The 52,950-nt window shown below is 41.0% G+C and overlaps 1 protein-coding gene across 3 annotated transcripts; it reads right to left on the reverse strand.

The window, feature by feature from the left end:
* Window positions 1–2,480: 2,480 nt before the first annotated feature.
* On the reverse strand, window positions 2,481–45,242 carry SLC35A3 (solute carrier family 35 member A3). Of its 3 annotated transcripts, none has more exons than XM_063135807.1 (8): window positions 45,193–45,242; window positions 24,303–24,507; window positions 16,378–16,532; window positions 16,165–16,287; window positions 13,578–13,749; window positions 10,512–10,630; window positions 7,878–8,011; window positions 2,481–4,228 (listed from the first exon to the last, which is right to left on the reverse strand). In XM_063135807.1, exons 2-8 carry the CDS (start codon window positions 24,487–24,489, stop codon window positions 4,138–4,140), a joined length of 981 nt encoding a protein of 326 aa, XP_062991877.1. In that variant the 5' UTR covers window positions 24,490–24,507; window positions 45,193–45,242; the 3' UTR covers window positions 2,481–4,137. The 3 variants fall into 3 exon arrangements, with proteins under 3 accessions (XP_062991877.1, XP_062991872.1, XP_062991887.1); XM_063135802.1 differs by lacking the exon at window positions 45,193–45,242 and adding an exon at window positions 38,827–39,200; XM_063135817.1 differs by lacking the exon at window positions 45,193–45,242 and adding an exon at window positions 28,298–28,401.
* Between the last annotated feature and the right edge of the window lie 7,708 nt (window positions 45,243–52,950).

A 52,950-nucleotide genomic window follows, 5' to 3' on the forward strand; every position in this document is an offset into this window, starting at 1 on the left:
GCTGGGGAAAGGGAAAGAGCAACAATTTGCAGCCAAAATTCATGGGCAAATCATTTTTCTCTTTTGCCTAGCAAGTGCTAAGGACACTGCACTAGCATTGGTTTATACTAGTGCAACATTATTAACACTAGCACTGTAAAAGCATTGGATACTGCCTCTAATATGGGGAGAAATAGCAGATAGCTGGAATTCTCTGCCTGCCAATTTGCTCCTGGAAATCTCAACATTGTTTTTACTGTTCCCCCTCTCACCCCTGCTCAGTCTCCGATAGTGGAAAAAGTCTGGATGGAAAGAAACTAGACTGGAGGAGGGTGGCTTTTGCAGGGGACCATTGGCAGATGCAGGAAGGATTAAAACTCCATCACTGCCCCCGTACAGATTTTCTGATCCACCTCTGCCTTTGTACTGATCAGCAGACGTCTATTTAGGAAACCTGTGTTTGAGGTATAACATGCATTTCCTCTCTTTGCCACACCCAGAAACATGTACGTTGATTTCTAGCACAATGGGACAAGGCTTCTTCAGACATGCATAACTTGACCAAGCTGCCTGATATGTCATCGCAACACCATAAGAGAGGTTTTGTCTAGGCCAGCCTTCCCCAACTTGGTGCTCTCCAGAAATGCTGGATTTCAACTCAAAATTAAATAAAAGGTAATACTCATAGTCTGATACAATATATTGACCCTTACACTAAATTTTCACTGGACTAAACTACTTGTGATATAATCAACTCAACCACTTGTATTAGAGGCAAAGCCCATAGTTTACTGAGTTTGTACTTTTTATTATTATTACAGTAAAAGTAGTTAATAGCTACACTTGCTGTAATAATAAAAAAATACAAACTCAGTAAACTATGGGTGTTGCCTCTAATACAAGTGGTTGAGTTATTATATCACAAGTAGTTTAGTCCAGTGAAAATTTAGTGTAAGGGTCAATATATTGTATCAGACTATGAATGTTGTTTCCTTTTATTTAATTTTAAGCTGGATGAACTTGCTTACAATGCAATATGACTTTGTATATATTTTACTTGAATGTCTTATAGCTACTGACAAAGGATCATCTGATCCGAAACATTGAGCGTTTGTACAAGTTTGGTTGAAAGTTTCTGAATATTTTTTGCATTTTGGATAAGAAAAATAAAGAAACCTCTTTTTACATTTTATAGCACCAGAGCTAGTCTCCTCTTTTCCTCATAGCCCTTTCGTGGTGCTTTTTCCCTCTTTTTCCACATCCGATTTCAACTCCCCCAGCCAGCAGGACCAATGGTCAGGAGTGCTGGAAGCTGTAGTTCAAAACAACTGGAAAATGCCTCATTGGGGAAGGCTGCTCCAGGCCATTACCACAATAATCTAACTGAAGAAAAATTATCTTCTCCTTCTAAACCGCACCCCCCCCCCCCCCAGCTATTTATTAATAAGGCACAAGATTGGTTAACTCCAGAGTGGGAAAGAATTAGATGAGCTCATTTTCACATCCATCAAAATTGCCAACCATTTCCTATTAAATATAGGTTGTGAAGTCAACTCTGCCATTTTGGAAAACATTTTAAAGCTCTTTGCCATCATAAATAGTTTATTTCTTTACCAATATCAATATTTGGAACATAAATTACTTTTTTTTATCAAAGAAGATGTTGCAGGCAAGTGATCATTAACATTTCATGTGTAAATTAACCATATTTAAAGAAATAGCTGTGACGTTGTTGTGCATTAACATAACACTTTCCTCAAAAGGTTTCACTAAAAGGGCTGCTTGCTAAATATGATTATTGAGATTGCAATCCTTATCTGGGAGTAAGTCCCATTGAGTTCCCTAGGGCTTACCTTTGAGTAGATATGCATAGGATTTCAATTTGAAATATTTTAGCAGAACAGAATAAGATCTTTGAACAAACTGACACTATAACCAGCTTAACTCACTGCTTCCTACAAAGAACCCCTAATGTACTCGTGAGAATCACAGGAGTCCTCTTACACCTAGTTAAATCATACAACCTTTTTTTTTAAGAGTTCCAGCCTGGGGCATGTTGGGAGATTAGGCTGTTGAAAAGATGTATGTCTGTGTGTTTGGGGTATAGTGTAGACATTCCCTTATTTTGATGCTTTTGTAACCAGTTTAACTGACTTGCCCACATTAAACTGGATCATGTATTACAAAAAAGGTGTTCCACACAAAGATGCCAAACTGTTCCAGTGAAATATTTGCATGAAGAACTATAGGTAAGCCTTCCATGGATAAAGCCACAACATCTTAACATCAATTCCCCTGTAGGCTTAGAGCACAGTCTACATTTATCTATACATTATGCAAGGAGCCCTTTTTTAGCATCTAATTGGCTTAGGGCAAAATCCTACAGATGTTTAGACAGAAAAAAAGCCCTACAACAACCAGCATACTGCAGTCAGCATGGCTGGCTGGGCATGCTAGGAACTGTAGGACTTTTTTTCTGTCTAAACATGCATATTGTGCCCTTATTGGCTTATGTCCTCTGGGCATTTTTTTAAAAAGTTTTTAATTTGAACCCTCCAAAATACTACAAGTATTATCCCTATTGGTATGACTGCAGGCATTGCGTGCATATAAGGATTACAATATGGACAATGGAGCCCTTCCCCATTGAGGGCAATTATCCAGAATGGGAGCTGGATAACCCTCACTTTTCAACCTGAGCCCCAGCTCAGAATTGTTTTCAAGCTTCATGATTAGCCACAAAGGGAGGGTTTTATTGGGCCTTACGACAATCCCTCCACTTGCACCAGGAGGAATCATGCCCTCTGTTTATTGCACAATAACATTCTTAATTTTTTGGATAATACCAATAGCATGTATTATAACAGTGCAATTTCAGGGCTCAATAGAACCACTTCAGTTACATAATTCTCCCCATTTTTTTTTTTTTTTAATACAGTATATACACATGATGTACACCGTGGCTTCGGAAGGAACTGTAATACTTTGAAATAGTTACATGGCTAATTTAAAAAAAATACAGTTTAAAAAGATGTTCAATGTTTAACCGATGAAATATACTGTAAGTTAGTTACAAGAATTTTTTGTTTATCGAGAAAAGAATTGTTCTTTGAACAAGCACATCCATATTCGATCTCAATGCTGGCACTGTACCGTATCCATTTGCTGAATGTGGGGGAAAACACTAGGCTCTATAGTTATGCTGCCTCCATTTATCTCAATAGCCCATCCTTTATTTAAATGAGGCTTCCATTTATTTAAATGGGAATGGTGCAGCAGCACAGTTAAGATGCAGTCCTATGGATGTTTAGACAGAACAAGGTCTTACAATTTACAGTATTCCCCAGCCAGCATGACTGGCTGGGGAATGCCGGGAGTTGTAGGACTTTTTCTTTCTAAACATCCATAGGATTACACCCTTAGTGACCTAACCACAGACACACACCACTACTAATCGAGTTCACAAATAATAAAAGTATTATATTATCCCTCTCATGGAATCTACCGAGAAAATTATTGTAAGAAATGTATATAGATATATTTTACAACACCAATTTCTGTTTATTAATTCATCTTTCTATATAAAATATTAAAAATCTGGAAATGAGAATGATTCAATCGTACTTTGCAGGTTTTTAAATAGGAACACCTAAATCAGAAACATCACTATAGAAGTAGAGCTTTTTTCTCTTTGATTTGATACTTATAGATATAGAGCAAGATTTATTTATTTATTTATTTATTTATTTTAAAAAACCATACTTACTAAGATGAATTAGTCAATTTGCAAAAAACAGGTATGATTCAACAAGAGTTGTCATGAGCTCCTGCAAGGAGAGTTCATAGGACATTTTTGCAGCTGTCAAAAACAGTAAATCATTCTGATTTAACCTCAGAGTTCAAGCTGGAAGCATTTCTAATTGTAGGTACTAGAAGCAATGTGTTCCCTTCAGGTTTTGCTCTAGGCCTTTCTTCTTTTCCAGAGGTACATATTGTTTTCTGTCTTTAACCTTTGTCTCCAGTATACCATTATTTAATGTCACTCTTCGGATACAATGCCAACAATTCCTTTCCAGTGCTTGATGAGCCTCTGTACAGAGTTTCTTTGAGGTCCTTATTGAACAGTCTTGGCAAAATGGTCTGGCATGGAAGAGTCTGCTATGCTTTAATAGGATTCACTGCAGGTTTTGGATCATAACCATATAGGAATGTAGCAGCTATTACAAGAACGGCTCCAAGAAAAAAAACACTAAACGAAAAAAGGAAAAGGGAATAAATACTTAGAACGTATACGTTTTGTACATTCATAAAATGGACATTGTATAGATCAAGATACATTTTAAGGACCAGAATGTTTATTAGTTTTGCTTCCCCGCCCACTTCTTTCTATGAATACATTTCTAGCATTTACGTTTTCCTGTCTTAAGCATGTAATGAAAGGCCAGAACATCTACAGATGTCTCTAAAGGATGATTATGAAGAAATGAAAAACACCTTAATAAGGATATATAGTAATTGGCACTTATGCACAACAATATGATCTAACGTCTTAGCTTGTAGGTAGTTATTCTTAAAGTCTCAATCAAATCAAGTTGTTGCTTGAGAGAAAATTGGGCAAAAAAAAAATATCTCTTTTTCGGTCTTGGAGCACTCCCAGACTCATGGGTAGGATCTACACTGAGACTCCTTTCATTTGTGAGACACCATTGCACCAGTATTTTTTTCAAACACAATTGCTGCTCAGTGGGCAAAAGTCAATGAGAATCCAGCACAGTATCTGTTGGGTTTATAACAAGATCAAATGCCAGTGTTGTAATCGTGGAAGAATTAGGAGGAGTTTGAACAGTCACATGTGTTTTATTATTTGGGTTTATAGCGTGAACACATGGCACAAGTCACAGTATAGTCATGAAATTGTGGGAGGGGTGGGAGGTCATGCTGCTGTTTCAGTTTTTGTTGTTGTTGTTTACCCCAGAAACAGCACATGCACTATCACAGCTATACAGGCTTAAAATTAAATTTTGTAGTTATTTACAACTGCATAGGGGAAAATAGCCTCAAAAATAGAGGGAGGGTATTTCTCACAAATGACACAAATCAACATTGTATTCAGTCATATGTATATTAGAAGCTGCCTTATACTGACCAGGTTCAGATGACACAGCAGTCAATCATGGGTTAATTTAGCTGCAAGGAGCTGTGGTACATGTTAACCACCATTATGAATAAGCAAGCCCCAGCCAGGAGTTAACACAACTCTCAGAGCCCATGGTCTGTTTTAGAGTTATGCGAGGGTTGATTAATCCTCAATTAATCCCCGCCAGCCAGGTTCACATGACACGACAAGCCATAGCAATCCCTGGCTGGGGCTTGCCTAGTCATAAAAAGGTTGGCCAGTATGCACGGCAGCTCCTCATGGGTAAATTAACCCCACAACAGGCCGTTGTGTCATGCAAACTGGCCCAGTGAGTCAGATCATTGTTCCATATAGGTCAATATTGTTTACACTAAGTGGCTGTTCCTGCCCAAGGTTTCACACAGGAGCCTTTCCAGTCCCACCTGAAGATGCCAAGGATTAAACCTGGGACTTGCATGCAAAGCAGGTGCTCTACCACTGAGTTTACAGCACTTCTAAAACTGCCTGAGGTTCAGACAAGAGAAATTATCTCTCCATAAACAAGTAGTTGACAGGTGCACATTCAACATTCTCTTTATTGTTCCTTGGCATCACATTCTAAGGACAAGTCATTACAAGTTTTAATCAGTCTACTAGGTGCTGCAGTATGTGTTGAACATGTGAAAATAAAGCTGAGCAGTAACCTTCTGCCTTCCAGATATTTTGGATTACAAATCCCAGGATTTGTGACCATTGACTGTGTTGGCTAGGGCTGACGGGAGCTGAATTCAATTGGAGGGCACCAGGTTGGGGAAAACAAAAGTCATTCTTTAGTTACTAGAAATGGGAATTAATTAATATAATATAGTGTGCTTGTGTATGAAATGTATATGGGCCTGATACTGGTTCTCCGGTTTGTTTCATGATTGTTTTAGCAAACTGGTTGATATAGTTTATGATTATCTGATTGTGGTTGGGGACTTTAATGAGGTCTTAGACCCTTTGCTGGATAGGAGTACACCTCCTCCTAAGAGTCAAACAGCTGTGAGACTGGCACTCCAGGCTTACATGATGGAATATGGTTTAATTGATGCTTGGAGAATTTTATATCCTGCTGACAGAGAGAATATACTTTCATGTCATCAGTTCATCATAATTGCTTTAGATTAGATTTGTTTTTGGTTTCTACATCTTTGAAAGGCCAAATAAAAGATTGTAGATTGACAGATTGGTAATGTCAAACCATGTCCCAATATGCTTGGAATTTAATTTTCTGATTCTCCTAGGGCCTCCAGTCTATGGCGCCTTAATGTTTCCTTTCTTAATGATGAGATATTTAAGACGCAGATGCTGGCTGAACTGACAAGGGTATTTTAAAACTAATGAGGGTACAACTGGTTCATGTTCAATCCAGTAGGAAGCCAGTAAAGCTTTTTATCAGGGGCCAAATCATTGCCCATGCCTCTTATAAAAAAAAATTAAAAGAAATAACTCAACAGATGTATTGAGGAAACAAGTTGAAAACTCTTATAACCCAGTTTGCCATTTCCCCTACTGTATAACTTTATCAAGAGTTGGAAAATGCTAAGCATGAGTTGAATTCTATTCTATTACAGCAGGCAGAATTCGCTCTGACTCGTTTACAAGTATCTTGGGGAAATGCTGACTGTCCTAGCAAGAGTCTTGCACATCGTCTTAAACAGCAGCAACACCGAAATGTAATTTCAACCATTAAAGATGAGAGTGACAAAGTATACACCTCTTCTATAGATATAAACTCACAATTTTTAATATTCTATACTGATCTTTATAGTAATGGTAGTGAGATAACAGTGCAAGAAATGGACCCCCAATATTAATCTTCCATGATTGGATGTTTCACCACGATAGCTTCTCTTACTTCCTTTGTACTTGGAGGAAATTATGAATGCAATTATAAATATAAATACTGGGAAATCACCCAGTCAAGATGGATTTCCAATAGAGTGGTATAAAACATTCTCCAGCCTTTTAGCTCCAAAGTTGTATCACCTCTATAATTATATTTTTGAATCAGGGTCCCTTTCTTCATGGTTAAATGACGCTTATATTACTGTGATCCCTAAGCCTGCCAAGGACCATACCTACTGTGCTAACTACATCATAAATTAATGTGGATATCACAATATTAACAGCAATTCTGGTCGCTAAATTGCAACACTGCAGCATTGGTTCAACCAGAATAGGTGAGATTCATTAAAAATAGACAGGGGGGCAGATTAGTTGTCAATCTGGTCGCCTTAAATTCTAAAAGAACTAACCAGGTAGCCATCCTTTCTTTGGATGCAGAAAAGGCCTTTGACAAAATTCACTGCAAATATATTTTAACTACTTTGACTAATTTTGGTTTTCCAATAGAATGTTTGAACTGAGTAAAAGTTTTATATGCAGCTAATTGTTGGAGGTGTCATACGGTTAATGCTTCTTTTGTTCATATGTTCTGGAAATACCCAAAAGTTGCCTCCTTTTGGGAGGAAATTATTGCATAAACTTTGTGTTGGAAAGCTTTTTAATATTTTGTGATATACATGTTACCTTAAATTATGGAGTAAGCCCTGTTGAATTTAATGAGACTTCTAAGTAGACATGTATAGAATTGTAGTGTAAAGGACAGATGTTCTATTATATTGTAAAGTATTTAGATTACAAACTAATCAAAGCATTTAAATACAGTTTAACTATAATCATTTATACTCAAACAACATATTTGTATTTTCAAATAATTTATGTAACCTATTCTTACCTTGTAGGGACAAAATCTTGAAGCCAGAAGTATGAGATTAATGTTGACAATATAATAGATAAGGATGTTGCAAATCCTTTTAAAATGTTGTCTGCATATTTTATAACGGCAGCTATAACAAGACCTCCAAGTGCCTGACAAAACATTAAAAAGTAGTTTGTCACCAGATTTTTAAAGAACTTAATTAATTAGATCAATTAAATCTGCCTTTCAATATATATTGCATCTAGCCCCCCAACCCAGAAGGGAGGAAAAACATACCTCGGGCAGCATCCAAAGTTGGCAATCTGCCAGCGCCCACTAGGTTGCACTAGGAGGAATGACTGCAAGTCAGAATAGCTGTTTTAAATGGATATCGTTGTTTTTATGCTTTTGTTGCTTTAATTTTTTTGTATATTTGTTTTTAATGTTCACCGTTTTAAACCTTTGTAAACTGCCCAGAGAGCTTTGGCTATGGGGCGGTATATAAATGCAATTAAATAAATAAATAAGTGCAACAGGGAGCTAATGTTTCCTACACAAACCCTGAAAACTAGCTAAAGCTAGCATTTCCGGATCACTATATGTCAGCAGAGCTCACCTACAAGCTGCACTGACTTGTTCCATTCTGGAAATGCTAAGTTCTACTAGTTTCTGCTTGCTGTATGAAACGCTCGCTTCCTGTTGCTCTGGTGATCATTCCTGCCAGTGCAAGGGCAGGATTAGATACTGCCCATTATTTCTAGAAGAGGTGCACATACTACACCTTAGAAGATGGATTCCCTTTCCAAAAGTGCAACTGCCACCCATGTTTTTTTATAAGTATTATATTAAATATGTTTTATCTTTTTAAAAAAAAAAAAAAAAAGTCTGTTGCCAATTAATCGGGATTTTTAATTCATCAAAATATTTTAAAACAAATTTAACTAATTTATCAGCTAAATATAGCCTTACTAAAAAGAATATAAGCAACTTACGGTAGTTTTTAAAAGTTTCTATCACACCTGATACCAAGTTGTTTGGGTTTTTTTTAGGATGCAGTCAGGAGAAACTTGGTACCTTTGCTATTTGAGGAAACTGGAGTGGGGAAGGAGAGGTAATGACATTGAATGTTGTCCTAATTTCCCCCAAAATACCACACACAGCTGGAGCTGAAGGCTTAATTCAATTTAAGTTAACTGGGAAAGCTCACACTCTCTCCTCCTGCTTCCAAGGTCATCTCACCTCTCACCCTTGGACAACAATCCTATAAACATTTACCTGTGAGTAAGAACCATTGAACTCAATAGAATTATTTCTGTATAAATATACACTAGATTGCACTATTAGCAGCTTTGCTATAACACCTTGCTATCTGTTTAGCCCAGACATTTTTCAAGTATAGTATTAGGAGGTGCTACTGGTAGCTGCAGGTTTATATATCATCAAGCAGAGTTATTCACTTTTTAAAATATATATTTAGATGGCTGTCTTTACATAATGCTTCACAACATAAAGAGTCTCTGTTAATACTAATATGTGGGGCAATTAAGTGCAAAAATAAATCCCGTTAGTATTAATTTTAGATTTTATGAACATTAGAATGACCTTCCCCCAATTACTGCTTTATAATGGTAGAATGCATAATATAGGCCATAGCTAGAGGGGGCTTTATCCTGGGGCGATTCCCAGGATTGTCCCTGTGCATCCACATGATGCAGAGGGGATCCCAGGATCAGGAAGGATGATCCCTCCCTTGTCCTGGGATATAAACCTCCCCTTTGCCCCGGCTTTTCCGTGGTCCTGGGCTGAGCCCAAGACCGCGGAATGTGTGGCCAGTTGCCGCGGGTTGACCCGGCTCCATGCGATTCCTTGTGAGGAGCCAGGAGCGCTGCGCCCATCGGGGGTAGGGTGGGGGGAGCAGGGAAAGTAAGTTAAATTTTTAAAAGGACTTAACTTATGTGTACAAGCATTCATGCGCTGCTGGCCCTTTAATAAAATATTTTAAATGGCGGGCGCAACGCCTCTCCTTCTGAGATCGTCACGTGTAAACAGAGGAGGGATCTCGCATTAAACACAATGCAAGATCTTCGCTCCTTCATCGTGGGATAACAGGTAGGTTTAGCTAAGGCCATACAGTTCACTCTTAACTACTGCCGTGTCCCTGTAAATAATAGAGTGGCCATAAAGAAAAGTTAATTAATTATATAGGTTGTGGTTGATTAATTCTGAAGATATTTGCATATGAATAAATAATTCTGAAGGAAAAAGGCACACTCTTTATTTTTAGATAATACCCACATGTCGGAGAACGCACAATCCTAGAATAGGCATTTCCTCTTGTGTAAAAGGGAAGGGGAAATGTAATTTCTAGGTTGACAATTGCCAGACATAATTTGGCAGTGGGGACATGGTGCCATCATTGTTTTTCTTGTAAATATTTAAACTAAAAATAACAGAGGGGTGTTTAAATATATATATATATATCTGCCTGATTAATTGGGGGAACTTTTCAAAAATCAAAAGATGTTTAATTAGTAATTGAACCAATCGATCATACTTGGCCCTGATTAATAACGAGCAGTGTGAATTTCCTCCAAAAATGGGCACTTTTATTCTGCAGGAAAACAAGTCCGGCTGATTTTGTTTGTGAAAATGTAACTTTGGATGCATTACCTGCAGAACTACAACTATCCAGGTGAGCTTGTTATAACCTTGAAAAAATCCATTCTGTGATACAAGTTCTCCATCATAAATGTACACACCCATCAATCCAAATATGCTACCAAAAAATCCTGAAAGATAAGACAAGATTTTGAAGCACAGTTAGTCAAGTAGCAAAAAGAAGAAATCCCCTTAATTCAGATACATTTGGAGTCATGGGGTTGTATCCAATGTTGGTCCTACTTAGAGTTGACCCATTGAAATGAATGGGACTTAAGTTAGACTAACACTGGATAGAACCCATACGGTGATACCTCCTGTACAAATTACTATAATGTGCTCTACATGGGACTATCTTTGAAGTTGCCTATCTGGGAGCTGCAGCCCATTTACTGACAGCTGGGGCTGTTCACAAGTACAAATCAAACCCAGGTTGGCCCACCAGTTCTGTCTGCCTGTTTGCTAGAGGGCCAAGTTCAAGGCCTTTGTTATGATCTTTAATCACCTAAACAGCCTGTCCTCACCATATCTGATTAAGGGAACGTATCCTGCCTTAGGTCTTGAAAATCTATTTGTTTAAACAAGCATTTAATGTATAATAGTCTGCTGCATTTAAGTGTTTTTACTTTTAAAAAGTCTTGTTTTACTCGAAGGGGATCATCAGACGAGCATTTTATAGCACGCTCATTACTGGGCACTCACGGATTTTCGCAGGTCCTATTCACGATGCTGTCCGCCTCCCATGAGTCTCCCGCTCTTTCTGGCCTTCTTCCCGTGATAAAAAAAGACCCCGGTAAGTCCAATTTATTTTTAAAAACAGAACTTGTTGCGATCTCCTGCTGTGTGCAGGAGAAGCGGCGCAATAAAAACGCCCACTGAATGGGCCATTTTATCATTGTTTACTCCTTCTTTCTTCTCAGGTGAGAAAGAGGAAGTATTGTGCAACAGAAGCCGGCGCGAAGAAGCAATGGTAGGGAACCATGATTTTCCGTGCCTAATGAAGCTCCCAAACTGCTACATAGCTATTTTAGTTCAAGCTTTTATATTTTTCTTATTTGTCAGCTGTTTTCTTGATTGTTGCTTTTACAGTTTGGGTGTCATTTATTATAGCAAAGCGGTGCATAAATAATTGTTGTTTGCAGTTTTTGCTACCTCGGGGTGGGGTGAGGGCTTTAGGCAGAAAGGCACCTTATAATTTTTTTAAAAAACTGAATAAAAATATTAACTTCCCTATTCTTTTAAAATCCACTGGAGAAACGTTACTCTAGGTTCCCTCTCTACATAAAGTGAAATCTTGTGAGAGCCAGAACAGGTCATTCTCTGTGGTAGCACCACAGCTTGGAATCAGTTTCCCTGGAAGGCCTGCCAAGCCCTCTCGCTATTAACATTTAAGTAGAGCATAGAAAATCCTCTTGTTTTCCTGTGCTTTTTAAATGGCGTTAACTTTTCCTGTTACATTTTACTGTTACTGTTGTTTCATTGTGTGATCCATATTTGAATTTTTGAAGTTTGTAATTTCGATTTGAGTGCTTTTAGCAGAAAGGCAATTAGCAAATGTAATAAATTATTAAGGATAGATTTAACTGCTAACATGAGGCCTTCTACTACAATTTTAAAAGCTACAATTGTGAAACTAATGCAAATCTAACATCTGAGCTGAGGAGGCACTTTTCTATGTGATCATAGTATATCAGTAGCAATAAATGCAGGCAACAATGCCATTTCTTCTTGCTTTTAACTAGGGTGACCATATGACCGGATTTGTCTGGATTTGCCTGGGTTTTTGATGATAAATCCGGGAGGGGAGGGGAAATCCGGATTTTTCCAAAGAGCAGCTCTAATGGGAATTAACAAAAATGCTTATAACTCCGTCATTTTTTAAGATAAAGACATGAAACTTGGCACGATGGTAGCTCTTAGGAAGGGCTTTAGTCATACGAAATTTGAAATAGATCCGTTCATCCATTGATTTTTTAGATTTTTTTTTTAAATTGAGGTTTTAAAATTATTATTTTTAAAATCGTCATTTTTAAAGATAAAGAGATGAAAGTTGGCACCATGATAGCTTTTAGGTAGCGCTTTAGCCATACCAAATTTGAAACAGTTCTGTTCATCTATTGATTTTTAAGAATTTTTTTAAAATTTGAGGATTTAATTTTTTTTTTTAAAAAAAATATTTTTAAAGATAAAGAGATGAAACTTGGCACCATGATTGCTCTTAACAAGGACTTTAGCTATGCCAAGTTTGAAACAGATCTGTCCATCCATTGAGTTTTAGGATTTTTAAAAAAAGTTTGAGGTTTTAAAATTATTTTTTAAAAATAATTTTAACATGGTGACCATGTTGTCCTCCTTTTTGGTTTCCAAAATATGGTCGCCCTACTTTAACCCTGTAATGAGTGATCAGTTCTTGCAAGAGGATATATTTATTTTCAACTCTTGTTAAAAAATAAAGGCATTCATTTCTTCATCCTGTTTGTGGGGCACATATTTCTGGTTTGTTCTTAAAATAAAGGCAGGATATATAATTGCTACATTAAATTTATAGTATAAATTGCAAATAGCCAGTCAAAATTAATCCAGTTCTGATGTAAAACATATGCTAGGATCCAAAGAGCTATTTTAAGTGGGATAATTGACTTTTTACCTTTGACCAGAGAAACCTGATTCCAAATGAAAGCCACTAAAAACCTCCACTCAATTTCAAAAGAGGTTTGTCATGTGGTATGGGTGGGGAGGGGGGGGCTGCTATTCAAAAATAAATGTAAAAATCCAAGTCAAAAGTTCCCTTGGTCTCATGGTAATAGTTGCACTGTTCGTTGGATCCCAGCCATAGTCTTTAGCACCCATTAGATGCTATCACAAGTCAAACAAAACAAGTTACGTCAGACGATAAGTGAACCGCAAACACATTCTGAACAGGATGCAACTGTTGGAGTTCCTGTTAGCAACATTAATGGAAAATCTGGCATATGCTTCTGCAACAATTTGATTATGCCTAGCACATTGAGGTATTCAGATTGCATCCTGATGTATGTCTAAATATCTGCTCTGGATATTTCTCTAAATAACACTTACCTAGCTGAATGTTCCTAATCCATACTGACTGTTTTGTTTCTTTCAAAATTTTCTCAAAATACACTCCAGCAAATCCACTTGAAAAGCAGGCTATAAGTACTGCCATCAGGCCCACAAATTGTGATCCTGCCGAAAGTTGTTTAGTTTCTGCTGCCTGTGAATCTGATGGCCACTAAAAGGAACAAGCAAAGTAAGTGTGCATATTAAAACGATACGCACATGTTGTTGAAAAAAATTAACAGAATGCAAAGTTTGTTTCTTGTTTACGAAAAGTTAAGAGATGCAATGAAACACGAGAAACGTTTTCTATCCAGCTCTCATTTAGGGCCAATTCATGCAACCTTTATACCCATCAACAGCTATAACTTACCCACATGCTCATGGGTACTCAAGTGTGTGGTGAATCTATACAAGTAACCAGTCACTATGAACTGAAGCAAACGTCACTGATGAAGAAAAGTCAAAAGGAAGGTGTTAAATAAGTCCTGTCAAGAGTTGTAGGGATTGGCCTTCAGTTTTTGTTTTTGTTTTAAATTAAGCAACAATATTTTAATGCAAATTTATTCCTGTCACTTTTGGGGGATCACTTTATGATTTGTTGCTCCTTCGATGTTTATCAACACACATGTAGCCTGATGCTATATTCACTTAGAAGTACCGTATTTCTTCGATTGTAAGATGCCATCGATTGTAAGACGCACACTAATTTCAGTACCACCAACAGAAAAAAGCTTTAATTCTAAGAATAAACGCACCCGTGATTCTAAGACGCACCCCGTTTTTAGAGATGTTAATATGGGGGGAAAAGTGTGTCTTAGAATCGAAGAAATATGGTAAGTCTCACTTATTTCAGTGGAGCATACTCCCTCATCAGTGTGCATGCATGTGATAGTAGTCTAGGCTACAATCCTGTGCACATTTAATTGGGAGTAAGTCCCACTGAACTTAGTGAGTTTAGTTTCCGAGTAAACGTGTAGGATTGGGCTGCACATCTGTAATAAGAACAGTTATTATTTATTTATTTATTTAAAAAACCTCATAAAATATATTATCTAGGCATTATAATCTATATATATATAAAAGCCCAGACTGCTCCTCCAAGCCATAGTTTTTGCCCTCTGGAGCCATCTAGGGACGTTCCTCGGAACTGCGGCCTTCTATGGAAGTTCCAAGTTCCGAAGAAAGGTAACTGCCAGGAGCTTCCGGCCTAGCAGAGGGGCCAAAACCCACTAACCTCCTCACCAGACTGCTCCTCTACACCTGTCGTATGACAGGCTTTTTTGCTAGTACAGTAATAATGCAGCAAAAACACAATAGACCAATAAAATCTAGCATGGCACACTATCTCTTATGGCAGCACCTATTCCCTAATTCAGCTATTTGAGATGTGATGTGTACGGGTTCAATCCCGAGATTTTCAGCTTTCATAGTTAAAAACAAGTAAGATTCTGACTCTCATATAGATGAGCACAGCTGTTTTTTGAACTCGGCTGCTGCAAGCTGCATAGTGCAGGTATAGTTTGTGAGCAGGGTCATGATCCACTGAAGAAGGACACTGCTCTGTTTTCTATTTGGCTGTTGCATGGGCTGTGAACAAATAAAATATTCTTTGTTACAAAGGATATATTTGCCCAAATGGGGGACTGTATAAAGGTCACCCTTAAGGAAGTGATTTTTTAAAAAATATCGTTTAATCAACTCCCCCCCACCCCCATTTTGATTATCAAAAGATCCTACAACTTAAACATCCACATTTTGCTAAATTCACAGCTTACATTAAAATAAGAAAAAGCAGGGGGAGGGAAATCCCACTCAGTGCTTACTGGGTTGGATCAGAGCAGTGGGAGAAGAGGAGACCCCATCTAACCTACATCAAGTTCTAAGAATTTCTGCCAAATGACATGAAGCTTCTCACTGAGGGGACTTCTCAGATTTACATCTTTTATTGAATACTACCTGCTTCACTGCTCAACTGAACACATCTATCACCCATTGTTCTACCCTGCTAGTGCAAATAATTTTCCCGTGTTGAAGTATTATATCTTTTGCCTCTCACACATTCCTGGTATGAGATGGCCCAATGTTTGAATTTTCCAAGCTTAATGCATTTTATTTCAGAAGTTTGCCTTATGGCACAGGTGAGAAGTTAAAGTACAATATCAAAAAGATGTAATGTGTGGTGCCACAATGCAGTAAGAATGGGGCAGATGTAAAATAGCTAGGGCACAATCCTATGCATGTTTAGACAGAGGAAAGCCCTACAACTCCCAGCATTTCCCAGCCAGCTATGTCTGTCTAAACATGCATAGGATTGTGTCCTTAGTTATGAGACAACTTATTTGGGCAATTTGCACAGTATCTAAACTCAGTTGCTAAACCTGTCTGAGAATCATCATTTAAGAAAGTTCTTTATAATTAAGTTCTAGTGGATTCTGCCCAAAGCCTCCAAATCTAGTCAGAAGACCTCCTTTCCATTGTTGTTGGTATGCTGAAGGGGAGCCTGAAGTGCACTAACCATGCATCCATTCGTGAAACAAATTAAATCTTCACTGTTAACCTACAGAAGTATATTTATATTCATATTTACCTGTACAAACGCAACTCCAGCCATCAGAATCACCAATGAAAGCCACTGATATACACCTAATTTCTTACTGAGCATGGACACAGAAAATAATGCAGTGGTAAGAATTTTCAACTGATACGTGACCTGCAAAGACAAAAGTCAAGATGACTAAAATAACTCATTATTGGTATGCACAATTCTAAGAACCAACAACAAACCATCAAAAGCTAGTACCTGGTAAGTGGCTGCATCTAGATTTGACAAGGCAACATACAGCAGATTATTCTGTAGTGTGTAAATCCCAGAAGGAATGGCAAGTTTAAGTGTCTCCATTGGCTTATTAAGGATTTCATCATGTAACACTCGGTTCAAAGCTCGTAAATTGCACTCTGTGCAAAAAAAGAAGAGAATAAAAAGTCTTTGTAAATTTAAAAACGGATAGGTTAGAATGCTGTCTGTAAATTCTAATCAGCTTTTTGCTGAAACCTTTAAAGTTTTTGTTTTAAACATGCAGTGTTTGAAACAAATGGTTATTATGCAAACAGAGTGGTGTAGTGGCTAAAGTGTTGGACTGGGAGCCGGAAGATCCAGGTTCTAGTCCTCACTCGGCCATGAAAACCCACTGGGTGACTTTGGGCCAGTCACAGACTCTCAGCCCAGCCTACCTCACAGGGTTGTTATTGTGAGGATAAAATGGAGAGGAGGAGGAGGATTATGTATGCCGCCTTGGGTTCCTTGGAAGAAAAAAGGTGGGATACAAATGCAATAATAAATAAAAATAAATGTAAATGTAAATCCAAAGCAAATAGAAAAAAGTTGGCATCTTTATTGCATGAATGTGCAAAGATGCAATAATGCAAACAATGAAAGCACAGTAATATTTAATTCTTGCTTCTGAAGAGATATGTCTATAGTTTTAAGTAACCTGTCTCTTTACCAGTGGGAACTTCTGCATCCAAAGCAAGAAGACAGACTCTAGCTGTTTGTGTATTTTTCTCCCATGCCAACAAATGTCTTTTTCATTTTGGGATCCCGACTTCTTGTTGTTTCTGTTTCCAAAATACAAACTTCTTCAAACAACAAACTCGGGTGATAAGTGCTAACAGGACTGTAGGCAAAATGGGGCCACTGGAAAAAAAATGAGGGAGGAATCACCATGCTCAGGGAAACCCTAAGATTTTTCCAAAGAAAATAGCAAGCCTAAGGGGACAAATTCCCTCCCCCACTTCCTGCAAAAAAAACAAAACCCAGCCCAATGGACATGCTCAGTAGTCATGGAACGTAGAGTTGAAGTCAGGAAAAAAAATGATACTGGAGAGTGGGAGGGAAGGATGGATTCCCCTTCCAGAAGTAATGGCTGGCTGGAACCCTGAACAGGAACACTCCTTTTAAGAGGAAAGATACACTGCAACATTTTGTTGCAGGCCCCACTTGTATTAACAAAAATGCAGGTTGCTTACCTGTAACTGTAGTTCTTCGAGTGGTCATCTATGCATTCACACATATGGGCTTTGCGCCTGCGCAGAGACCAGACCGGAACCTACTATAGCTGAGTGGAACGTTTTTGGCGGGAACCCCTCCCCCACGCTACCGCGCATGTCCATGGGGTTCCCGCCCTTACCTCAGTTTACAGGAGTCCGACATTGTGCCCCCATAAACATGAGTGTAAATAAAATAAAGTACATTCCACAATAAAAACAGTGTCATTTATAAGTCTCACACCACCAAGTGGGGATGGTGGGTGGGTTGTGTGAATGCATAGATGACCACTCGAAGAACTACAGTTACAGGTAAGCAACCTGCATTTCTTCTTCGTGGTCTCTATGCATCACACATATGGGCGAGTAGCAAGCTGACATACCTTTGGAGGTGGGTTGGTGCATCATCTGAAGATCTCCGAGAGCACTGTCCTCCCAAACGAGCAGTCCTGCCTCGCACGGGTGTCCAAACTGTAGTGCTTGACAAACGTGGATGGAGTGGACCACGTTGCGGCTCTACAGACTTCAGTCAGTGGAACACCTCTGGTGAAGGCCACCGAAGTTGAAACAGCTCTGGTGGAATGAGCTGTCACAGGTTTCACTAACTCTATTTTAGAAATAGAGTAGGCCAATTCAATTGTCTCCACTATCCAACGTGACAGTCGTTGGCAGGAGACAGGGAGTCCCTTAGAAGGCTCCCCATAACAAATAAACAATTGTTTTGTCTTTCTAAAATTGTCCGTTCTGTCTTTGTAAAAAGCAAGAGCCCTTCTTACATCGAGAGTATGCAAGGAAGACTCAAGAGGTGTAGTTGGGTTAGGAAAGAAAGCAGGCAAAGTAATGTGCTGGGACAGATGAAAAGTTGACACTACCTTAGGTAGGAAGGCTGGGTCTGTGCGTAGCACAACCTTGTCCTTATGAAAAATAGTGTACGGGACATCTATCCTAAGAGCTTTAAGCTCACTTGCACGTCTTGCCGATGTGATGGCTACTAAAAAGACAGTCTTTAAAGTAAGCAGCCTGAGGTCTGTCGAAGCCATGGGCTCGAAGGGCTTGCGTGTCAATGCTTGCAGCACAACTGACAGGCTCCGTGGCGGCACGATAGTCTTCACAGTCGGTATCGTGTTCTTCAGACCTTTCAGAAATTTCTTGGTTGTTGGATGGGTAAAAGGTGTAAAACCATCCACACCCCGATGAAAAGATGTAATCGCAGCAAGGTGAACCCTGATGGATGCGAGCTTAAGTCCCTGCTGGAAAAGTGTCAATAAATAATTGAGGATGAAGGATAAGTGGCAAGATTCTGGTATTTTGTCCTTTTCCGATGCAAAATTCTGAAATCTCTGCCACTTTGCTGCATAAGATTTTCTTGTGGAAGGCTTTAGTGCTGCCAATATAATGTGGTCCACAGTCAAAACTCTGGTTCCAGAGGAGGAGTGGTTGCTATCCTCCATGCAGTCATCTTGAGGGTCGACAGATGTGAGTGTCGAACCCTGCCCTGGTGTCGAGACAGGAGCTTCGGTATTGACGGGAGCCTGATGTAATCCCCTCTCGATAACCGAAGAGCGTGGGAGAACCACGTCTGTCGAGGCCACCACGGTGTGATCAGGATGCAATCGGAGTTGTCCATCTGGATCTTGGCTATCACTCTTGTCAAAAGTGGAAAGGGAGGAAACATGTACAAGAGATTTCCTCTCCAAGTCCTGGTGAAAGCGTCTCCTAGAGAGCGCTTTCCTTTTCCTGCCCTGCTGCAAAACTTGGTACAGACTGCGTTGTCCTCGGTAGCGAAGACATCGACAGCAGGGCGGCCCCAGTACCGAAAAAGACTTTCTCGGAGTTCGACATCGAGCTCCCACTCGTGGTCGACATGGAAGGACCTGCTGAGAGAGTCCGCAATGATGTTCTCCTTGCCGGCTACATGGATCGCAGTCAGGTAAGTCCTTCTCTTTATGCACCAGTTCCATATCCTGAGTGCCGAACGGTTCAGGGGGTGTGATCTTGTTCCACCCTGCCTGTTGATGTATGCTACTACGGTAGTATTGTCCGTCGCGATCAAGACATTCTTGCCCTCGATCATCTGTGCAAATGCTTTTATTGCATTTCCTACTGCCAGGAGTTCGAGGTGATTGATGTGCTGTTCTCTCTGTGATCGAGGCCAACGACCTTGAGCGGTAAGGGAGTTGCAATGAGCTCCCCATCCTTCTAGGGATGCATCCGTTGTGATCGTTACCGAGGGCGACTGCTGTTGGAATGGAACGCCCTCCAGAAGCGTCGACATCGAGAACCACCATTTCAGAGATGCCCTCACTTGCTTCGGTATCGAAAGGTAAGTTCGTCGAGCATTGTGCCTGAGATCGAAAGTCCTTAAAAACCAGGCCTGCAATATCCTCATTCTGAGTCTTGCAAATCTGATGACTGCAGTAGTAGCTGCCATCAGACCTAATAGTCTCTGAACTGTCCATGCCGAAACCTTTCGGCGGCTCTCGGTATCGATGGCTAACTGCTGAAGGGTACTCGCCCTGGCCAAGGGTAAGTACGCTCTCCCGTCTCGAGATGAGAGGGTTACCCCTATGAAGTCCAACCTCTGCTGTGGGGTCAATATGGATTTTTCTTCGTTGATCCACAGCCCCAACGAGTCCAACAGGTTGAGGGTAGTTAGAATATCTGTCCGGAGCGTGTCGCTGTTGTCCGCTACCAGAAGCCAGTCGTCGAGGTATGGATAAACAAATATCCCTTCCTGTCTCAGGTGGGCACACACCACCGCCATGACTTTCGTGAAGACCCTCGGTGCCGTGGCCAATCCGAACGGAAGAACGGTGAATTGGTACTGGGCTGTACCGATGGAAAAACGAAGGTAAGCTTGATGCGACTTCCTGATAGAGATATGGAAGTACGCATCCTTCAGATCCACCACTGCGAACCAAACCTTTTTGTGTAGGAGCTGCAAAATCGAAGCAATCGTTGTCATACGAAACTTCCTCGGGGTGATGAATTTGTTCAATTGCCTTAAGTCCATGATCGGTCGAAGACCTCCATCTTTCTTCGGGACCGTGAAGTATCGGGAGAAAAACCCCTGGTTGAGTTCCTCTGCGGGTACGGGAAAGATAGCTCCCTTCGACAGCAAGGTCTGTACCTCGAGCAGCAGAGGAGGGGATGGCGCCGTTACTTTCACGCCCGAAAAAGGAGGAAGGACATCGAGCTCGATGGCATACCCTGAGTTGATGATAGTGAGCACCCAGGAGTCTGTTGTTATTAACTCCCATTGATGGTAATGGGGTGCTAGGCGGTTCGCAAAGGGAGGTGGATCTGGATCCGAAAAGTCAAACCCGCTGCTTCTTGCTGAAGTCGGGCTGCCTTTTATCTTGTTGGTACCTGCCTTGGTAAGGCCTCTTCCTCTGAAGCTGATGTTGTTGCTGTCGAGGTTGGAGCTGGTATTGGGGTCGATGCTGTTGTTGCATCGGAGGCCTTGTCCATCTTTTTGATCGGTACTGAGTCTGAGGAGCAGTAAACCCCATCTTTTTGGCTGTTGTTCTTGCCTTATAGATGGAGTCTAGTGTTTCATCGGTTTTTGAATGAAATAGACCTTCGCCATCGAATGGCATGTTTTCAATCCTAGCTTTGGTTTCGTGCGTAAGATTGGCTGATCTGAGCCAAGCATGCCTCCTCAAAGAAATGGCCCCCATCATCGATTTTGAATGGCAGTCCACCTGGTGTCGAGCGGTGGACAATTGTTGCCTTGCTATGGCCGATGCTTCGTTTTGAAAAACCCTTGCGAGCTCTTTTTTGTCCTCTGGGAGGTGTTCACACAAAGATCCCATCTTCTCCCAGAGAAAAAGCTGGTACCTCGCCATCGTTGCCTCGTATGCAGACGCCTTGATTCCTAGGGCGGAGGATGAGTAAACCCTTCTTCCAGTTTGGTCTAACTTTCTCCCCTCTCTATCTACGGGCGCAGAATGGGTTTTCTGTGACTGGCCCTGTGCAGACTCCACCACTATTGAATTTGGTTTAGGGTGTTGAGCCAAAAATTGTGTATCATCCTCTTTTACACGGTATAGTGATTCTAATCTTTTTGAAGTTGTTTGAGCCACTGCTGGAGTTTTCCAAGACAACTGAGCTGCTTGTTTTAGGGCGTGAGGTATTGGGATGGCTAGACGTTGATTTGTTGTTGTTTGAAACACGTCATAAATTGGGTCGATGACCGATTCATCTGCCTGCTGAATGTCGAGGCCTAATGCATTGGCCATTCTGAGCATATGGTCTGAGAAACGGACCATATCATCCGACGGCGAAGAAGGGTCAGCATCATCGACTGCATCGTCCGGAGAAGGTGCGGTTGGAACCAAAGAGTGTGCCGACTCGGAGTCGGATGGGTAGTTCTCTTCTGGCGAAGACAGCGTCACCACTTGCAAGTCTAGCCGTTCTTCCTGCGTAGATAATGCAGCCGGCGCAGCGACCGGTATCGCATGTTGTTCACGATGTCGAGGGGTCGATACCGTCGAAACTTGATGCATGGAGGGAGGAGGCAAAGGTAACTGGCATACCCTCGATGTTGGTGGAGGATGTGCATAATAGCCCTCAGGCTGGTAATGCTGCTGGTCACCTTGAAAAAATTGTTGTAGTCGGTAACGATCCCACTCGTAATAGCCGTACCTGGATTGGGGATCAGAGTACTGCGATACTCTGTCCCAATCGCGTCTTGGAGTCTGTCTTGGCGAGGGCTGCACAGGGATTAAACCCTGGAGCTCCTGGGGTCTTACAGGTTGTCGAGCGGAAGCTATCGACACCGAATCTCGGATCTCACCTTCTGATAAACTTGGAGGGCGTGTCGGTACCGTGGCCATCGGCACCGACAGAGGCCTCGACACCGAAGGAGATCTCGGTATCGAAGTGGTAGGCGCGGTAGGAGGAGTGGAATGGCTCCTGGCAGATTCCCGCGGTCGAGGTGACGCTAAAGCGGCTCTCTCCGCATCCCTCTTTCTCTTTTTCTTCTTCTTCTTCTCCAGTTCGGGAGAAGGCATCGGAGTTCTGGCTTTCTTAGAAACCTTCTTAGCCATTGAACTCGATAAAGACCGACCAGGCGTGAGGGGTATCTCAGCCCTATTTGCTCTGGCCTGCACTTCAGTGCTATGGTCTGACGGTTTGTCTGGAACAGTCTTGGTAACTGCCGTTTTGTGGGCAACGGACTTATGAACCGCCTTTTTCTCCATTGTAGGGGCCTCCGTGGCCTTGAGAGCCTTTTCCCACAGTATTGAACGGAGTCGGTCCGCTCGATTTTTTCTTGTTTGTTTGGTAAATGACATACAGTGGTGGCAGGCCTCAACAACGTGTCCTTCGCCCAAACACAAAACACAAAGGGAGTGTCCGTCAGTCGGCGGAAGTTTGGCCCCACACTTAACGCACTTTCTAAACGGGGCTTTAAGTGCCATAAAGGCCTCACGCGACCGAAGTCGCTGAGGAAAACTATCTACAATAACTTTTTTTTTTTTTTTTTTTAGATACAAGAAAGTTTGTAAGAAAAAAGAGTTTAGAAAAAGTTTAGAAAAGATTGAAGAACGAAGAAGATAGTAACAAGAAGAAGCTATACGAAAACGCTAGAGGTTCGGTTAAAAAGGTCTGTGCACAATGGCGGACGACGAAGAACTGAGGTAAGGGCGGGAACCCCATGGACATGCGCGGTAGCGTGGGGGAGGGGTTCCCGCCAAAAACGTTCCACTCAGCTATAGTAGGTTCCGGTCTGGTCTCTGCGCAGGCGCAAAGCCCATATGTGTGATGCATAGAGACCACGAAGAAGAACATGTAGTGGTTCCTGCCACGACACAGGCTCTGAACACCAGACCTCACGTCTGCCACCACTTCTTATGGGGCGACACAGGCTCTGAAATTGAGACCTAGCCGAGGCTACTCCCTGCTCAAGCCAAGCACCACCACTTGGTACATCTGAGGCAAGGGATAAAGCCCACCTTCCTCCAAACTATGTGGAGAAAGGGGTTTAAAATGGAGAATGGATTTTAATATATATAATAATGTGCTGTGAGTTATATCTGCTTAGGTGAATGATTGTCAGAGTGAGTGTTATATGTGTAAACTTAAGATGATAAACGCTAAACAGACACGTGGGATTTTTGTGGTAGTTTTAAAAGCAAAACAATCAAAATTTATTTTTAAAAGTTCATAAGCTTTGTTTCAAATAACAACATTTAAAAACCTTTTTGAAACCTTCCATACAATCCTGTCACTCTCACATTCGCGCTTTCCTTTTTCTCACACAATCACTCTTGAACTTTATTATCAGTATTGATTAATATACTTCCACTACGTGCACACCACACTCTAAAGACACCACTCACTACACTGACTCTCAAACTTCCCAGAACTTAAGTACCATAAATACAGAGAGCACTACAGACTCTAAGAGTACCTAACAAGTCTCCCTGAAAAGGTTCTCTCCAAAAGAACCTCTGAAAAGAACAAGAACAAGAACTCTCTGAAAAGAAGTCTCAATCCCCTCAGTCATTCCCTTATATATCACTTCTCCCCCCTCCCAAGACATTCTAACTCCGCCCACTCAGGCCAACATTCTAAAAACCACAGACTTACACACTGCAGACATACATTTGGAATTGACTTGTGGGGTGTAATGCCACAGTTCCCAATAAGAATTTTTTTTAAAAATCAGACACTTACTGCTGTCTTTGTAAACCAACAAAATACAGGCCATAATCTTCAAAAGCTCCGCGATAACCACTGCAGTTGAAGATAAATAACGAGGTCCTTCTTCTTTCAGTGTCCGAGAATAGCGCATAGTCAAAACCAAACTAGTCGTCTGGAAGACCAATATCCCCAAGGAAAGGTATTTTAGGTTGGTAGACATAGCTTGACTATCGCTTTCCTGAAGAAAAAGGAAAACATGTAAATTAAATGTAAAAATAGAGAGAAATCTCTGAAAAGAAGGAGCAATGAACCAAAGCAGTGCTGAAAGTGACATCAATGTAATAGAAAAATACCATGTTTTTGCTTGTGTTGTCTCTGCTACTTAAGAGCTATGCTCATTCAGCTGAATTACTTTTAGTTGCATAACCAATTGCTCAATTAAACCATGAAGGATCACAATGCAGGAGGCATTTGGAAGATAGCATTGGAAGATAGCAAACGAACGTAAGGTCTTTTTAAAAAAACTATTTCTCACCCACAAGTTATTATTTATAGTTTAGGAAATCCAGCATTCCATATGTCTAGACAGATGAGCCCAGGCTGTAATGTTTATTAAACAAATTAACTGAGAGCAAGGTGACATAAGGCTTGGAAGGGGGGTGTCTCAGTGGTATAAAATATCAGTCCTAGGAGCAAATCTGACCCTCCTGGGGCCCAATCCTGCCCTCCAGGGATCCCCAGATAGCCATGCACCTTTCTTTGGCCCCATCCCCTTTCCCCCAAGAGCCCATCCTTTGGTGATTTTCCATCTTTCTCAGCTTTTGTACAGTTTTCTCCCATTCTAAAAAGTTGAAATCTCTCTCTTAAGGTTTAATCACCAGCTACACTATGCTGGTCTTTTGGCCCTGCCTCACCCACCACTGGAATGTGGGCCTTGAAAGCTTCTCTGAAAGGGAATTCGGCCCTTGGGCTGCCAGACTGAGCTTCTTCCCCTCTAGCCTAGCACAATCGCCGTCCCAACGAACCTATGAAGTTGCTTGATGCCAACTCAGACCACTGATCCATCTGGGTCAGTACTGCCTCTTTTAACTGACGATGACCTAGTTCACATGATAGTGGGGTGGTCAATAAGCCACCATGGCTTGTAAATCACCCTGCACATGCCAGTCGCATGCTGATGGGATTACCATAATTACCCATGGCATGCAAACCCGGCAAGGGTAGCTTGTTGCAGTGGTTAACAAAGCACCCAGAACCCATGGGTGGCTTGTTAACCATAACAACAAGCCACCTTCACTGGGTTCACACAACATGGGAAGCCACATTGCTGAAGGTAATTATGCTACTGGCATGCACAGTGGGAGAAATAAGCCAACATGGCTTATGTCCCATGCTATGATTGTGCAATCCAGGCCCAATAGCTCTCCGAGGACTGTGACGGAGGCCTTTCCCTGTTCTGCTACACGTTTTGATCTGAGACATTCTGCACACAAACCATGCACTCTTCTACTGAGTTATGGCTCAGCACTTAAATATTGAAAAAACTCAGATCATAAAATCATAGAATAGCAGAGTTGGAAGGGACCTACAAGGCCATCGAGTCCAACCCCCTGCTCAATGCAGGAATCCACCCTAAAGCGTCCCTGACAGATGGTAGTCCAGCTGCCTCTTGAATGCCTCTAGTGTGGGAGAGCCCACAACCTCCCTAGGTAACTGATTTCATTGTCGTACTGCTCTAACAGTCAGGAAGTTTTTCCTGATGTCCAGCTGGAATCTGGCTTCCTTTAACTTGAGGCCATTATTCTGTGTCCTGCACTCTGGGAGGATCGAGAAGAGATCCTGGTCCTTCTCTGTGTGACAACCTTTTAAGTATTTGAAGAGTGCTATCATGTCTCCCCTCAATCTTCTCTTCTCCAGGCTAAACATGCCCAGTTCTTTCAGTCTCTCTTCATAGGGCTTTGTTTCCAGACCCCTGATCATCCTGGTTGCCCTCCTCTGAACACGCTCCAGCTTGTCTGTGTCCTTCTTGAATTGTGGAGCCCAGAACTGGACGCAATACTCTAGATGAGGCCTAACCGGGGCCAAATAGAGAGGAACCAGTACCTCACGTGATTTGGAAGCTATACTTCTATTAATGCAGCCCAAAATAGCATTTGCCTTTCTTGCAGCCATATTGCACTGCTGGCTCATATTCAGCTTGCAATCTACAACAATTCCAAGATCTTTCTCGTTTGTAGTATGCTGAGTCAAGTATCCCCCATCTTGTAACTGTGCCTTTGGTTTCTATTTCCTAAATGTAGAACTTGGCATTTATCCCTATTAAATTTCATTCTGTTGTTTTCAGCCCAGCACTCCAGCCTATCAAGATCACTTTGAAGTTTGTTTCTGTCTTCCAGGGTATTAGCTATACCACCCAATTTTGTGTCATCTGCAAATTTGATCAGCGTTCCCTGCACCTCCTCGTCCAAATCATTAATAAAAATGTTGAAGAGCACTGGGCCCAGGACTGAGCCCTGCGGCACCCCACTCGTTGCCTCTCCCCAGTTTGAGAAGGTTCCATTGATAAGTACTCTTTGAGTCCGATTCTGTAGCCAACTGTGGATCCACCTAATAGTTGTTCCATCTAGCCCACTTTTCGCTAGTTTGTTAATCAGAATATCATGGGGTACTTTGTCAAAAGCTTTGCTGAAGTCAAGATATAGGACATCCACAGCATTCCCACAGTCCACAAGGGAGGTTACCCGATCAAAAAATGAGATCAAATTAGTCTGACAGGATTTGTTCCTGACAAATCCATGTTGGCTTCTAGTAATCACTGCATTGATTTCAAGGTGTTTGCAGACTGACTTCTTTATAATCTGCTCCAGATCTCTCTCAAGTCAGTAGCTGAGCACGGTTTTCAACCCGTGAACTTAGCAGCCTGTTCCAAGTGAAACCAGCATGCTTTATCCAGTGAGCCACACTTCCTTGAACTATTCAGCCAACCCTCTGCGTACACAGACAAGCATATTAACATCAGTCTGTATGCCATCCTGGACACAGCATGCCAAAACTGAAGAGCTGAGCGCTTTACAGAGCAATAATTACAGATGCTTGAAGCAAGTTCTGTTGTTAAAGGATCCTGAGAATCTCTGCCTTTTAAAACAAAGGCTGAATGCTAACCCTGTTTGATGCAAATACAAATTTGAAAATGTGATAACAACAGCAGGTAAAACAAGAAAGACTGAGCTGAGTAAACCCAGTGTTTTGCACTCTTTGGAATCCCATTGTTATTTTTCAAGGGCTGACTGATGGTAGGCTAGATCTACACCACCACTTTTTAGCAATATTGAAGTGACCTGATAACTGTTGTGGCACAATCCACATTCCATATACTACTTTCATATTGCTATATCCTGCTTTTTATTCCACATTCGTAATGATTTGACACAAGGTGTAGATCTGATCATAGAGTGAAACCATGCAGGATTGCAGCAGACCTGTGTTTTCAAACATGGCTCACCACCAAAAACCAGTAACAGAGAAGTGGCAAAGGTACTGAACCCTTCCTTTGATCATTTCCCCCTCTTTCGTCAACTACTGTTTTCCCTCCATCTTATACACAAGAACCCCCATAGTATCTGAATTTAGATAGCATGTAGCAACCTCTGATCAGCCCAATTATGGCTGAATATTCAGAATGGTGGCATAATGTGCCCAGCACGCACTGTGGCAAATCGTGCGCTAATTAATGAACTCACGATTGGCCACTATTACATGTGAACTGGGTTATAGTCTCATAGTCTGAATAGGAGAAAAGGAGCTGGAAGTCAGGTTGCTGGGATAGGCAATAGTATTCAGAATCCTTAGTTTCCTATTGGAAATCGTGTGCATGTGCACTTGCACACTCACAGCCTTACTACTGTGTGCTGGTGATTGTGTTTGAATACATAGGTCTGCCATCATCACATGTCGCTCCATCCTAACTGCAGCAAAATTTCTCCCTATAGGCTTTAGTACAGTTTCAAAAAAAGACTTTGTGTACTAACATTCAATTCTTTCGATCTCTCCTTTCCAGCCAAAACCAAGAAAGCAGTTCAAGTATTAAATCAGTATCTAATGTCAATAACGTACTGGATAAGGACAAACAACTTGAAGCTTAATCCAGACAAGACGGAGGTGCTCTTGGGACGCTTCCAAAGAGGGGTCTCCTAGAACTACCAACGAGAAAGCATCGTGCAATTATTCTATCTTTTGTTTCTTAATGGATTGTCTATGGTGGGAAAACACGGTTCTGAGTGGAAGATGATGATATCTGGAACCCCACAAAATTCTGTGAATGAGACAAGGCAGTGAGGTAACTAAAAGTCTTCTCTAGAAGTAATCTTGCTCAGTCGAAAGGTAGAACAGGGAATATGGATTTGACCAGTGTTGGATGAGGTTAAGCTGCTCTTGAAGACTCAATTTTGCAGTTTGGGTGTACTCCTGAATTTAGTCCTGAACTTGGATGTCCAGGTTTCAGCGATGACCAGGAATGCATTTGCACAGCTAAGGCTAGTGCGCCAACTCCGTCTGTTCATGGTGATGTTGTTAGCATAACCACCTCCATTTTTAAAAGGAAACTGTGAAACATACCAAGCAAAATGTCATGATGTCCTGTATGCGAGAATGTCTTCAAGGGTGTCTTCATGTCTCTGTCTTATCTTACATAAACAATAGCCTCTCGGCTCCAGTATTCCTGTGTCAAAGTTAACTCTCTGTAACTCACTGTCAGGCCAAAGGTATTGTTGACAGAACAGAGAATTGTTTAGCATAATTAGCTATGCCCCAGTGTTATGTTCTGATTGGTTAATGCTGCTACTAGGCCCTGCCCCTTGAAAGCTCAAATACTGTACCATATTCCCTATGTCTTTTGTCTGATTGCTCCCTTTGAAGAGACCAGGCCTTGATTACTAATCAATAAAGCGCTTTTGAACCCTCTGTCGCTGGAATGGTGGAGTCGTGCTTAAGGGCTGTTTGGATTTCGTCCTTGGGTGAAAAGAACATTGATCTAACAATGTCAGATCAGGCCACAGGGACATGGGCCTTAGTTACATGGTGACTGGACATCTGTAATGCCTTTGAAAAAGTGTTCAGAAACCTCAACTGGTCTAGAATGGTATGGCCACACTATTGACCAGGGCCAGTTATAGGAAGCATGCGACTCCCTTCTTACAACAGCTTCTTTAGTTAATGGTCTGTTTCCTAGCACAATTCAAAATGCTGGTTTTGACCTATAAAGCCATTCATAACTTGGGCTATTTGAAAGACTGTATTTCCACATATCAGCCTGCTCAGGTTTTAAGATCCTCGTGAAAGCCCCTTCTATCAGTCCTGGCACTAGAGGAGGCCAGGCTGGCTTTACCTGTTTGTCCTTTCGCTGGTAGGCAAAGACATTTTCATTCAGACCAGTTTTGGTATCTAAGCTGATTTGCTGCTGATGTAGGTTTACACTTTTCAGTGCTGTTATTTCTTCACTGGCTGCCAATTAGTTTCCTGGCGAAGTATAAAGTGTTCGTTATTACTGTCATGTCTAACCCTACTGCCCCTGTTTTGGGAGAAGGTGTTTCGGATCTAGAGGAGGAGGTGCCAGACACCAGCCAGCCTGTACCAGTGGGGGAGGAAACTCTCACGGGTGATTCACCAGCTGGGAGTCAGCCCTCTCCAGAGCTTATCTCCTCAAGGCCAAATCCTACACACTCAGTGGGAAGTGAGCTTTCTTCTGGAGGAGAGCACCCCAACAAACTAACTGATGCTAGGGTCCGCCGGAAGCTAAAACGCAGGGAGCGGAAGGAAGGCGTGAGAAAGTCAGTCTAACTAGAATTGCACCAGAACCTGACCCCGCACCAGGCTCTCTGCAGTTACAGGTGTTTGGGAAGGGGCTTCCTGTTCTCCTTGGTCGGACAATTGTCTCACTTAGTTTGCATAGTTTTGCCTAGGGGGAAGTTTCCAAGAGATTAGGCTCTCTTCAGGTAGAAGAGATGTTTGGTGCTTAATAAAAGCTTTGTGGATTACCTAGCAGGCCTTGTCATTCGTCTCCCATCAAAAGCAAGAGCTTTCTGAGAAACACAACAATTACCTTTAAAGCCCTACATGGTTTGGGTCCAGATTACCTGCGGGATCACCTTCTCCCATACAATCCGCCCTGCACACTTAGGTCCTCTGGGAAGAATTTACTTCAGCTAGCTAAAACTAGATTGACAACTGTTACCCAGAGGACCTTCTCTTCTGCCACTCCCAGACTGTAGAATGGCTTGCTGGGATTGATTTGCCAACTCAGCAGTCTTTCTGAATATAAAAAAGCTATAAAGATTGATCTCTTCCGGCAGGTCTACCCAGTTGAACTTTAAGAAGTCTGGCTGTTTTTTTAAAAAACAATGTATTAGTTGTATATGTTTTAATCAGTTTTATGTATTTTATAACATTTTTGTATTCAATGTTGTTCCCCGCCTTGATCCAGAGGGAGAGGCGGGTAATAAATAAATAAATTTATTATTATTATTATTGATATGTCTTATTTGTGTTTTCATTTTACTTGATCAGATTTAATATTTTAATTATAATTTTGTTATTTACCTGGATTTTATTGTCAGCCACCTTGAACACTATTTTAGGGTATCAATGTAATAAAATAAAGCAAAATAAAAATCAATAAATACACAAATGGTCAGAGCCAGGTTGGAGACATGGACAGCTATACTCAAATTCAGTTGTCAGGGAGGTGTTTGATAAGGACCTTGAGGTCAGTGGCTTGAGCTGGCAAAGCTACAGACTGAAGTACAGAAAGCTGATGATGCTACTGTCCTGACTAGGCAAAGGCAGAAGGCCAGCATTTATACATTGCAGGGTTCATAAGACTGTATACCCTGCTGAAGTCTAACCACACCCAGTCCATGACATGTTATCTTGGTGATGTCCTGATTCTAGATTCAGACTGCCCAACAAAAACTAGCATTACCATCCTGTACCTGCCCCAGCAACAATTCTTATCTAACAGGTCTACAGAGCAGAACAAGTTGTTTACCTCTAGGATTAATTTATTTCTGTCTTTGGCTGTATGTTTAATTACAGTATCAGAATATTTGTCAAGCATGGCACAATCAACGAACAAACAGGACCATAAACAACATTCTATAGCCTTCCACCCTTCTATTTGAACAGCTTTACAGACCACTGATTGGTTCCAGTATATTGATTCGCTTTCATAAATGTCATTCTTCTTCCCAGATAGGCAACTGTTTTGCTATGATATGCATACAGGCTATTCTAGAAAAATAAACAAAGAGAAAAAGGTGGTTTTCAATTGGAAATGGGGAGTGGGCTAAGAAAGCATTTTGGTGCTTATATCCTTATTTCTCCACAACCTGGGGCTTGTCTTGACGAAGGGTTTGCCAAGTGGTGGATTCACAGTAGCAGCAGGTCATCTACATGACGCAGCCGCCATTGCGAAGCCATCCGGGGGCAAACCCCAGAAACTCCACTGAGAAAAAGTCGGGCACTTAACCCAACTTTTTTGGCTGCAGAGGTGTGTCACAACCAATGGCACCCCCTGATTGGTCGCCCTCGGCTGGACAGAGAATGGGCGGACCTCTAGGAGCTCAGCAGAGCCCCATGCATCTCTGTAAATAAAAATAAAATAAAAATGGGGGGGAGGAACAGGCAGCCAGGGGGAGAGGTGATTTGGGCACTGCGCATCCCCCTGGCTGCCTCATTCCTCCCCCATCCCCTGCCCCGGTGCTCAGCATGGTGCCAGTGGCAACTTTGCACTTGCATTCCTTCCTGTGCAAATGCCGGGAAGGAGCACAAATGCGGGAGCCCGAGGCCTCATGGTGCCAAAGCACCACCGTCAAGACGGGGGCCTGGTGTGCTCCAGATGTTTTAGACCACGGGCCCTTTCATACGCCGTACTGAAGGTGCATGCATGCGCCCCAAGTACGACCCCAAAATGATAGTGTGGACTACAGCCAGAAGAGACGGAGGAGGCGGCGGCTGGGGAATCTGGGCGGAGGAGGCGGCGGCTGGGGAATCTGGGCGCATCCTTGCCGCCTCCCCGCCGACCTCCTGCTGCCTGGGTAAGAGCGACCCGGGTCGGAGAGCTCGGCGGAGGCGGAGATGACCTGAAAACAAGCTTAGAGATGACCTGAAAACAAAAAGGGATACATATAGGAAGTGGAAGGAAGGCCAGGCTACAAAAGAAGAGTACAGACAAGTGGCGCAGAAGTGCCGAAATGGCGTCAGGAAGGCTAAAGCTGTGAATGAGCTGAGATTAGCGAGGGATGCGAAAAGCAATAAAAAGGCTTTCTTCAGATACGTGAGTAGTAAAAGACAGAGGAAAGAAATAGCGGTTTAACTGCTTAATGAGGATGGCAAATTGATAACAGACGACAAAGAAAAGGCTGAAGTGCTCAATTCCTACTTTGCCTCGGTCTTCTCCCAAAAGCGGGTCTACGACCCCCCTGGAAAAAGTAAAGCAGAAGTTGAGGGAGCAGGATTGCAGTTTGAGATTGATAAACAAATGGTCAAAGGACACCTAATTTCCTTGAATGAGTTTAAACCGCCAGGGCCCGATGAACTGCATCCTAGAGTAATGAAGGAGCTAGCAGAAGAACTCTCAGAACCTTTGTCTATTATCTTTGCAAAATCATGGAAGACGGGTGAGGTGCCGGACGACTGGAGGAGGGCTAACGTTGTCCCTATCTTCAAAAAGGGCAAAAAGGAGGAACCTGGGAACTACAGACCAGTCAGTCTGACATCCATCCCTGGGAAAATTCTGGAGCAGATTATAAAGAAGTCAATTTGTAAACACCTTGAAATCAATGCAGTGATTACTAGAAGCCAACATGGATTTGTCAGGAACAAAGCCTGTCAGACTAATTTGATCTCATTTTTTGACAGGATAACCTCCCTTGTGGATTGTGGGAACTCTGTGGATGTCATATATCTTGACTTCAGCAAAGCTTTTGACAAAGTACCACATGACATTCTGATTAACAAACTAGCGAAAAGTGGGCTAGATGGAACAACTATTAGGTGGATTCACAGTTGGCTACAGAATCGGACTCAAAGAGTACTTATCAATGGAACTTGAGTACTTCTCAAACTGGGGAGAGGCAACGAGTGGGGTGCCGCAGGGCTCAGTCCTGGGCCCAGTGCTCTTCAACATTTTTATTAATGACTTGGACGAGGAGGTGCAGGGAACGCTGATCAAATTTGCAGATGACACAAAATTGGGTGGGATAGCTAATACCCTGGAAGACAGAAACAAACTTCAAAGTGATCTTGATAGGCTGGAGTGCTGGGCTGAAAACAACAGAATGAAATTTAATAGGGATAAATGCCAAGTTCTACATTTAGGGAATAGAAACCAAATGCACAGTTACAAGATGGGGGACACTTGGCTCAGCAATACTACAAACGAGAAAGATCTTGGAATTGTTGTAGATCGCAAGCTGAATATGAGCCAACAGTGGCTGCAAGAAAGGCAAATGCTATTTTGGGCTACATTAATAGAAGTATAGCTTCCAAATCACGTGAGGTACTGGTTCCTCTCTATTTGGCCCTGGTTAGGCCTCATCTAGAGTATTGTGTCCAGTTCTGGGCTCCACAATTCAAGAAGGATGCAGACAAGCTGGAGCGTGTTCAGAAGAGGGCAACCAGGATGATCAGAGGTCTAGAAACAAAGCCCTATGAAGAGAAACTGAAAGAACTGGGCATGTTTAGCCTGGAGAAGAGAAGATTGAGGGGAGACATGATAGCACTCTTCAAATACTTAAAGGGTTGTCACATAGAGGAAGGCCAGGATCTCTTCTCGATCCTCCCAGAGTGCAGGACATGGAATAACGGGCTCAAGTTAAAGGAAGCCAGATTCCAGCTGGACATCAGGAAAAACTTCCTGACTGTTAGAGCAGTGCGACAGTGGAATCAGTTACCTAGGGAGGTTGTGGGCTCTCCCACACTAGAGGCATTCAAGAGGCAGCTGGACAACCATCTGTCAGGGATGCTTTAGGGTGGATTCCTGCATTGAGCAGGGGGTTGGACTCGATGGCCTTGTAGGCCCCTTCCAACTCTGCGATTCTATGATTCTATGATTAAAAAATGGAGCTGCAGGAGAAAGTTAGCACTTCAAGGAATGGATATATGGGGTACGACATAGCCCCTCAAAATCCTACCATGGTTAGGGTGAGTGAGTCCTCTCTGTAATCCACAGGACTAGTGGCACAAAACTGGTATTGTTCAGATTCTGTTTTGTTTTGATGTTTAATTGATTCTTTAATTCCTGTTCCCATAGTGCATGCTTTAATACGGTTACCTGTTGTATACTTGGCTAAAGATATATGCAATGACAAGAGCAACAAGTAGGAGCGATTTTTCTCTCCTAACCTAAATGTCAAATGTCTCAGAATGCCAATAAAAAGGGCCAGGGTGCTAGCAGAACTACATAGGAATAGTCCAGATGTGGTGTCCCTCCAAGAGACACATCAGAATCAGTGAATGATAATGTGTTTAAAAATGATGGATAAGAGATGGATGGATAAGAGGTCAGTTCATTCCCCGGCACCCCTAAGACATGAGGGGTCTCTATACTTATTGCTAAGAAATGTTTGTTTGTTAAAGTGGCAGTACTCAAACACCAGAATAGAAGGTTTGGGGTTTTTGTTGGGACAGATAGAAGGCAAGATCTATTCTATCTAAAATGGAGGAATGTCTGGATAGGAGCATAAATAAATAGCAAAAACATTTGTGGGGGATGTCTGACAAAATTGGTTCAATCCCACCAACTGTTTGATGCATGGAGGAAAATGCACCCTATACATTTTACTCAGAAACTATACATTTTACTCAGACTAGCACCAGCACCAATCCTATGATAGGATAGACTATGTGCTGGTCTCACAAGGTCTTTGGGAGCATGTACAGGACATACAAATTGGGCAGATCATGTGCCATTTGTGACAACAATAAACATACAAAATGAGGAAATAAGGTATTGTACTCCTAATTTACTTACCCATCCAGAAATAGACACAATACACACAGCAATAATGCCTCTGAATAGAAAGTACTATGAGTTTGGGAGTAAAATTTTAGACTCTTAGCATAGCATTAAAGAAGCAATGAATAAGAAATATCATACCACACATAATGGACAGGATGGGAATAAGACAAGCAAATTCTAAAGGTATTGCTACTGCTTTTGCAGACTTTTACAGGCAAATTTGTTCTTCAGGAAAACCAGATCTTGCCACCATACACTCTTACATACCCCCCCCCCCAAAACACAAAAACCCTCCTAAACCAGCCTCTGTTGGAAGAGGAAATCAAAATCACCTTACAAAATCTAAAACATGGAAACTCACTGGATACAGATGGCTTTAGCGGGGAGCTCTATAAAATTTTTGATTACCTCTTGGCACCCCACCTAGAGCGGGGAGGGATTCCTGACTCCTGGAGACAGGTATGGATTGCGGTGGTCCCCAAGCCTGGTAAAAATCCTGAAACAATGGGGTCATATCGACCCATCTCCCCATTAAATCAAGATGCAAAACCTTTCTCTGCTATACAAACTTTGAATCTTTTTGTCTTCAAACCCTAGAGAACATAAAAGGACTTTTATCTAAAATTTATAACATACTTTTGGAAGCAAGGATGGATGACACGCAAAACTTAAAGACAGTATGTGAAACTGATCTACATTGCTAAATAGACAATGACAGTTGGACCAAACAATGTTTTAAGACTATCTCTGACGATTTGAAAGAGTTGACAATTAAAACAATATATAGATGGGACTTCACTCCAACCAGACTTCATCGGATAAACCATTCCCTGTCACCACTTTGTTGGAGGGGATGTAGGAATATTGGGATACTGGTCCATATGTGGTGGGACTGTGTCCAGGTTCAACACTTCTTGTCTGAGGTATTTTGGGTGATTTCAGACATTGTTGGTTAAATCATTATGCCAGAACCCCTCTTAGCACTGCTATCTCTAACAGATAATATAAGAAGCAATTTGCCACACTGTGACTTAGTCCTGTTTTTGTTGCTAGAAGCACACTTAGAAATAATACAACATTGGAAAACAGGCACTGGATGCACGATGCAGGTCCGGTTCACCAATATCTGGAAAATTGCACTTTAAAAGAGACTAACCCACCATAGCAGAGTTCTGAGATGGGTGGCCAAACATAACCACTTCACAGAAATCTGGTTTCCCTCAATACCCCAAACATCATTCTGGAGGGATCTAATTAAATGAGGGGTGTTCTAAGAACACTCTACTATTCATGTAACTCAAATAAGAATGGGAACAGTATCTTTTTATATTTTTTGTTTGAATAGTTGACCATTATCGTATTTGTTAACTATTATTAACTACAAGCTCATTGTAGTATGCATAATAACTGAATAGAACAAAATATGTTTATATTAAGTACTTCTTTTTATCTGTCCTGAATCTCCTGCCAATCAGCTTCATGGGAGGACCCCAGGTTCTAGTATTTTGAGAGAGGAAGAAAAATGTCTACCTATCCACATGCTCCACACCATGCATAATTTTCACACTTTCTTTGCAACAAAGAACCATTCATCTGGATGCTGCCATCTTGCAGTTTGGCACAGAATTGATGCTCGGGATACCATTTCCTCATCTTCCTCAGTTATCTTTTTAGAAGTAGAGGATAGTTTCCAAGCAGGGAAATTAGCAGCATGGATATGTTCCACTGACTGGCATCTGGAGCTTTGCCCAAATGTTCCTCTTGGCAGTGAAAAGGATATGTAGAACTGTTCTTAGAGGCCTCCTGTACAATTAGTATTTTGTGTCCTCGCTGAAGTTTTATTTCTCATTTGGAAATAACATTTGAACAAGTATTAAAATACAAGCCAATAAAGACCAATTTAAATTACATATTTCATGATGTAACTTCTCATGAGGTACTTTAACTCATCAATTGCTGGCTACTAACTAATAAACATACTTACCATGGTAAGATGAATGACTACTCCTGCATGACAAGTCTTACAACCTCTGTGTCAAGTTTTGCAATAACGACTTCCCTCTGGGACCATTAAAAAACAACACCGCTAATGGTTGCTTTCCCTCCCCCGAAACTCTGGACCAAGGCATTAGAAATGGCAATAAATACCCCATATAACTATCTTATATGTGTCCATTTGGTGGTGCAAACCAAAAATACTTGAACACTAGGGCTCCCGCATGATTTGTTTTACCATCACATCGTTACAGAAATTCTAATCTCAGAACATGAATTTATCTGATGAAGCATACTTAAAATAATCAAACTAACGATGCACAGGCAAAATGTATTCCAGATTCATCACTCAGCAACTTGGTTTGACCCCACTTTCCCTCCAGAATGAAAACGTCTAATAATATACTGAACAACAGTCAGACCACCCACTTCAAACTACAATATTAAAAAGAAAGCAATGATTTCTGGAAAACCTGCATGGGGGGAGAGAGGATGTTTAACTCACTCAAACGCCAAATATGGCTACATTTCTCTGCCTACAAATGCAGACCAAAGAAAAGTTATGGGGTTAGCTTCAGTAACTTTTGAAAATGATTAAAACAGGAAGACAGCAATTGTTTGCCCTACATTGTTATTTCCATGGAGTAATCTCATTTTTCCCTACAGTTTAATTTGAATGGGTCTAATAGACCCTGAAAAGCTGGGTTTTATTTTCATATATGGATGTACCTCCATAGCTATCATGATAAAATAGAGAATTTCACTACATATCATCATAATGGAGGTGAATTCCTTAGAAACTCTACATAGGAGATCCCCTAAAGAAGTCACAGTGAGTTGGGCATACAATAGGGACAGGATAACAGTCACACCCCAGATTAGTTGTTACAACCAGTGGAGGGCAAACCTGTATCCTCCAGTGCCTCATGCTGTTCTTCCTGCCTGGTTTAACCAGTAGATAGGCTGGGACAGTTGATCTGTCATACTCAGGCTGTGAACTTTGAATGGTTTTAATTTTTGTGAACTGCCCAGAGAGCTTCGGCTATTGGGAGGTATAGAAATGCAATAAATAAATAAATAAATATTATTCCAGAGTCCCGACCCAACTTATATCAAACCACGGAAGTTTAAAATGCAATAAAAATTATGCCGTTTTTCAACCCAGCTCTATGCGCCACTCCCATTCTTCCTCCCCACAGCTCCATGCTGCAGGCACAACTAATTCTGTATGCCCAAACACTTCAGGTTTGCATTTCTCAAACAAAAACAATCCAGATGTCGCTTGGCAAACCACTTTTGAAACTGAGGGGATTTTCAAAAGCAGTTTATAATATGGCACAGAGGCCTACTGTTCAGAGAGAAAGAGAGAATGCACAAATGCTCTTGACATACCCAGCTCCTTTGGCATATCAAAAGCTTTTTGGACCCTGACCTCCTTTACAAATTCAGCCACTATTCAGCACTGCTATATATTTCCTAAAAACTCTCTCAATAAAACAGCAGTAAGTATTCTAAAATTCTTTATAAAATGCATAAAGGTATACCAACTTCAAGTACAATCTTCTCTCTGTTAGACGCCATGATTCCCAAACTTGAAATATTAAAGAGCATAATGTTATTCAATCAAGTTTGTTGGCAAAGGATCACACCATCAGATATCAACAGATCCATTTCTCCCAAACAGTCTCAGATGAAAGTAAAAGCCTCCAAATGTGTATCGCATCAGCTTGGCTTATGTCACCTTTCCACATGGGCGTTCTTTCTCAGCAAACACCAAACTCCATCAATTATGGAACATGAATTAATTTTGTTGTAGAATAAATATCTCTGCAACGAAGAGGCGGCTTTAAAAGACTGATCCCACAAGTTTTGTCTCGCATACAGTCAGTAACTAACTTGCGCACAGGAAAAGATTTGCAATACTACACCTCACTGTGTTGAACTCAAACAATATGCCAGCAATTGCATAACTATATACGTGTTCCACCAGAATAACCCGCCTATTTAACCCACCCATTATTTAAACATGCTGTAATTCCAGCAGGTTTTAAGCCTGTTCTCTCTAGCTCAGAAAATTCAAGACTATAGATCTTCAATACAAAGTTGAGATCTGATTCCGAAAAATACTTTATATATGCAAAAAAATAACCAGAAGGGTCAGTGTCATCCCAATAGCCTCAGGCAGCTGGAGATCCAATACCCTGACAGGGCACACCGCTGACAACTGGCCTAGTCCCATCCCTTTCAATACTCCAATGAGTTCTACAGGAGAACTAAAAAATACAGATAACTCTACAGGCATCGTTTTTTGGAGGTATTGAAAACCTTATTAAAAGTGTATAATTAGTAAAGAATAAGCCCTAGCCCCTACATATCTTTATAAATCAGGGGTAGGCTCCCTTGACCCCGTAACCCACTGTGGGGTGCACCCCTCCCGACACAACTGCCACAGCTGCAATTGCTGCTGAAATTTGGTGGTGTAATAACAGTAGCAAAAAATAGGAATTTTTTACCTTAAAATAAAGTATGTGGGGAGTGCACACCTTGTTTTAAAGCAAAATCACACTCCCAGGAGGTTTTGATTTAAAGCAGTCACCTTTTGTGTGGGTGTGCCAAGAGAATTTGGGACTGCAAAAAAGGAAAAGGGGTCTGATGTGTTGCCCACTTTTGTTATAAATGGTTGACTATAAGGTGTTTCCAGTACACATTGATATCTTCATTTATAACTTCATTTACCTTCTTAGAATGGGGGGGGGACGGACTTCTTCCATCCCAAAGTTTATGGATCGAAGGTCAGGGGCCACATACATGCACACTTAGAATACTGTGTGACACGTGAAAGGCTAATAGTTTTGCACAGAAACAATTTCAGCACGGGTTGTGTTAGATATCTATAAGCTTGTCAAAGTCAAGAGGCAGACGTTTTGGGGGAAGGAAGTGAAGGCAAAAAGCCATGGGTTCAGGTTTCAGCAGAGCAGATTTAAGTTGGAGGTTTAAGAAGTCTTCCAATTGAGCAATGGAATGAGTTAGTCAAGAAAAGTGTGGAAACTGGATTCTCTAAGGCTGTAATCCTATACCTACTTCCTTGGGGGGAAATCCCTTTCAACTCAGTAGAGCTTATTTCTAAGTGTACAAGCCTAATATTGTACTGTAAAATGTTTTTAAGGGATAGCGCAGTCAGGGATTAGAATTGGAGTTCAGATTATTCCGATTATAGGGGGGGGGAACCTGAACATAAAAATGTTGGGAGTGTCATGCTGTCCACACTTCATAAATAAGCTTGATAGGCATATTTAACTTCAGCTTTGAGGGGAGACTTGGCATAGTGCCTTCTGGTAGGGCCTGTTTCTATATCAACAGAAACCCATCTATTAGCACTGGCAAGTTTACCTGATGGTGAGCAGTTGTAGCACTATTCCCATGACCATGGGTAATTTGGAGCACAACTTTAAGCTTATCTAAGATAAGTGTGGTGTAGTGGCTAAGGTGTTGGACTGGGAGTTGGGAGATCCAGGTTCTAGTCCCCACTCGGCCATGGAAACCCACTGGGTGACTTTGGGCCAGTCACTCTCAGCCCAGCCTACCTCACAGGGTTGTTGTTGTGAGGATAAAATGGAGAGGAGGAGGATTATGTATGGTGTCTTGAGTTCATTGGAGGAAAAAAGGCAGGATATAAATGTAATAATAATAATAATAATAAATAATACTTGGTGGAAACACAGAAAGAGCCCTTTTAATGGTGGCACCCAGACTGTGGAACTCTATGCCCTGGGAGATCCATTAAGCTCCTTCTGTGATGTCTCTTTGCTGCCTCAAAACAGGCATTTAATCTAGTCAGCAGATTATTTGGTTATTTCCAGATTGTTTATCTGCCCTGCTATCTCATCACAACAGAATGAGTGGAAGCACAGTAGCAGTATCCTATATTGCCGCTGTGCTTCCACTCATTCTGTTGTGCCAGTAAGACCCACATCTAGCACAACATAGAGTTAGTGCTTTCTAAAGCAACCCCGGAAATGAGTGGAAGCACAGTTGCAAGCTCTGCTGATCTGCTCTTTTCCAGGTGCTTTAAGAACTGCTAGTTCCCAGCTGCACGAGCAGTGGATCCCACTGGCATGTGAACAGCACTAGATACTGCCCGAAGTCTGTAGAGCAATGTTGAAAAAAACCCAGTGCAATGCTTTTTAAGTTGCGTGGTTGTTTTTTAATCTGACTCTTTAAACTGATTATTAGCTGCCTTGGGCGCTTTCCAAGCAAAAAGAAAAGATTAACATTTTCTTTAAATATTACACATGGATATGCACACACACATACCCACACATAAATGAATAAATAGCCTCACACAGAATAACGGGGTCAAGTTAAAGGAAGCCAGATTCCAGCTGGACATCAGGAAAAACTTCCTGACTGTTAGAGCAGTATGACAATGGAATCAGTTACCTAGGGAGGTTGTGGGCTCTCCCACACTAGAGGCATTCAAGAGGCAGCTGGACAACCATCTGTCAGGGACGCTTTAGGGTGGATTCCTGCATTGAGCAGGGGGTTGGACTCGATGGCCTTGTAGGTCCCTTCCAACTCTGTTATTCTATGATTCTATTTCCTGCTCCACTTGTTATCACCTAACTGTGCCCTACCCCATCACGTCAGTTGTATGACAGAAGATCACTGGGCAGTGGCTCTGTTGTTTCCATGGTGCCTAGTAAGGTACAATATTAAATAGACAACCAATACTTCTAGCAGTAGCGTACCTATGACAACAGTAATAAAAAAGAAACAAAGCACCTGCCCAGTCATTTATAGAAGGATTTTTTTTTCATTGCTCCACATAAATAAGGGTATCCCCCACACTCACATATATCACATAACATAAACTGTAATGCGGTGAAATTCATAGCTGTTTCGATAAAATACTTGGAAAGAGTAACTGCGTTTTTCAGGGACTTGTGATAGTAGCAGTAGTACTACCCTTCAAAGACAATTATTCGCTTCTCCTTTAACTGTACCTTTCCATCCCAGGAACTGCTTCACTTAACTCACGGAAGATGCTTCCAGATGGAGGGCTCCTAGCACTACCAGTTAAAAGACATTGTGCAAATATTCCATCTTTGCCTTCATGATGGATTTTCCATTACAACAGAAGAGGTAAGAAAACGCAGAAGGGTTACAAGTGAAACGTCATGTGGACTTCCTGTCAAATTTGCTGAATGAGGCTGGGCAACTGCACACTAAAAGCCTCATCTGGGAACACCCCATGCCACTTCACACCTCACCGCTGATGTCCTTTTTATTTATTTCACATACTTTAAGAACATCACATAAAAACAAGGTCTATCTCTTAAAAACAGATTCCACCATAAGTACCCTTTCAATAACTGAAACATCCCACGAATGGGTACTGGGCTAGTTAATCATAAATCTGGTGGCACTGTCCAAGCCTTCCTAGCATAAAATTTAACAAGTGTTCTTGGGCAAATCACTATTATTATCTAATCTACTTCACAGCCTATCCTACTTCACAAACTAGCACAGAGGATAAAATAATATATTGCAACCTACCCCTGAGTCCTTATTCCAAGGTGGGAAGAAACATTAAAAAAGGAAAGTTTTCCATTTTACAGCTGGTTCTCTATAAAAGTTACTTTCTCTTGTTCCTGAGTGGTAATGTCATGGCAGGTTTCTTTTGTTTTTGTATAGGTACACCCTGCTAAGATCACAATTTCCCCCAAATTTCATTTGTTTTCAGGGAGGAGTGAGGAAATTCCCTCTTTTTAAATGTGCTTTGAACATTTCTGGAGATTTTACAAAATAATTGTGTAGAAAAAACTTTTTAAAAAGACAATTAAATGCAATCCTACTCATGTTTAAACAGAAAACATGGCTGGGGAATTTGCTCTGTCTAAACATACATAGGATTGTGCCCTTAAAAGATGAGGATGGAACATTTTTAAAGTTAGCCATAGATACATCCTCAATGTTTCCTCTATTCTTCCCCCTTGCCACACGTCAGAATACAGAAAGCAGCTAGCACAATATATAGACATATCATTAGATGACTGCCATTAAGGGATCAATTGGAGGGCAGGAAATCAGAATCCATGTTCGCAAGAAATTCTGGGCCTCAACGGGTTTAAAATTACTTTTTTACTCAGCTGATTAACAGTACTGTGCACAAACAATGATGCAATAGTTTTATATTGACCTAGGTATTCCTGTGCCAAACTCTCTGTGCCAACATCGACTGTAACATAGGTGCAATCAAGTTTCTCTCTTTTTATTAATAAATAGCGGATACACTGTTTCAATTGTGTAAAACATCACTCATAGTTTTCTCTCTATATAACATAAGCAGTGGGCCCCATCTGGTAAAGTACACATAGTAACCTAAAACTTCTCCAAAAAAATGGTACAAACTAGGCATTAATTCAAGGCTCACCTTTAAGACATACACACAGGAATCACTGGGGGAAAACCCATAATTTTAAAATAAAAGGCTGCCTATATACAGTGCTTCTGAATTAATACTACTGTGGAAATTTGGGGAGTTTATGCAATCTGTGTCTTTTTCATGTTCGCCTGAAACTTTGGAATGACAGTCATCTTTCATTGCACCATTACCAGTCTCTTGCTTCAAACTGTTCATCAAAAAACCCTTTCTACCTCCACTCCTGGGCTACACGACCGTAATTTGTAACACAGAAGAACTAACATTCATTTCTAAAATAAAAACATGTAGGTTTAATTTTAAAAAACCACACACATTCCAGTCAGTCATTTCCCTTTGCTGCTCATTTGCCAAACTACAAGACACTGGAATCCTGGCCACCTTACTCTCCATTTTACTCTCTGAAGCATGCACTGTACAACAGTAACAGGCTGAAATGGAAAGATGTTCCTTATTTTATGTACCATTGATCCAAACCGCCCCTTATTTTTCAAATGTTGATTGAGTAAGCCCATTGGAAACTCAGCTTTTTGGAACAATTTCCAGAAGGGTTTCAGTGTTAGCCTGTTGCAGCGAAAACAGCAAAGAGTCTTGTAGCACCTTATAGACAAAGGGATGTATTATAGCATAAGCTTTCATGGACTACGTGAATGATGTATGTGATGAAGTCCATAAAAGCTTATACCATAATAAATGTGTTAGTTTTTAGAATGCCACAATACCCTTTGTTGTTTCAGCTTCTGGGGTATGGTTCATTCTGTTTCCTGTCTCTCGCACTCCACACCCTGTCCTAACCTTTTCCTCAAGGCTACTATTTCCTTATTCCGTGGCTCATGTTTGATCCCTTTGTTCCCCAACACCTGGTGTTTAATGTCTAAGCTGAAAGGTGTGAGACTCAAGTCCATCTCCAAGCTGTGCGCTGTGAACCTGAAAGCCCCAGTCCTTAGTTCCAGATATACACAATCTGCTCTAGTTCAGGGAACACAGACTTCCTTTTATTATCACATCACCTCTTACTTGGCAGTGAACCTCTGTATCGAAAATGTGTTCAAGGATTAAGCCTGCGTCCTCTAAGCCGGCAAACCCTGTCACAATCCCACATGTATAGGAGATCCAACTGCGGTTACTTAGAAGAATGGCACTCCGCACATGCTCAGACACCCTCTTCCTTAGGATTACTTCACATTTAGTAGGGTCAGCCCTCACTACAAATAGGACTAACCCCTCAGGAGGGCTGGCTTAACCGAAGCCTTGCCAACCAAGTCCCCACGCCTTTCTGCCTCTCCTCTTCCGCCCCACTTCGAATTTCTCCTCAGCTTCTCTAATTCCTCAGTCACTCCAACCAGAGCCCAGAGCTCCCACCTTCCCTTCTTCCATCCCTATTCCTCAGCTCCCTCTCTGCGGAGCTGCCCTTCTCTGTCTCTCTATTGCCACTCAGCCCGCCCGCCCGGGTCTTCCCTTCCCTTTCTCACCTGCCGCGCTGGGAGCCTGGCGCGCTTCCCTTCCGGGTGCTTCTTCCCCGGTCCCGCCCCGACAACGCTCCGGCTGCAGCCGCGGCTCCGCCCGCTCCGTTCCCAGCGCCCCGGCCCCTCTGCCGCCGCCGCCGCTACGAACGCGCTGCTCGGAATCCTCCTCACCGCAGCCGCGTTCGGGGCGGACGAAGCATCTCAGAGGCTAGAAAAGACGCTCTGTGTCAGCAGCGGCAGACGGAGCGCTCCCGGGAGGGCGAGCGATGCAAGAGGCTGAGAGAGCGGGCACAGCCCGAAGGGTAAAGACTGGGGAAACACAAGGCAGCAGGAGGCAAGCGCACGGCGTCCGCTTGCACCTCTTGCAAGTGCGAGAAACAGCCCTGAGGCGTCCTAAAGGCTTTAAGCTGCCATTATCCTCTGTTGATTTGATTGCAACGGACTAACTCAGCTACAGGCTTTCTACATCTCTGAGATTCATCTTTACAGTGGGTACTTCCAGTCCCTCTTCCATTGGTACTGCATTGCTGTGCTGCTTGGATGATGACAAAAGTCCTAGTCCATGGCCCTGTTCAGAAGATACCTTTAACCATGGTGCTTAAAGCTTTTTGGCAAGGGTGGAACCAAGTAATCTTCTACAATAATATTATTAAAAACGTTTATTAAAGTGCCAGGTGCCTATGCGTTTCGAACATGGTTGCGTTCTTCCTCAGGGCTTTATCTAAAAAAAAAAATCTTTTGTATCATAATATTTACATTTTCCAAGTAACTGTGCCTTAAAAATTATACTATCTAGTTAATTTTTTTAAAAAATAATATATATATAACAAGACATACAAATTACAAACAAAAAAGATATAATACATCATCATTCAGCCGATTGGAGTATCTATGCAAAGTATAACAATCAGGAATGAAACATCTACGTTACAATAATAAACAACCGTCTTTACTTACAATGTTAGTGCAGTTGTCTGCAGAAGCTGCTAGGCTAGCATGATACAGAAAGAAGTGAGATATATAAGGAAAAGAGATCTTGACAACTAGGTAGAAACAGCTGTTTCTTATAACAATGCTTATAGTTCCAAGTATTCATTGAGGCCAGAGGGGCTGATCGTATTAAGCCTGATGATCCATCTGGCCTCTCTCTCTAAAAAGATCCTATCAGATTTATTCGTGATTGTTTCTATAACCCAGAACGATAAATCTTTTAATCGATGTGATTTTTCTTTCCAATGGTGAACTAATGGTGCTCCTTCTATTCCACATTTGATTTTGCTAATATGCTCACCTATCCTGGTTTTAACACTTCTTGTAGTTTTGCCAATATATAGTTTATTACAGGGACAGATTATGCCATATACAACAAATCCTGTGTTGCACGTGGTAAAATCTTTCAAAGGATACTCTTTGTTATCTGTCAGATTAACAAAATGTTTTAATTTGAGAGAATGACTGCTATATTTACAGTGTCCACACGGAAAATGTCCTGCAGGTGGACCTGATCCTGGTAGGAGGGACTGCGTAGTCAAGGTTGTAGTTGTTTTAGTTGTGTTACTTCTAATTATACAATCCCCTATGCTTTGTGTTCTTTTGTATGTAATATAGGGTTTCTCATGACATCCCATGACATCCTTCATTAAAAACCAGTATTTATTTATAGAGTGTCTTAAAGACATACTAATATTGTTGAATGGTGAACTGCATATCAATCTGTTATTAATCTTTTTTTGGTTTAGACCTCAAAAGGGTGCTTCTATCTATATTGTCTACTTTTTCCTTAGCTCTTGATATGCACTTTTCTGAGTAACCTCTCTGTAAACACTGCTGTTTACATAAAGGCTGATCTCTTCCGGCAGGCCTACCCAGTAGAATTTTAAGATGCCTTTTAATAATGTGCTGCTTTTTAATAATATATTAGTTTTATATGTTTTAATCAATTATATGTATTTTACAGTGTTTTGCATTTGTGTTGTGTCCCACCTTGATCCAGAGGGAGAGGCGAGTAACATATTATTATTATTACGGTATTATTATTATTATTATTATGCCATCACCCTCCCCACATAAAACCAGTGTTAAAAGAACTGCACTGGTTGCCTGTTTGCTACTGAGCCGTGTACAAGGTTATGCTATTATCTTACAAAGCCCTAAACAACTTGGGACCAGGATACATTTTATTTATTTATTTATTTATTTATTGCATTTCTATACCGCTCAATAGCCGAAGCTCTCTGGGCGGTTTACATAGCAGACCACCTTCCCTTATATACACCCAGGCAACATTTACGATCTTCAGAGGAGGCCCTGCTCATCATCCCAACATGGAGAGAATGTCGCCATAAAGAACCTTGATGGCGGCACCCACCCTCAGGAAAACCCTCCCTTGTGTGGTTTGGGAGGCAGAAAATGTAATAACTTTTAAACACCTCCTGAAAACACATATTTTTAAACAAGCCTTCCCTAGACTATAATGTATTCTGGTTTTATGTGATTTTAAAGTTTTAAACTGGATTTTATGGCTTTAGTTGTAAACTGGTGTATATGCGAGTGGGGGGAAGAGGCACCAAGTAGCGTGGGCACAAAAGAGAGAGGCTCTGGTGGTGAAAGAATTCTTTTTTTATTATTATTATTTGTATCCAAAGGTTCTCAACGTTTTAGACTATGAGTCCTTCGTCAGAAGCTATAACAATTCAAAATAGACAAATTAAAATAGAGAAGAGGAACAACACCCAGAAAATATGTAACATTTTTTTTTAAAAAAAAATCTGTTTTGTGAATCACAACACTTCTTGTATACAAGCACAGAACGCTGAACACTACAGTTTTAGAAACTAAAAACCACAATCTGAGAAACTTCATACTACAGTAGCATCTTGGCAGCTCATTATGTCTTTCCAGGTCAGATTTCCTTGTGCCCGTAATGTCATAGTTTGCGTTTTGCATAAGATATGTTTTCTGTAAGATATAAATTCCATTCTACATATATGTCAAAGAAAAGGTACTTGCTATCTTTATTGTGTGAAGCATCGATGTAAAGAACGAACAAACTTGACTTTTAAACTGAAATATCTGTTCATTATGAATAACAAGCCATAATACCTACCCTGTAGGGATTGACAAGGTATAAAGGCTGGAAATTTTCCATGCATTTTTCTGATAACAACAAATCTTGTATACAAGAAGTATTGTGATTCACAAAACATTTTTTTAAATGTAACTTATTTTCTGGGTGTTGTTCCTCTTCTCTATTTTAATTTGTTTATTTTGAATTGTTATAGCTCCTGACTCATAGTCAGGAGTCATAGTTCGAAACTTTGAGCACCTTTGGATACAAATAAAAAAAAAACCAGAACGAATTCTTTCAGCACCAGAGCCTGTCTCTTTAGTTGTAAACTGCCCAGAGAGCTTAGGTTGTTGGGCAGTATAAATATGAAATAAATAAATATATATATATATAAAATAATTTGTGGAATTTCATGGGGGCAAGGATGTCCAGATGTCATTGACTTCCACTCGTAACCTTCCTGTGTTTTCCTCCCACCTTCCATCTTTTTTCTTAATGTGAAAAATCCATGAAGAAAAAAATCATGGAAAAACTACACAATGGCTTCTGACTGTTAGGGCAAAGACCTCTCCATCTGGAACCACCCTAAGGGAACATCTTAGTCCTTTTAAAAACAAAGACAGAAAAACCAACATCCCTGCCTTAACCAATGCTCTGTAATTGTGAACAATTAACAGGAAAAGCCAGTTTGGCAACATAAGAATATTCAAGTTGGCCGAACCTGTTCACACACTTTGACTTGTTTTACAAGAAAGAAGAGATATTATGTTAAGAAATAACCCACACAACTACTACTGAAAATGTATTTGATTGTTTTAGATTCCTGTGGCACATTGTGTGCTGCAGCTTCCAAACATTTATATATTTATTTATTACACTTATATACCGCTCCCATAGCCAGGGCTCTCTGGGCGGTTTACAGAAATTCTAAAATTAAGATAAAAACGAGTATACAAAATTTAAAATTCTAAAACACAGAACATACACACATAAAGCATTAAAAACTGTTAAAAAACTAAACATGGAAGAGTGGGCAACTTGTGGCCCTCCGGTTGTTGTTGGGACTGCAATTCCCATTAGAGCTGATGAGACAGGGAATAGTACTGGCAAGAGTACGGGATGATGGGAGTTGAAGTCCAACAACATCTGTAGGGTCACATTCACCACCCTTGATATAATGGTTTCTTCTACCAGGCTTGCACAACCCAACACTCTACATATTTCTCAGGTGCTTGTGAATACCCCCACCTGCTGCATTTGCATTTTCAGACAGATAGCAAAAATACTAATAGAGGCCCTGGCAGATTGCCATACATCATGGCTGGTGCATGGGTCAGTTATGGAAGCCTGTCCTAGAATGGAAATATGTCATTTGGAAGTGGGCCAAGGAAGACCCTGTTTATCTGCAGTGCCCTACAATTTTTTATTAGCATGTAACCAGGTTCTCTATACAGTTGAGATTCACCCGTCCTTTCATTCTATATGAAGAAGGGTCTTCCACGCTTGCATGCTTCAACATTTCAACTTTGACATTTGTACACTTTCATCAACAAAGTTTGTCTCAGTAAGGGATATTATTTTCATATTGAGACTTTTAGGATTGCAGATTTTACAGCCAGGGTGGGCAGTTTGTATGCACAACCTCTGGTCCCTGACCTTAGCTCTCTTGCAAGCGATCAGTTCAGTCCCCTGGCAAGAGTGGTCTGTCCTTCCCCCCAGCAGCTCATCAGATAAGGTAAACTTCTAAACTTATTTTTATTTGTTAAGAATATTTATATTCTGCCTTTCCAATAAAATGTTCAAGATTGTTATTTCAAGGCAACTCTATAACGTGTGACATTGTGCTGGTCAAAAATCCTGGCATCTGATCTTATTTGTTTTTTGCTTTGCCTGTCAGTAAGCGTTTATGAAAAGGTGATATCTTTAAGACCACAGCAAGGCCTTTTTTAAATGCGTTGGTAACGTTTTGGAAAGTGTGTTTTGTTTTGATTTAATTCTAAGTGCTGATAAATGCTTTCAGCAATAGAGGCTAACCATCTGTGAAATTTTAAATTTCATGTTCACTTGCATAAAACTATCCTGGCTATCAAATTTCCTAATGGGATTTTAAAATTTGTATTTCTGGATGAGCATCTGCATTCTTATCTTAGAAGAAGTCAAATGTGCACAATCGTTCAAAATATTTCCCAGCTACATTTTAACTATTTTGCATGCAATATACGTTCATATAATTCTCTGATGTCTACACAAAAGCAGCCCTCCTGTTACAATAGCTGCTTCTGTACAGGCATCATAACATTTCTTTTGAGGGAGTGTTAGCTTTGGTACATGTTATTCCTCTCCTTCAACTTTCCCCCTCCCATCCTGCAAGGTATACATTCAATAGACTTCCCCAACCTCTAAATATTTTGGATTACAACAGCCAGAATTCCTGACCATTGATCATGCTGGCTCAGGCTGATGGGAGTTGAAGTAAAAAACATCTGGAGGGCATCAGGTCAGGGAAGGATGAGCTACTGTGTGTTCAAGTGTTTCATACCTACTGAACTCAGGATAAAAAAAAACACACGGATAAAAAATTAGATCAACATTCTAAATAATGAGATCTCAGAAGCATATGTCCAAACAATGCTGGATAGCAAGGTATTAATCCAGTACGTGAGCACACAACTTTGTATAAAATATTGCAATCCCATTAGGAAGTTTCAACAGAGAAGAGCCTTGTCACTATTGTCTCAAAAATTGGAAGTGAAAACGCATGAACAAATGACAGACAGTACACACGGAAATTTGTATGAAACCAATAAGAAATTTATTAGAACAATTTAATAACTATTCAAATGAGCAATATAAAGTATATTACATCCTAAAGGTTTTTTAAATCTGTATTTATCTGTCTGTTCTGAATATAAACTTGATGGAATGAGCTTCTAAAATCCCTATTCTAGCATAAAGGCGGAGTTTTGCCACAAGTTGTTGCCTATCATAGGTCATGCGTGTCACCATAAAACAGCGATGAGAGGGTAACCTGGTAAAAGTCACAGCAGAACACCAAGGCTGTAATCCTAAGTACATTCCCCTAACAGTTAAATTAATGGCAATTACTTTTGAGCAAACATGCTTAGGATTTGACTATTAAAGTTCTATTGAATTTCTATGGAATTTAGGCTCAATCTGAATCCACTGGATTATACTTTTTAGCTTCAGATGTACCATGGCACTTTCTGCTTTATGGATATCACAATAAGGAATTTTAGGATCCATTTAGTGTTGTTTAGTATTTCTTATGTTATGAGTATTTGTGTGCTATGAGTTAACATTGAAACTCTGCCCTACTTTTATGGTCTTGACAGCTAGTCCCTAAAGTAGGAGAAAAGAAGTAGGATGGTTAAGGCAGACTCATTATGTTCACCTGAAAAGAAATGGGACAATAGACCTGCATGAAAAAAGTGAGAAAGCATCCCACCCCATCCCTTCCCACTTTGAACATTAACCAACAGCTCAATCCACACTCCAGATATATGCTAAAGCTGCTTAATAAGCAGGCTGATTTAATAGCAAGCATTCTGGTTTAACCGAGTTATGGATCAAATTGTGCAGTCCTATACAAATAATGGCCCATTAAAACCAACATCCTTATACTATATGTAAGTATAGAGGACATAACTATATTATGTATTGATCATGAGGGGAATTTGGATGGTCTTGAATTTCTGATATACTTAAAAGATTTTTATGCAAATGCAAAGCACGCCATGTTGCTACACAAAAACTACTATATTAGTGTGTACAATGTCAGAGGCAATACCGCATGCATATTTAGTTTAGAGCAGCACCAGTGTCCTTGGCACTATGCACGTTTATGTGATGCTATCATATTTCTCTCTGGAAATGCATTCTTGGAAAATGTATCTAAGTAGTCTATATATTGTTATGGGAGTGGATTTGGACTGATGACCTCCGTTTTAGCCCTATGACTCTAATAATAGAAGATCCAGATTTTTTTTAATTAGCAGGGACCCTGACATCATCTGCCACCCCACTCAGAATTCCCTGTTCCCTTTAAGCTTTGGTACAATTTTCACAGTAGCTGGGAGAAAATGAATTTTCCCAATAACAATACATTAGGATGCTTTTATTATGCTTTTAGGATGTTTTTAGGATTTTTTATTAACAGAGTATACTATGTTTTTAATCAGTATTTTATGCTTGCTGTTGTTTCCCACCTCAATCCAATCAGAGAGGCAGGTAAGAAATAAATCATATTATTATTATTATTATTATTATTATTATTATTATTATTATTATTATTATATTGTTCCCTGTTAAAATGCAAAGTGGCCTGGTCTTGAATGGACAATTAAGACTCATTAGCTTTACAAAAGACTTACTCTTGGTGGAGATAAAACTGCTAGAACTTGTTTGTTGATATAGATCAACATAGCTGCCTGCATTTTTGGACTTTCCTTGGGGGCGTGGCTATCAGGACTATCATGATGAGCGCCTGCACTTCAAAATTTACTACTACACCACTGATTTTTAGCACAGGCCTTCTCAAGATTTGCGAACTTTCATCCCTGCAGAGACCTCTGAAAGACAAGACTGGAAAGGCTTACTTTAACTAAAAGCAACAACAATTCAATTAATTCTTAGGGTAGCTGGCAGCTGGTAACTTAGTCAGGAGCCAGATTCAGCCC

Source organism: Elgaria multicarinata, chromosome 1, assembly GCF_023053635.1.
Source record: "Elgaria multicarinata webbii isolate HBS135686 ecotype San Diego chromosome 1, rElgMul1.1.pri, whole genome shotgun sequence".
Lineage (NCBI taxonomy): Eukaryota > Metazoa > Chordata > Lepidosauria > Squamata > Anguidae > Elgaria > Elgaria multicarinata.

Coding starts and splice junctions, on each gene's coding strand:
- SLC35A3 (XM_063135802.1), bottom strand. CDS start 38,889: ATGCTCTTTAATATTTCAAGTTTGGGAATCATGGCGTCTAACAGAGAG. Junction 24,508..38,826: donor GAGAGAAGATTGTACTTGAA/GTTGGTATACCT, acceptor CTTTTTCTTCAG/GAAAGCGATAGTCAAGCTAT. Junction 10,631..13,577: donor GATTAGGAACATTCAGCTAG/GTAAGTGTTATT, acceptor CTTATCTTTCAG/GATTTTTTGGTAGCATATTT.